At 38.9% G+C, this 72,089-nt stretch overlaps 3 protein-coding genes across 3 annotated transcripts; 2 read left to right on the forward strand and 1 right to left on the reverse strand.

Annotated features, from left to right (window-relative positions):
* The first annotated feature begins 15,658 nt into the window (after positions 1 to 15,658).
* Positions 15,659 to 29,659, forward strand: LOC117299343 (dnaJ homolog subfamily C member 25-like). Its single transcript, XM_033782865.1, has 11 exons — positions 15,659 to 15,790; positions 16,568 to 16,596; positions 17,539 to 17,598; positions 19,446 to 19,548; positions 21,755 to 21,861; positions 23,059 to 23,130; positions 23,310 to 23,375; positions 23,743 to 23,807; positions 25,152 to 25,347; positions 26,469 to 26,534; positions 26,830 to 29,659. The coding sequence occupies exons 1-11, from the start codon at positions 15,664 to 15,666 to the stop codon at positions 26,947 to 26,949; spliced, it is 1,011 nt and encodes a 336-aa protein (XP_033638756.1). The 5' UTR covers positions 15,659 to 15,663; the 3' UTR covers positions 26,950 to 29,659.
* A 1,733-nt stretch (positions 29,660 to 31,392) lies between these two features.
* Positions 31,393 to 39,240, reverse strand: LOC117299697 (GDH/6PGL endoplasmic bifunctional protein-like). The gene is made up of 7 exons (XM_033783250.1): positions 39,077 to 39,240; positions 37,583 to 37,777; positions 36,387 to 36,561; positions 35,567 to 35,703; positions 34,553 to 34,705; positions 34,163 to 34,279; positions 31,393 to 33,382 (listed from the first exon to the last, which is right to left on the reverse strand). The coding sequence occupies exons 2-7, from the start codon at positions 37,770 to 37,772 to the stop codon at positions 31,758 to 31,760; spliced, it is 2,397 nt and encodes a 798-aa protein (XP_033639141.1). The 5' UTR covers positions 37,773 to 37,777; positions 39,077 to 39,240; the 3' UTR covers positions 31,393 to 31,757.
* A 297-nt stretch (positions 39,241 to 39,537) lies between these two features.
* On the forward strand, positions 39,538 to 47,421 carry LOC117299439 (isochorismatase domain-containing protein 2-like). The gene is made up of 3 exons (XM_033782976.1): positions 39,538 to 39,740; positions 44,335 to 44,581; positions 47,072 to 47,421. The coding sequence occupies exons 1-3, from the start codon at positions 39,557 to 39,559 to the stop codon at positions 47,232 to 47,234; spliced, it is 594 nt and encodes a 197-aa protein (XP_033638867.1). The 5' UTR covers positions 39,538 to 39,556; the 3' UTR covers positions 47,235 to 47,421.
* Positions 47,422 to 72,089: the final 24,668 nt, after the last annotated feature.

Genomic DNA, 72,089 nt, shown 5'->3' on the forward strand with positions numbered 1-72,089 from the left:
AACTAGACTACCGAGGTTGCCCGGTAGCTAGAGGCAGTTCGAATCCTATGTTTTGGCAGCGGGTACCGCAATAAGAGATGTTAAATTTCCATCGGGATGGAGAATATTAATTTTTATTTTTTACCCATACGCCGAAAAGTGTTAGCACTGTGATATTTTTTTCACAGGGCTCGGGAAAGTACTGAATATACAGTGCTAGCATATTATCCGTGTATGGGTAAAAAAAAACTAAAAAAATAATACATACTCAAAATGTTATATTATTGGTGTCGAAAGCTGCTTTACTTCTGACCAAATAAGTGTTTATTTTCCTTATACCCTTTAAAGGCACTGCACATCTTTTGTGATATTGTCAGAAACCAGTCTTCTCTCTTGGTGTATCTCAACATATGCATAACAGAACAAACCTGTAATGTATTTGAGCTCAAGTCGTCGAAGTTACGAGAGAATAATCGAATTAAAAACACCCTTGTCACACAAGTCGTGTGCGTCCAGAACTCAGCTGAGGTTTCGAATTCAATTCAAATAATAACCTATCAACAGCTCTCCATTGCTCGTTACCAAGTAAGTTTTATGCTTACAATTACTTTGAGCAACTACAAATAGTGTCCAGTATCATAATAAATAAATAATAACTTTCGATTTATATACGCCTAATAATTAACACTTAATTCTCTAAGCGCTTTACAAAGAAGTACACTATACGATCTACAACAACATAAATATAAGGGGACAAATAACACCACTACATGTACATGCATAACGACACAACAATACAAGAATGGTTAACTATTGTAAGAAAAGGTATGTCTTTAAGGCACTCTTGAAATCATCAAGGGAAGATGTATTCCTGATCGTCAAGGGCAGAGAATTCCACAGAGTTGGAGCCGAAGCCACAAAGGAACGGTCTCCATAGGTATGCATATTAACAGGGTGTACTGCAAGGAGGTGTTATGACGATGATCGAAGTGTACGTACTGGATTGTGCTTATGAATGAGATCTGACATATAAGATGGAGCAAGATTATTCTGGGCCTTAAAACACATGATAAGAATATTACTCAAAACAAATAGACCAGTGTTCTAATTTGGTGTATCCCATCACAAGCAAAAATAACAAGCCTGTGGAAATTTGGGCTCATTTGGTCATCGAAGTTGCGAGAAAATGAAGAAAGAAAAGACACCCTTGTTGGGCGAATTTGTGTGCTTTCAGATAGGAGTAAAAGACTTCTAGCTAGAAGTCTTTTAATATTTTAGTGAGAAATTATCTCTTTCTAAAAAAACTACGTTACTTCATAGGGAGTCGTTTCCCACAATTTTTGATACTATCAACAGCTCCCCAGTGCTCGTTTTGAGTAATTACCAAACGTGTAACTTCCCTTTAAAGACATTGAACACTTTCGGTAGACAGTATTGTCCAAAGGCCCACACTTCGTGTATCACAACTTATATATAAAATAACAAACCTGTGAAAATTTAGGCTCAATCGGTCATGTATCGCCGTGTCATGACATGTGTTCAAAATAAATCCGATAACGAGAATTGATAATTGTTTAAATGTTTTCTCAAAAAGTAAAGCATTTCATGGAATATTATTTCAAGAGAAGTCTTTCACCATTACCTTCTGTACACCCTGTAAAAAATTTGTAAATCTGTGAAAAAGAAATTCTGTTCCGAAAGTGTATAATGGCTTTAACAGAAAGCTTGAACACTGCACACTATTTTTGTTAAACTCCACAAATCCTGTATTAGACATTTTAAAATTAATAATTTATCAGCATCAATCCACAGAAAACAGGAGTTGTAACTTAAATCGGAAGACCATTATATCGCAACTGAATTATTTATTTGAATGGTGGTTGACGTTGATTGCAAAGGGAGTTAAACCTACATTGTGTGGAAAGGCTTACTATTGGGACATTTTTACATAATTATTATGTTATAATAATTGACCCCAATTCTCTTGTATGATTTTGATTTTGTTATGGGGGTGGGGTGGGGGGGGGGAGAGATACTTAACAAAAATTGGTTCACCCACAAGAATCAGATCAATTTTAGGTCCACGTTTATTTACCAAGTGATTAACCTTTTTAATATTGTCCGGATGCAGCTGTCGATTTCACCAAACTTTTCCTAACTTTAATCTTAGGACTTAGTGCGAGTTCAGTTCCGTAACTGAAGACGTAGGACGCATTGAACCCATCCTAAGTTAGGACGAGTCACTCGTCCTGACTTGAGTTACTCATCCTAACTTGAGATATGATTGATCCAAGCGTTTCGTGAAATCGGCTGCTGATGATGAATCAACATAAACATAGTTCTCTGCTAAAGTGATTATGATACAGGAATCAACTTGAAGCACTAGCTATAATATAATTATCTTGATGCAAAAGAGTGAGATAATTCACTCTCTTGTCCAAGGGGAGACATTACGTATTTACACAACTTTATTTGATGCTGCCCAACATGTACATGAACACATTTCTACAAAGTTTGTTAATTAAATTCAAATTATGAGTAGTTTACAGTAAAACATAGTAACTTAGGATATTAAAACAAATGAAAGTTCACAACGATTTAGATAGTTCGCTCTTTAGATAATAAAAGCCGATATGTACCACTCTTTTTTCAGTAAAATTTGAATGATCTTAATCACTCTTAATCGAGTTGAAAATACCTTTGTTTTCACTCTAAAAGGAGTTGTCCGCCATGGCTCTTTGCAAGAGTGATATGGCGGGAAAAAACGAGTGATATTTCACTATTAAACGTTAAAGATGCTATGACAGATTTTTGGCCCCAAACATTAAAAAATAATTTTGTTAGAGTGAATGGTATTTCAAAGAGTATCAATTACCGCTCTAACGAAAAAAGGTAAACTTTTACGTTTAATGGTCAGGAACCATGACAAAAGTTTAAAACGTTTCTTATAAAACACATAAGAATTGGTCACGTGATATATTTCACTGCTACTAATAATTGGCGGACTTTTTCGAGCAATGGCTCAAATGAAAGCTAGTAACTTTCTCGACCCCCATCAAAATACCTATTGAATTTTAAATCAAAATTGTTGGGTCAAATCGGCCAAAAATCTGACATAACATCTTAAAGAGAGTATAGTTTGACATCTATGTTATGAGTTGTATAACACAATGGTAGGGTTGGCTTGTGCGTACAGCGCTCGCCTCTCACCAAGGTGACACCGGTTCGATTCCCGGCCAGACATGTGAGTTGAGTTGTGCGTTGGTTCTCAGCTGACGTGCCACGAGGGTTTTCCAGACCACCAGGTTTTCCTCCCCCAGTAAAAATCAAACACTTTCGATCTGTGGCTGTGCTCTGTGGTCATAATGGGTTGATGAGGCTTGCTGCCAAAGGCGCCCTTGCATGCCTGCTTCTAGCTCGAACGCGTTGTAGCAGCGTCCTTCGCAATCAGTTCTTAGCTGCGAGTAAGGATGATTAGCCCCCAAAATGATATTACCATTGTGTATTCATATTCATCCAGATTGTTGATGCGGTTTGTTCTGTTGATAGATTTTGTGAATGGCTTTCGTGAAGTCCAAAAACAGTAACGCCTAAAACGCAGTCGGTTAGGGATTTTCTAGGATTTGATGAAGCCTAAAATTAAAAATAAAATATCACACAGTCTTCTTGACATGTTCTTCTAGGGTAACCTAATTATGGCGAATAGATTTATAAAAATAGGGACACCTCCAATATAGGGCTAGATAGCTCAGTTGGTAGAGCGCCGGCACGTTAATCCGGAGGTCGTTGGTTCGAATCCCACTCTAGTCAATTCTTTGTTCAACCCCAATAATCATTTCAAAATTTACCCAGTCAGTTTCCCTTGTGGTTTATATTGATACCTTTTTATTTCTCTTACAAAACCGCCCTATGAATCTTATAATTTATATGTCAGCAGTATCATAATAGATTTACAACTTTATAATAAGATTTAGAAATGCCCATTTCAAGAGGATTTAACCCATTAAAAAGATTTTGTCGCCACAGGAAAAGGAACGTCAGTCATTTTTAGAACCATAATTACTCAATCATAAATGTTGTTTTTTATTCAATTACGCGAAGTTTCCTTTAATTGTGTGAACTGTTTTGTCCCCTTCATTCCATTTGATTTAGTAGGTGTTGCTCGGGCCTTTATCACACGGCAACGACACTGCCGGTTTTAAACGGCCGTTTAAGGACTCGTCGCTACCTTTTATTTCCTTACTCACAATTAAAAACAGATGCTGCGTAGACATCGTGCTGTAGACTCAAATGAAAAAGAAATCTACTTAGAAACGTCTTGTATTTTACTTTCCCTCGGTGACAAAAACAAGGAGTTTTAATTCTTTTAAAAAAGAACAACACATTACAAAGTACAATCGGTTTAAAGCCATTGGACCCTTTCGGTACAGAAAAAAAAAAGTTCACCGATTTACAAATAACTTACAGGGTTTACAGAAGGTAATGGTGAAAGACTTCTCTTGATATATTGTTCCGTGAAATGCTTTACTTTTTGAGAAAACATTAAAACAATATAAATTCTCGTTAGCGAGAATTACGGATTTATTTGAAACACATGTCATGACACGGCGAAACGCGCGGAAACAAGAGTGGGTTTTCCCGTTATTTTCTCCCGACTCCGATGACCGATTGAGCCTGAATTTTCACAGGTTTGTTATTTTATGTATAAGTTGTGATACACGAAGTGTGGGACTTGGACAATACTGTTTATCGAAAGTGTATAATGGCTTTAAAGGAAGGCATATACCCGTCATTGTAGGCTAAGCTTGAGTTGAAGATTGTTCAGAATGATAACGCTGGAGGGCGGTCGAGACGTACACGCTCATGAATATTCAACGTGACGGCGAGGCTTTATTGTCAAGGTCTTGTTTTTCCTGGGGGTTGTAGATGTTTTTGAAAAGTATATATACACAAGAAAAACTAATTTTAGAATCAATGAGACGGGAGGGTGATTGTGCTAGTGATGATAAGCTGACAATACTGATGTTAATCACTGGCTTTGAGTCAAAATAAACCTGTATTCAAGGGAAAAGCTGTTGATGGTGTTGAATGTATTTAAAACTTGAAGAGGTATAGCTGATACTTTCTTCAGATTTAAAAAAGCTAGTTGAGTGAAAACGTTGTAACTGAAATGTGGATTAGATGTGTTAATAATTAGCCTATGTGTTTATGTAATTTGGTTTGCGGTAGAGTTTGTTCTTAGAGAACTGTCTTGCTTTATTCTACTACCGCGGAGTAGATAATCGGAGGTTCGGGAGACTTCTCAGTACTGAAAAGAACTGTCCTGATTTTTAACTACAACCAGGGCGGATGGTATAGGACTACTACTTTAGCTTATAATGATCGTAATTAACTGTACTGCCGCGGAGTCAGATCTGAATTGGAGTGCGTTTTGGTGACCCCAACCAAAAACTGTTTCTGACGTCACAACCAAAACGGTAACCGAGCTCACAACTCGGTTGTCGTTCAGTCTGAACAGCAGAACCAACGACCAACAACCGAAACAGTATTTGGTTGGGGTCGCCAAAACGCACTCCTGGTCTCAACGTTTTGACTAGCTTGCTCTAGTCATCGTCAGAAACACCAGCCGGATGAGATGAATAGGGGAAAGGGGTTACACAAAAATACAAAATACATAAAATAAAAATGTGTACAAATGAAGAAAAAAAAAAGGAAAGATCGAGGCCCGGTTAAATGACGAGGTTTATTTATGTTATGTTTGTATTAGAATAAATTGGGTGACGTAGTGCTTCTACGATTTTTTGGTTTCTTTATATATTCTGCAGTATTTTAAGAAGTGTATAAATAAATATAATTCAGAATCTATTACAATTTAAGTTTATTGTATCTTTAACAGAAAAAAACCCAATAATATCCACCGTAAAGTTTTAAGTTGCCTTTCAAATAAATTCCCAAATGGTTTTTAAACGATCTTACTCTGTTTTCATTTAACTCCCTAGCGTAGAATAAAAGCTCCACCAATGCGTTAAAAACATAAACAATTCCACACACAAACCTTTTAAAAGCGAATCCGTAAAGCATCTATTGAAAACACAATACTGCACGTATAGTACGGTTCATATAATTCTGCTGCTGGCAGCGAATTTAATAGAATTTAAATAAACCATTGAAGAAGACAATACAAGAAGACGAAGAAAAAGAAGTATATAAATAGAATGGCTTACTTAGCGACTAGTTGTGCATGGTAATTTAGCCGTCAAAGAGATTTTTTTTTAAGTGCAAGCACTTTTTTTATTTCATACATAAACAATTCTATGCACTCACAACTTAATTTTGTTTTATTGTTATGCGGTTTTGAATATGTTATCTTTCAATGTACTGATGAATTATCATATTTATAAAACATATATTATACGTTTTCAAATATCAAATTAACAAAAGCAGATAATTATATTAAGTTAACAAAATGAATATATTATTTTTCATTTTTGTTTTTACCCATATACACAGGTGTGTATTAGCACTGTTTACTCAGTACTTGCCCGCGTTCTGTGGAACAAAACCACGGGCATATTACTCGGGTGGGATTCGAACCCACGACCTTTGCAATTCTAGAGCATGCTCAATTCTTTGCATGCTCTAGAATTACAAAGGTCGTGGGTTCGAATCACACCCGTATAATATGCCTGTGATTTGTTCACAGGACTCGTGAAAGTACTGAGTATACAGTGCTAATACACATCGGTGTATATATTATTGGAAACAATTATAATGGCAATTTCATTTATTTTTTGTTCCCCGATGGTTCTGCCTATGCAGCCAAACAACGGATGGTCGTGCTATCGGATTCGACTGCGTTCTCCCTGGCGTCCAACAAAACGTGACATCGAAGTCAATCCCGCGCGTGGTATTTAAAGAAGGGGTTTGGATTACACGATACCGTTTAAGTCTTAAATTAGAGAATGACTCAATTATTGCTTCATCTTTAAAGTCACCACAAGGCAGATTAAAAAACAAACAAACCTGCAGCAAATCACCAGCAGGCAAATTAAAAAGAGCAATTAGGGCCATGTATACAAAATAATATTGTTTGCTCTCGAATTACAAAAGAGTGAAAGACACTCTTTGAAGAGCCATAGGAAGGACAACTCTTTTTCGAGTGGTCTTCCGCTCTTTTAGATTGAAGTTTGCATCTTTTTGAGTGATTTTTCACTCTGTCCCAGAGTGAAACCCCTCTTAACACTGAAATAACCACCACTCTTCGTAGGGACAACATGAAATATAAAGAGTGGTGTTTTTCACTCTTTTACATTGAATTGTTCTATGTGTTTACCTTCTGCAGTGAGGCAGGTTGTTTGGAAAGCGAGAGATAAACGTGAGGTTCTGAGCCTGAACATCTGACGTCACAATATTTTGGGCCAAAAAAACGGCCTTTAGAACCTCATATTTCAGCCAACAGCAGCTTTTGAAAGTATAACGAATGATTATAATAAACCATTTAACTTCGCAGTAATGAGACTAGGGGGGAAGGTTTCAGTTTGTACCCCCCAAAAATTTGAAACGTTACTGTCGGAAACGTTTTTCAGGTTTCATGTTTTAACTCAGCAGAAAGCAGAGGTTCGGTCACGTACGGAATTTTGTCAACTAAGTGTGCTGAATTAAAAGGAACACGTTGCCTTGGATCGGTCGAGTTGGTCTTTGAAAAGCGTTCTGTAACCGTTTGTTATAAAATGCATAGGGTTAGAAAGATATTGTTAAAGTAGAATATATTGATCGACACAAATATGCCTCGAAATTGCGTGGTTTTCTTCGTACCTCGTCGACTAACGCGGTCGGCCATTTATGGGGGTCAAATTTTTGACTCTCATAAAATTGGCCGACCGTGTTAGTTCGCGACGTAAAAGGAAATCTGTGCAATTTCGAGTGATACTTGTGTGGATCATTATATTATACTTTAAAAACATCATTTCTAACCCTATGCATTTCATAACAAACGGTTTCAAACGCTTTTAATAGACCAACTCGTCCGATCCAAGGCAACGTGTTCCTCCTTTAAAGGCAGGAAACTACAGAAAGAGGCCATGAAGTAAAAGTTTCATCTTTGTTCAGTGTCTATACGTTGCTGATAAAAAGAAGACAAAACGAATACACCTTTGGACGAACGTCGACCATGTTTTTAGATTTACAGCGAATACCACGTATAATTTCCCTTTAACAAAAAAAAAAGCAACACAAAATTCCGGGGGCAAAGAGTGCCTATGGTAGGCCTAGTTTTGTTTAAAATATTAGCAGTAAACCGACTATTAAAGTGGATGGCCATTTTGCCGTACTCTCTAAAATTTTAAAGAGTTAACACCACTCTTTACATTTCGGTCTGTCCATCATGTGGCTCTTCAAAAAGATTGGTGTTTATTTCACTCTTTTAGAGGGGTTTTGCTCCAGGACAGAGTGAAAAATCACTCATAAAGATGCAAACTTCAATCTTAAAGAGTGGAAGACCACTCAAAAAAAAGTTGTCCTTCTTATGGCTCTTCAAAGAGTGCTTTTCACTCTTTTACATTAAGAGAGTAACTATTTGTTTTATTTAGTGGCCAAAATCCGGGTAAAAAGGCCGACAAAGAAAATTCTTCAGAGACTTTAAATTGGAAGAGTGTGGATATCTTACTTTCGTAAAAGTAAAAATAATTCCCGTCTCGGTTTGTTTTTTAGTTTAAACTAAAAATCAAAACCCGGTTGTCACGTTTTAGAAAAAGGAAACAACTGTATGGGATTCAATAAAAAATAATAGTTAGAACAAAAACCTAGAATGTGCACATATATCCACCCTGACGGGTGTTAAAAAAGAAAAAAAACGAAGTTAGTCCTCGAAAACCTGTGACATAAGTTACGCTTTTCTGAATTTTGGAATCAAATGGCCGTGTAATGACGCGAACTGGCGCAACATTTTGGAGCAAGCCGGGTGGCATTTGACGCACGCCATATTTTTATGGCACCGAGTTTATTCCACTTGGTGACACATGCCGAGCGGACATTAATTCGGCGCCACAGCGAGCCACTTCGCGCCAATCACATAATCTTTGGCGCGAACTGGCACCAACTGGCGCTGGCCCAGTGAACTCCTAGCATAACTTAGGACTATAGCTGTACGTTTTTGATATCTCTTAGGACTAGTCCTTCTAACTCTTTGTGAAATCGACCCCTGTACACCTACTCAAGATAACTAAATATTTAGCATTTTATGTCAATTAAAAGCTCAAATTGCATCTGTTGAGGTGGCAGAAACGCATTGTGTGCACCTTGCAATCCATTTTGGACCACAGACTAATTTGTGAGAATTTTACTCAAAATCTAATTTAATACCAGCACTTGCACTGACCTGATGAACTTTAAATCAATTTTAAGATATTCTGAGAAACGCATGACGCTGTAGAATGTCTGAACTCGACTACCGTACTTTGTAGTAATTTTATATCACCCATTGATCCCGTCATGCCTGAGCAAGGGCACCGTGAAATAGAGAACGTCACTGCCGTGTAATTGGACCTTTTCACCCACGAGCGCCTCGCAATTTCCCTGGTCGGTTAACTCCCCTCTCCGTAAACATCTTCGGAGGGAGTACTTTGTTTTAGCACTGCATGGGTTCAGGTTTTGTATACGATTAACGAACTGTTTGCATAGTAAGTCATGGATTGTTTTTGATTTAATGCAAGCTGCTATTGGCCTGGAAGGTTTTCGGTCATTAAAGAAGGACTTTCAACCTAAATCTATTATCTGCACTTAAAGTTACAATGTGCACCATTGGTAATTGTCAAAATAATTGTTAGCAATAGTATACAAAAAACTGCTTCGTAACAAGCAATGGGGACCTGTTGCTATGTATAAAACATAGTAGTGAGAAACGGCTTCCTCTGAACTATTGTAGTTTTCGAGAAGATTATTTGAATTTGACTTCGAAAACTCAAAATTTGATTTCGAGGTCTCGAATCAGACATCGGAAAGCACACAACTTCGTGTGACAAGCGTGTTTTTTCTTTCATTATTATCTCGCAACTTCGACGACCAATTGAGTTCAAATTTTCACAGGTTTGTTATTTTATGCAGATGTTGAGATACACAAGACTGGCCTTTGACAATAACTGATGTGTCCAGCCGTCGATTTCACAAAACTCTTCCTAACTTAAGACTAATCTTAGGACTTAGGACGAGTCCCAACCCTGCACTGTAGCAGGCAGACCTTAAATTAAGATTAATCCTTATTTAGGACGAGTTACTCGTCCTAACTCGAGCAAAGACGAGGCCTAACTCTTTGTAAAATCGACGGCAGGGTCTTTAAAACACTTCAGGCCTGAAGCCTTTATAGTCATCTGAAAGCACACATATTGATATTGTGCAACGAGCTTCTTTTTGTTTTCGTTCATTCTTCTCTTACAACTTCGATAACCAAATTAATTGTTACTATTTTGTTTGTAATGCAATATGTTGGGATACACCAAGTGAGAACAATGGTCTTTAAAGGGAAGGTACACGTTTGGTAATTACTCAAAACAATATTAACTTAAAACTGACTTGGTAACGAGCATTGGAGAGCTGTTGATAGTATAAAACATTGTGAGAAACGGCTCCCTCTGAAGAAGCATAGATTTTAAAAACAAGGTAATTTCTCGCTAAAATAATAAAAGATTCTAGCTAGAAGTCTTTTATTCCTATCTGGAGCACACAAATTCGTCCAACAAGGGTGTTTTTTCTTTCATCATTTTCTCCCAACTCTGATGACCAATTGAGCTCAAAATTTTCACAGGTTTCTTATTTTATGCATATGTTGAGATACACCAAGTGAGAACACTGGTCTTTGACAATTACCAATAGTGTACCTTGCCTTTAACAAAAGATGCCATCTGTCTTTAATCGCAACAGTCAGTGTTGTTGTTGTTGTTGTTGTTGTTTTAAGTTTGACATTTTCAGACAAATCTTTGATTGTGTGCAACCTTCCTTTTTTTTTCTTTTTTTTCCCGGCAGATTAAGTCCACAGCGCCGAGGCCTAACCTTGCGGATATAGTTCTACAAGTCCTTGCAGTGGGTCAAACTATCCATGGATTATGGTAATAATAATCAACAAAATCTTATGCCCCTGGAGACACTGGAAGGTCGCAGAAGATGTGCATGAACAAAATGTAAGACTGGGTCCATGTCTTTATCTGCAAGGATAAAATTACAGGGCTCCAACTTGCTGTTTACACTCTTAAAACTAAGGAGTTGAATCCAATACTAGAGTTCGGTGATTGACAACACTTTGAATGTGTTAAATCCAGCATTTTAAAGTTTTCAGTCAACAATTTATGTGCCAGTTTAACGTTTAAAAAGCTGATCCAATAATTCAAATGATTTTTTTTTTTGCGAAATGTTGAAATAACACTTCAGATGTTTAATTAACCCTTTTTGCGTTGGATCAAAAATTTAAAACGGTGGATCCAACACTTTCAAAGTGTAGACACTCACCGGACTCTTGCAAGTGTTGGATCAACTGTTTAGTTTTTAGAGTGTATAAGAACCAGTGATTTCATTGGATAATCATTCAATTGGAATATGCAGTGACGCAGGAACGTTACAGAAATTGGTAAGAAAACAAAATCGTAAAGATCACAGATTTACATCAAACTTACACGGTCTAATGATGATGATAGTGGAAAACATCCCTTGAAATATTTCTGTCTGAAATGTCATACTTGAGAAATAAATAATTTAACTTTGCGTTTGGACTTTATCGCTCAGTGAGCGTTTTATTCATTTGTTTGTTTGCATCACTGTCATGCATGTTGTAGTAAGTTGTTTTCACTAATATTTTTTCTCGTGACCCAGATGGCCGATCGATCTCAAACTTCTGCAGGTTTGTCAGTTTATGTATAATATTGTGGATTACATAAAGTGCTTACACTGCCAGCAACTGTTTTGGTAGCAAAACCACTTTATGTAACATTACAGAATTGATGAGACGAAAACTCGTCTAAGATCACATTTTATTTTTGCATGAAACTTCACGGTCTAATGATGATGTAATAAAAACACTTTTTATGCGACAAAAAAAAAAACGCTTTCCCGTTTGGAGTTTATCGCATTTTATTCATAATTTATTTTTAATCGTTGTCATGCAAAAGATGTGAAATCGTTTTTTGACTATTATTTTCTCTAGTGACCTAGACCTAGTGATCTCAAACTTATACAGTCTTGTCAGCTTAAAGCCATTATACACTTTCGGTAAACAGTATTGTCCAAGTCCCACACTTCGTGTATCACAACTTATATATAAAACAACAAACCTGTGAAAATTTAGGCTCAATCGGTCATCGGAAAATAACGGGAAAACCCACTCTTGTTTCCGCGCGTTTCGCCGTGTCATGACATGTGTTTAAAATAAATCCGTAATTCTCGCTAACGAGAATTTATATTGTTTTACCGTTTTCTCAAAAGCATTTCATGGACTAATATTTAAAGAGAAGTCTTTCACCATTACCTTCTGTAAACCCTGTAAATTATTTGTAAATCTGTTAACTTTTTTGTCTGTACCGAAAGGGTCCAATGGCTTTAAGTTTGATCGACCGTGCATATTCCTGGGAAACAGTACTCCCCGGATTAACTAAATAATTGGATAGTGAGAACGGTTGATGGGTGGCTGGAATGGCCCTGTAGTGAGAAAAAAAGCTCTATGATCAAGCAGGAAATGTGGTAAACATTTCAGCCCATCCCCGGACGTCTGAACACAGTGTATACTTTCAACAAGTTAATAATTATAAACACGCTTTTGTTCTCACTAGCTGCTTCCCCCCCCCCCCCCCGGAAAAACGTCTAACCCCGGAGTTAACTCTCAACTCTTTGTAACCCACCTCTGAGCAAGGTTAATTATTTCCTGGGAATAAGTTATTTAGTGTGAAAAGTGCTGGTTTGTGCGTAAAGTGCTCGCCTAGCTCTCATCAAGGTGACCCCGGTTCGAGACACGGCCAGGGCCATAATGTGAGTTGAGTTTTGCGTTGGTTCTCTGCTGACGTGCCACGAGGGTTTTCCAAACCATACGATTTTCCTCCCTCGGGAAAAATCAAACCCTTTCGATATTGGCTGTGCTCCGTGGTCAGAATGGGTTGATGGGGCTGGCAGCTGAATGCGCCCTTGCAAGCCTGCTTCTCGAACACGTTGTAGCCGCGTCCTTCGCAATTCAGCTCTTATGCTACTCTCACACTTGGGCGAATATCTTGCGAATACGAATGTTTGAAATTCGCGATGAATTCGCCCCAAAAATGCGATTTGATAGTGAACGTAGTAAGTGAATGATTTGTGAACGTTTCGAATTTGTTACCAACGCTTACGAAGACACGGCGAATGCTGCGAAGTTTGAGCAATTGTCAAATAATATGTCCTTCCGATAGCTTTGCTATCATATTCGCCGTGTGATAGCAGCATAAAATGACCAATCTTCGTTAAGGAGGTGGGGAATGAATGACTTGTGAACGTAGTGAATAATGTGGCGAATGTTGCGAAGTTTGAGCGATTGTTAAATATTTTCATTCGTAAGCACAATCGCTAGCATATTTTCCCCAGTGTGAAAGTAGCACTACCTCGAGTAAGGTTGATTAGCCCCCAAATAATATTGTATAACGAACTTGTGCTCCCAGTTATTATTATAACTTGTCTGCTCTGACATCTCGCTCAGTGTCCTTAACTCCTGCAGGAAGTTCATTCCAGTCACGCAGTGCAGAAATAACAAAGTTGAAGTGTTTAGGTTGGGTCATGCTTTCTCCATATTGCTTTTTTATTAGGTTTTGGAGTTCCCACTTTGTTCTAGTAGCTTGACCGTTGTCAATCATTGAAACTCAAGGGCAAAGTGGAAGTTTGAATGTTTAATGCCAACGGCACATTTTGTATTTCTAATCATTCTTGACACCAATAATTTATTTCTGATCATTCTGATACTGACGACAAGAATAATGGATTGGCAACCAATGACAGAGAAAAGGAAAACTTTGAGGTAGACAGAAAAGAAGATGGAGAGATGAAATCGGCGTTTATGCAGGAGCAACGCGAACAAAAAACTATCAAAAGAAATAGAAACGAATGCCGTGTGCATGGATAAAGGCTGTACATCACGTACTGATGGATGAACTCCGCCTAAAAAAAATGATGATGATGAATAGAACAAGAAGTTAAATTCAGTTGCTCTCTTGTTTAGATAAACGATAACAATTATAATACGTATTGTACAGATCTTATAGAACTAGGATTTTGGTACTTTTTCAAAATGTTCATAGATTAACATTAAACTTACAGGGTTTTGAAGATAATGATAGTGGAAAGCTTCCCTTCAAATATTATTACTTTATACTGAGGTGCTGTAGTTTTTGAGAAATTAGTAAAACAATGTCATGAAAATATGTCTGTAAAATGATTAAAATAATTTTCGTCTCATGAGACGAAAATTATATTCATGACATTGTTTTTCTCATTTCCCAAAAACTACAGCACCTCGGCACGTAATATTTTCAGGGAAGCTTTCTACTATCATTATCTTCAAACTGTGTAAGTTTAGTGTAAATCTGTGGACATTGTGTTTTTTGTCCTACAAAAGTAACATAGACCCTTCAAAAAAACTAAGACAAGTTTTCATCACTTCCATAACCAAAGGAATGACGCTATAACAATAAAACATGTTAATGATTGTATTGTTTGACAGTATGTACAAAGGTCTACCTCTTTTGCAAAGGCAGACACTGGCAGTATCTATTTTCTTGAAGTTTGTTACGTGTAATTTGAAACAAAGTCTGCTAAAAACTAAGTGTTTATCTTTTGATAGCTTTGTTGTACCATAGCGCTTAGGGGTGCACCCCACCAAATCACGGAAAAACAGAGCGTCGAGCTCATTCATTTTGTGTAGGCCCTGAAAATATTCTATATTTAGACCGATTTGAGAGCCCCCGTTTCAGTGTAAACATGTTGCCCAATTTGTGGATGACCCGGGGGTTGTTGACTTCCAGCTTGAGGTATTTTGGATGACATAGGCCCTGAAACAAAACAATGGTCCTATTTGCTGAGAAGTGTAGGGACATTTTTCAAGATTGATGCTCGGACGTTTTGAAAATTCGACCTGTGAAGGGGTGTTTTTACTTGGAGGGAAAATAACTCGACGGGCCCAGGGACTCCCCATATAAAATTTGAGCAGAGTATAAAAGTTCACGAGTCAATCAATAATTTCCCTTTCAAGTTAAATTACTACACAATAAATCATAAATACATTTACAATGAAGTTAAAAACTAGGCCTACTGTTTGGTTGTTATTTGTGTATTAGTCGGGGTGTTTGTTCTCACTTTTTAGCATGATCTTCTGGGATATCTGGAGCCATTGCTGCATGTGGTAGCATAAGCCTGTGTTGGGGGGGGGGGTAACTCTTGGGAGGAGAGGGAGAGATTTGAGCAGAGGATTAAAGTTCGAGAGTCATGAAATAGTGTCCCCCAAAGTATAAAACACTGTGAGACTTCCAAGTATGTTTTATTTATCTTTTTAATAGCATTTGCAATGAAAGCTTTGAGAGTGATGCCCGCAGACATACCTCGAATGAGATTGAGTCTAGCGCCCTCATGTGGCAGCCGATTGCGCTAACCTGATCAATATTCACACGTGTACATCGTATGTCAGTTTTGCTCATGTACAAATTCAACATGGCTTCCGTGACGGCTGCGATTTTGAGTTGTCTGCTCGTGATATGTTTTATTCCATCTTCCTTTGCCTTCATCGAGGGACTTTACTGCGGCACAGAAAACTGCTATGAAAGTATGTTTGTTATTTTACTTTACTTGTTTTGTGTGACACGTTTGAGTATTGTTATTTACACAAACTTTCGACTCGCTCGTCGCTAGTTTGTTTGTGTGCGTGTGAGTGTTGCGTTCACCAGTTGTGAATTCTACCTCCATGGTTTTATATAGACACACACACCCAGTTAAAATGCGGCCATATTACTACAGCGCAGATGTAAATTCTGTTAAAAAAGGAGTAGGCCGAATGACTCTCTCTAAGTCTTAGTACATCTCCCCAGTAACTGTGTCACGTTTTGTTGTGTTTTGGGGGGTTTTCTTCCAAATTTGAGTGTTAAAAATGTTGTTTGCAGTGAGTTAGTGTTAGGGGATAAATGGGATGCTTTTCTGTATCCTGCCAGTGCCAGCAGTGGCATTGGTAAGTGCCGCCACTTTGTTCACTGATTTTTTTGCATAAGGAATATTTAGTTTTAATTTAATATAGTAAATTAAAAGGATAATTTTCCGTATGGCGCCACCACTTTTTCACTCATTATTACAAAAAGGGATATCTCATTAAGGTAAATTAGATACTACATTAATATAATCAAATGAAAAAGTGGTGGCGCCATACAGCAACTTTTCCTCTTAAATTTTATGGCATTATGCCCTTCTTTTTCTGGCACACAACGATTTTAAGGTCTTGTGATAATTATATACTGATAGTGATAGATTGATAGTGATGTATTACTTTTATGAATCTTTGCCAAGCTGGTTGCAATCAACACTGATTCTGTTTTGTTTCTTTCTAATACAGTCCTTGGTGTTAATAGAGAATCCACAAAGGTAGGTATTCTTGAGTTAGCTCTGTAAACTGGTAACCTATTTTCTGTTTTAAAGCAAGATAGACCTCGCAGTGTTGTAGCCACGGTGGGCGGTGCTGGGCGGGCCTGCCCAGGACTCACAATTTTTGCCCAGCACTCTGAGCAAAATACATTGTGCCGCCCAGCACAGATTTCAAATATTGTCCTCTTTGCAATGATTTGAGACACAGCTAGTATCAAGTGTCACAGAGAAAGAACACAGTCAAAAGATGATTCTACTTATTGCATGACCCCCTTAACAAGAACAGTTTGGAAATCTTGCCCCACTTCAGCAATAATGGCCTATAATTAAACACAAATAATTTTGTTGATCCCCTTGCCCTTGGTAGACTTCCAACAAAATTTGATCTATTGCCCACCACTAAAACTGGTCTAGCTACAACACTGCCTATCCCCAAGCTATATTTTTTATAAGTTCATGTCTGTTTAAAACATTTTAAAGTCAAATAATCACTGAATCGTCAAAATAGCTCATTGGTGCCACAAAAATATAATAACTTGGTTTGATTTGCTTTGACTTCATAATCATCTGATCACAAAGCACAAAACAATCATAAATAATGCAGAAATACTGATTTAGTACGATGTACCAAGTGTCTTGTGAGAAGGTACAAAGTGTCATGTAAGAATGTACGAAGTGTCAAAGTGTCCTGACACTCTTTTTAGCTAGAAGTCTTTTGTTATTTTAGTGAGAAATTACCTCTTTCTCAAAATCTACGTTACTTCAGAGGGAGTCGTTTCCCACAATGTTTTATACTATCAACAGCTCTCCAAAGCTCATAACAAGTCAGTTTTTAAGTTAATATTTGTTTTGGTTACCAAACATGTACCTTCCCTTTAACTAATTAATTTTATATAAACCTTCATAACACTTTGCTTTTAATATATTTTGTGTTAATTACAGGGCGAGATTGGCAAAGCCTATAGATCCCTAGCCAGAAAGTACCATCCTGATAAATACAAGGTAAAGACAAATTTTAAAAAACTAAATTATAGTAATATGCGCCCGTATCCTTCACAAAAGATGACCTCTTGTCGCAATAAAAGAAAAAATCACGTGAAAGAAATATAAGTATGAAAAAGTATTATAAAGTTTTACAAAAATCAGCCCAGATTAGTTACAGGGACCAATTTGATAGTGCTGTTAAAAGCCAAGACACTTTCGGTACAGGAAAAAAAAAAAAAAAGTTCACAGATTTACAAATAATTTACAGGGTTTACAGAAGGTAATGGTGAAAGACTTCTCTTGAAATATTCTTCCATGAAATGCTTTACTGAGAGAAAAACATTAAAACAATATCAATTCTCGATATCAAGAATTACGGATTTATTTTAAACACATGTCATGACATGGCGAAACGTGCGGAAACAAGGGTGGGTTTTCCCTGTTATTTTCTCCCGATTCCGTTGACCGATTGAGCCTAAATTTTCACAGGTTTTTAATTTGTTATATCAGTTGTGATACACGAAGTGTGGGCCTTTGGACAATCCTGTTTACCGAAAGTGTCCAATGGCTTTAACGGCATTATTTTTGTACATGGTGTAGAATAAATCACTCTAAATTTTGAAATTGAATTTTTCACAGATAATTTTTAAATATTGCAAAAACACAAAGGTAGGCCTACTCTACCATTATTCCCTCTAAAAAAACATGTCAGAAACCTTGTCCAACATGGTTCTTGTCCTAGCAGACAATAAAGCTATGTATTCATGAAATGACCAGATGGTGTCATCAATTTCCAAAACACTTGTTGTACTCAATATTGATTGAAAAATTATACTTTATACTCAAGGTCAGTATTTCATTATAGTAGTTAGGCAGATTTGTCCAAATTATCAATAATTTATTATATTATTTTGGTTTACCCTTTCAACTGATATGTGTACGCACTGTATACTCAGTACTTTCTCTGAGTTCTGTGCAAAATAACAGGCATATTACCTGCGTGGGATTCGAGCCAACGATTTGTGCAATTCTAGAGCAATGTATTTCCAGAGGCAGTTTGAATCCTATATTTTAGCAACGGGTTACCGCAACGATTTAAGTAATAGACTTTTATAAATTATCAAATTAATTCATTACTTGACGCAACAGCTGTTGGTGAAAGAGATAGAGGAAAAAAAAGCTTTAAATAATTGTCTGTCCTTTTATAGCCTTGAAAAACCAATGTAACGATTCACCAAGGAGTTTCTGTTCAGTTCAGTTCACTTTATTTCTACAGAATCATGACAAAAGATGAGAACTATATGGAAAAAATACAATTACCATGGTGATAGTCATAATTACCATTGGCTTGGCTTGGCCGAGTGGTCTAGTTCACCTAACCCAAGGTCTGGTATTTTCTACAGCAGAGAGTGGGTACCAATTGGGTCACCAGGTCGTTGACACAAGTTGTGCCATTTGGCAAGACACATTTTAGGCCTAACAGTTGAACCATAATTGCTTTGTAATTTTTTTTTTTGCAATAACCTACACAAAATTTGACTTTATCTTAGACTAGTGATCTGCACTTACACGTAAATACTAAAAAAAGTAAGAAACCATTTCTTTCTTGCTAGTTCGGAAAGCAACGCAATCTTTAAATCATATTTATATACTAAAGTGTCAAGATGTTGGACTACCATGGACAAACAAATGATTTCTTTTGCAGTACAAATGTAATCAATGTATTTACAACATATTCTATAATGGTGTACTAGTGTACTGAATGATTTTCTTTTACTTTTGGCTGAATATTAATAATAACAATGAATAATTCAGAATAACAAATTGTTGTATTTCTCAAAAGCAAGATTGTTTTGTCTACTCAGGGAGAAGATGGAACAGAGAAATTCCAACAGATCGCGACGGCGTATGAAATATTACGGGACGAAGATGAAAGACGAGATTATGATTACATGTTGGATAATCCAGGTAAATAGTTAGATCAATTGTGTTGTTAAAGGGTAGGGGTACTTTGTGTAGGACACAAAACCAGTGTCCAGAGATTTACACTAAACTTACACAGTTTGAAGATAATGATGGTAGAAAGCTTCCCAGAAAATATAACTTGCTGAGGTGCTGTTTGTTTTTGTAAAACAAGTCGCAAAAATAAATTTCGTCTCAAAAGATGGAAAATATTTCAGCATGTGAAATGTATTTTTCTGACTTGTTTCAGTCATTTCTGAAAAAGTGTAATTTGAAGGTAAGCTTTCTACTATCATTATCTTCAAAGAGTGTAAGCTTAAAGTAAATCTGTGGACATTGTGTTTTTTGTTACAAAAAGTACCCAAATCCTGCAAGCCTAAGCAACACATTGCCTTGGATCGGACGAGTTGGTCGATAAAAAGCGTTTGTAACCGTTTGTTATAAAATGCATATGGGTAGAAAGATGTTGTAAAAGTAGAATACAATGATCTACACAAATACGACAAACACAGTCGGCCAGTAATGGCTGACCGTGTTCTTTCGCGAAGTAAAAGGAAAACCACGCAACTTCGAGGCAAACTTGTGTGGATCATTGTATTCTTTTTTTAAAACATCTTTCGAACCATATTGCATTTTATAGCAAACAGTTACAAACGCATTTTTAGAGACCAACCTGTCCGATCCAAGGCAACGTGTTCCTGTAAGCCTGGGTGACTAGGTGTCGTAGTCGCTAGTGAACCTACTCACAGTGACCCAAATTTACCCATTTTGGTAGTTTCTGGCATTGTTTTATAATAACAAGAGCTTTCAGGTGCTTTTTACCAAGTCAGTTTTTATTGGTCTTTAACTTTTTGAGTAATTGCTAAAGGTATACATGTTGTACCGTCCCAAGGCAGTGGACACCTTTCTTGATTACGAATAATGGGGAGAGGTTGACATAATAAACAATTGTGTGAAACGGCTCCCTCTGAAGTGATGTAGTTTTCGAGGAAAGAAGTAACTTTCCACCAATTTGATTTTGAGACCTCAGATTTAGAATTTGTGGTCTCGAAATCAAGCATCTGAGAAAAGCAAACAACTTTGTGTGACAAGGGTATTTTTAGCTGTTTCGTAGCGAAGCGCAGCGAAACAGCTCTTGTTTTTGTTAAAGTTTTTTTTATTATTGTTTTTTTTTTTATTTGTCTGATTCAGTACTCGCAATTTTTTGCATAGTTCCCAAAGAGCAATTGCAATGAAACTTTCAGGGATTGAAGGTTATGGTGCAATAATGATCCTAAAGCAAGGATGTCATGATGACATCCTCAGCGGTCACGTGACGTCATCTTAAAGGTGTTTTATGTTAAATGTTTGAAAATCTATATCAAATCAGCCAAACGAGACCGTAGGTTTCTGTTTGCGGGATGTGGTAGGGATAAATTAGGTCTTCATTTTGTTTCGTGTGCGTGACCTCACATGACATCTACTTCCGGTTGAAACGGGCAAAAAACGGAAGTGCCCTGTAACTCAAAAGTGGTAAAAGTTATGAAGTTGCTTTCCAAGGACGGAAGTGTTAAGCAAGGGTGGGCAGTTCAAAAAAAATATTGATGACGTCACAAATTGCAACAGCGCCCTCTAGCGGCAGGTTGAAAACTCGTCAAAATGGACTTTTTGAAGATGTGTGTGGTGAAGTTTTTTGTAATCACTTCAAATTTTACACACATGTTAACTGTCAGGCAGCCATCATATGTGTGAAGTTTCAGATCAATGACGTAATCGGGGGTCACGTGACGCGGCCTTAAAGGTGCACTTTTTGAACTAATATAATTCCCTAAGTAACTATGCGATCATGTTGAAACTTGGTAGGTTGTTGGATATTGACAAGTTCTTGTGAATTGTGAAATGACGTCAGGATGACGTCATCAAATGAATTTTTATGATTTTTTTCAATTTTTGCACCTTTAAGTCATAAAATGCTATCCGAACATGGTACAATCCAAATTATTTTTATAAATAGGCTGGATTGGTCATAACTACTTTGATGCAAAGAGAATTTCAAATTAAGTGGAAATAAATTGAAGATTTTCTTAACGAAACAGCTCTGCATTTGTGCACAAATGCAATTATGTCTAGTTTCTTTCATTATTATTTTGCAACTTTGACGATCAAATTGAGCTAAAATTTTCACAGGTTTAGTGTCCACGGTCTTTAATTGATGTTGTTTGTGTCTTTACAGAGGAATACTATAGTCATTATTACCGCTACTATAGACGAAAGGTGGCTCCACAGGTTGACGTCAGAATAGTCATTGCTGTCACAATATCTGTTATATCTGCTATTCAGGTATGTGATTAGTTATCTGTTTTTCAGGCGTGAATAGTTCTGCTATTCAGGTATTAGAAGAGTTATATTATCTGCTATCCAAGTATGTGAAACATTGCTGTTATAATATTTTATGTTATCTGCTATTTAGGTATGTCAATAGTTACTGTTATACACGTATCACTTAAAATATCTGTTATATCTGCTATTCAGGTAGGTGAAGAGTTATAATATCTGCTCTTCAAATATGTGAAATATCGCTGTTATAGTAAAATATGTTCTGCTGTTCAGGTGTGTGAATAGTTACTGGTATATCTATCACATACTTGTACCTGCTATTCTTTGGTATGTGAATAGTGGTACTGTAACAACGTCTTACAGTATCTGATCTGCTATTTAGGTTTATGTGAACAGTAACTGTTATATCGCTTTTACAAAATATATTGTAAAGCTATTAAGTATATAAATAGTTACTGTACTATTCAGGTATGTGAATAGTAGGCCTACCTAACTGTATTATTGCTTTTACAAATGTTTATGTTATATCTGCTTTCATGTGTATTAACAATAATGGTGATATGGCTGTTATCTGTCACATTTACTGGGTACATTATTTTTGCAATATATTTATAAAAATATATATTTTTTCATTTGTTACATGTCATTGCTGTTGTAATACCCTCTGCTATTTAGATACTATGTTCACTGTTATATTTATGTTATATTTGCTGGTAACATTACAAAGGTTTTCTCGGTCACCAGAATATTCTATTTCGCGCGAAATCGGTTGCTACAAGAAAGGGTCATTCAATTTCGTTTTATGATTAAAGTCAAACGTTATGTTGCGTCGTTCGATTTAACAAAATAATCATTCAATTTTGCAATTCATCAAAGCAGCATTCAAATTCGCAGACGCGTCTTGATGCGTTTGTGTCACCAAAAAGAATGTTGATACGCTAAATTGAACAGAGTGCTAAAGGAATTTGTCTCGACTCAAAACGAAATTGAATGGCTGAATTGTGAATTTGAAACGCAGTAACAACTGGAAAAGCAAAACAGCTTTAATTCAAACGCATGAAAATGAAATTGACTGCTCATTTGCCAGATTTGCTGTCACAAAAGTTTCATTACATGTATGTTACAATGCATATAGCTGTCGCTGTTTGTTTAGATGTATGTACCTCCCTTAAATTGATGAATACTTTGTTTTCTCTGTAGTATTTTAGTTGGTGGTCTCGCTACAAGTCTGCAATCAATTATTTAGCAATGTCTCCAAAATACCGAATAAGGGTAAGAACTTAACGCTCATTGGGTCAAATTTGTATGGCTTTTCTAAACAAAAACAGAGGGTTAGGGCAGCTCAAGTAGTTGCCTTGGTGCCCTTAGAAGTGCTCTAGTAGAAATTACATTTTGCCCTCAAATGCCTTTCCTTTGTTCAAACAGATTTTTACTTTTGGCATTTCTTTTAGGCGATAGACCAGGCAAAAAAAGAGGGTCGTCTGGATGCCAACAAAAAGAAAGGCAAACGCTCAAAGGTAAGTCATTAAGAATGTAAAAAGATTAATTTGTCCATTATACCTAAATAATTGTTTAGTCAATAGGTTCACATGTGACTTCATTTGAGATTGATGGGCCTTGCAAAGGCCAAGCTGTTTTGTTCACTGGACTCAAGTTCTGATGGCTACAGTCATGACGATGTAGGTTCGAATCCTGTTCATAACTCGTATTTTAAAACTTTGCATGGTGGAAATACGATATGGAAAAGTTTACTGTAGTCCTAACATTAATCTTAAGTAAGGAAGAGTTTGGTGGAATCGACGGCTGGTCACTTATTATTTTACTTGCTTGTAAGAACTTGACATTGTACTAAACATTTTCACTTATGTTTTGTTGTTTTAACAGGAAGAGTTAAAGGAAGAGGAAGACAAAGTGGTCCGGACAATCATTGAAGAAAATGCAGATATTAAGTGAGTCAAGTCAACACAGACTGTGCCTTTAATCCTAACATGTAGCCAAAGACCCTCCTGTATTCTTCAAAATGCTCCACTCCATGTTAACTTGAAGACAGTGGACACTATTGGTAATTGTCAAGACCAGTCTTCTCACTTGGTGTATCTCAACATGCATAAAATAACAAACCTTGAGGTCTCGAAATCAAATTCATGGAAAATTACTTCTTTCTTGAAAACTACATCACTTCAGAGGGAGCTGTTTCTCACAATGTTTTATACTATCAACCTCTCCCTATTACTCGTAATCAAGAAAGGTTTTATGCTAATGATTATTTTGAGTAATTACCAATAGTGTCCACTGCCTTTAAAGGGAAACGTTGTCTTGGATCGGGCGAGTTGGTCCATGAAAAGCATTTCAAACCATGGTTAAAATGATGTTTTTAAAAAGTATAATATAACAGTCCACACAAACATTCATCGAAACTGCATGGTTTTTTCTTTTACTTTGCGAACTAACACGGTCGGCCATTTTATTGAGTCAAAAACTTGACTCCACAAATTGGCGTCCCGTGTTAGTTCAAGACCTATAAGAAAACCATTCAATTTCAAATCATATTTGTGTGGATTGTTATATTCTACTTTTACAACATCTTTCTAAGCATGCATTTTGCAACGTGTCCCTTAAGTAACCTTTATTACTGCTTATTCAAATTGGTTATTGCCTTCTGGATACTGTGAATTTGAAAGTTCTTCAGAAATAATATTTTGTGTCTTTAAAGACCCTAGACACTATTGGTAATTGTCAAAGACCAGTCTTTTCACCTTAGTGTATCTCAACGTATGCATAAATTAACAAACCTGTGAAAATTTGAGCTGAATTGGTCGTCGAAGTTGCGAGTTAATAATGAAAGAAAAAACACCTTGTCACACGAAGTTGTGTGCTTTCAGATGTTTGATTTCGAGACCTCAAATTGTAAACCTGAGGTCTCGAAATCAAACTCGCGGAAAATTACTTCTTTCTCGAAAACTACGTGACTTCAGAGGGAGCCGTTTCTCACAATGTTTTATACTATCAACCGCTCCTCATTACTCATTAAGGTAAGGTTTCAGGCTAATAATTATTTTGAGATTTACCAATAGTGTCCACTGCCTTTAACAAAATTGTGAAAAAAAACAAATATTATCATCATCATAGCCTAATTTTTGAACTTTTAAAATTTTGAAATTGAAAATGTTTGAATTATTTTTGAAAAACTGTTGAATAATTGTATTCAGAATTTGTTAATGACTTCTGAATATTGTGGGTTCTACAGTTCTTCTGAAATAATATTTTGTGTTTTTCTGCCATTCTTTTTCCAGAGGGGGATACAGAAAGCCCAACATAATGGATATACTATGGATACAGCTTGTACTATCACCGTACTACATTGTCATGTACATCGCTTGGTTTGTTAGATGGACCTGGAAATTCAACATCTTAAGGCATGAGTATGGGCTGGACGAGAAACATCATATTATCCGGAAAAATCTAAGATTGACGCAGAGTCAGTACGAGGTAAAGTACTAGTCTTGTATTTGAGACCTCAATCCTTAATCATGTCCAAAGTGTCAATTCATTTGAGTCAAGCTCGGGTCCCAAGTCTCAAATCGTTCAGGATGACTTTAAGACCTGAGTCAGTTTGAGGTAAAGTACTAGTCTTGTATTTGAGACCTCAATCCTCAATCAATTCCTAAGTGTTGAGTCCGGGTCCAAGTCTTGATTCATTCAGGATGACTTTAAGACCTGTGTCAGTTTGAGGTAGAGTATACTAGTCTTGTATTTGAGACCTTAATCTAAGTCCTATATGTTGATTTTGGTTTGAAGTCCTGAGTCATTTGTTTTGAGTCTTAGTCCTCAGTGGAGAACCAGTATAGGGTAAAGTACTAGTCTTGTATTTGAGACCTCAATCCTTAATTAAGTTCAAAGTGTCAATTGATTTGAGTCAAGCTTGGGTCCCAAGTCCTGAGTCATTCCGGATGACCTTGAGACCCGAGTCAGTTTGAGGTTAAGTGCCAGTCTTGTATTTGAGACCTGAATCCAATTTCTAAGTTGATTTTGGTTCCAAGTCCTGAGTCATTTGTATTGAGTCTTAGTCCTCAGTGGAGAGTCAGTATAGGGTAAAGTACTAGTCTTGTATTTGAGACCTCAATCCTCAATCGTAGTGTTGAGTTCATTTGAGTCAAGCTCGGGTCCCAAGTCCTGAATCATTTAGGATGACTTTGAGACCTGAGTCAGTATGAGCTAAAGTACTAGTCGACTATAGTCTTGTATTTGAGACCTCAATCCAATTCCTAGTCAAGCTTGGGTCCCAAGTTCTGAGTCATTCAGGATGACTTTGAGACCTGAGTCAGGTTGAGGTACAGTACTATAGTCTTGTATTTGAGACCTCAATCCTGGTGTTAAGTTCGGGTCCAACTGTGGATTCATTTGTCTTGAGTCTTTACTGTGTCATTAAGACGAAAACAATTACAGCTTAACGATAAACATTTGATTGAGTAGAAATCTCTATTAGCAACGTTAATTTTTTTAAGCTGGGACTACATGTACATATAACTATAAGGAAGCAAATTAAAGAATGCTTTTATTCGTAAATAATTAAGTTATTTAGTAAACTTGTTTTTTATTTTTGTTTTCAGGGAATGGATGAATTTGAAAAAGAGACTATGTTAGACAGATCGCTTTGGATTTATGAAAATTTTAAGGTAAGAGCTAAATTTGATTGTGGAACGAACTCCCCCCATATCTCTGACCAGTCACTACTTATTCCAGCTTCAAAACCCATTTGAGAATGGAGTGTCTTTGGGACAGACATGGCGCATTATAAATTGCCACTATTATTATTTATTTTCATTATTAGAGCAGCTCTTGTTCCCCAGCCTATAGGCGGACAGACAGACAAAATGGCAGACATATGAAAAGACAGGACATAAAAGGGTGTATTGAAAAAAAAAAACAATTATTATTTATAACTTTAATTGTGGAATTTTTTTTTTCCAGGAATACAAGGCGGAAAAAGAGGAAGAGATGAAAGCCAAGCTAGCAGAAAGCGGAAGACATAAAAGCTATCGGCGATATATGAAGAAAAATGGCGTTGGGCGTATGTACTTTGACGATTAGCCTGTTCCTTTAGTCAAACCAAAAGTACTCTCGACCCCAAGCACAAAGGTCATTTTTTTATAAAGCTGTTGTTTCCTCCATGTTCACACCCCACACCCAAGTTGACAAAAGTTGGAAAGATAAAGATCTAATTGGTCCAATAGTGGCAAAGAAAAAAGAGGTTGCAATCTTTTTTTAAATGGAGTGGACAAACTTACCGAAATACCAAATAGCTTCAGAGCGCCATGTTAAGTACAAAAAAAAGGTTTTTTTCAGATCGAGAACTTGTAGCTCCCTCTATTGGTGAAATGTGGCCAGTCTCTTTCTGACATTCATTTGAACTTTTTCCCCTGGTACCAGTATTCTAGTACAGGAAGGTCATTACCTCATAACTGGTACCACGCTACCGGCATTGCACCTTATTCGCCCTAACTCAGTATTTCCAGTATTTCCGATAGATTGACTGGACTATCTTAAAAGATTAACCAACTCGAGATAAGACGAGTCCTAACTCTTTGTGAAATCGACAGCTGGGCTACGAAGAGCAGGGCAACTTGTATATTATTCCTCGAACCACCAGAAAATGAGGAGACGGAGCATTTTCAGTTGCAGGCTTCAGGATGTGGAATTCCATCCAAACTCTATCAAAAGGTCTAGCTCCGTCATACACCATGTTCAAAAGGTCACTGAAAACTTACTTTTTAAATCAATAACTCTCCCTGGCTTGGCCTGCACAATCTTGTTATAGAGAGACCGGTTTTTGCTGGACTTTCTTTGCCTCAATGTTGCGGGCTTGGCCTGGTCCTGGTTTCCCTCTGGGTTTTTCATTTCATTCCCATTGTTGTTGTTTTTTCCTGTCATTATCTGAGCATTTTCTTACCTCAGAAAAAGGCGCTATATAAATGGTGTTGTTATTATCCGAAAGCTTACTTGTTATAAAGATTTAAGTTTCCTGAGGAATTATTTTGGTGGAGTAGATTTGATACTTTGTTGATTGTGTGTATATTTTGTAGTACAGGGTTACAAGTGCAATTAAGCATGGTCCCGTCTTGTTGATATCTTTAACTGCAGTTTAGGGTGACCGTGTAAAAACATGATTCTTTTGGAATGGAATCGCATTGGCATTTTCACACATGCGTACTAAGCGTAAAACAAGCGCCATACAAGCGCTTGAAATTTTTCAGCAAGCGCGCACACGAAGCAGTCGCTTTGGGGGCCAATCAGCGTTGTGTCTCTGTACATTCATACATTGGGTATAAGCAGGCCCGATACGTCTACTGAGGACACAAAGTCGATTGCCTCCATGCCCCCTGGTCATTGCCCATGCCATTAGCAAGGCTGGCTAAGTCTGCACATGTGCATGGGCATCAAGGCTTTTTCTCCTTGGGAAAAGAACACCCTATGAGGAAGTTGTAATTTTCTACTGGAGCATTTCAAGGGCACCAAGGCAATGCCCAGGAGGCACTGAGACAATCGCCTTGTCGTCTCTGAGAAGTAATCAATGTACTTATGGGTGGCAGGTGATATCTTATACATGTAGTTCTTCATTTTTCAATAGTTCTTCATTTTAATAGTTGTTCATTTTTAATCTAGTAAAATTTTACACAAAAATCGCAAGATGTTTTCCAATAATCTTCCATGATTTTATTTATTGTTTGGTCAAGTACATGGGTTTGGGAGTATCAATATTTAAATGATGTCTGGTAAATGCAGTGCTATGTCACTTAGTTAAAGCCGTGTGCGTATCGGACTTAAAATGGGTACCGTAACTTACCGATGCAAATTGTTAACTTACCGATATAAAGTCCAAGGGCGAACAGTCGATAACTTATCGGGGTGGTAAGTTACCGCCAGTGCGCTGATTTGAGCCGTGGTTACATAACAATGTTAAATGCAGTGGACACTATGGGTAATGTATCTCATCATGTGCATAAAAAAACAAACCTGTGAAAATTTGAACTCAATTGGTCGTCGGAGTTGCGAGATAATAATGAAAGAAAAAAACACCCTTGTCACACAAAGTACAAGTTATCATATCTGTATCTATAGCCCTGTTCGCATTGGACTTTATATAGGAAAAACCAACCGAGTCGATGGGTAACTTACCCATTTTAAGTCCAATGCGAACAGCCAAGGAAATTTTCCTCCCAGGTACAGGTTACTCACCCGACCCAAATGGGTAGTTTAACCGTGCCAAAGGTGCCCAGGAAGATTGACCAGGTCAGTTTAATTGAGCCAGAGAGTCCAATGCGGACGCGACGACTTGGTTAAATCTCCCATCTGTCCGTGACCCGAAGAAGCTGACATGTTTTGTCATGGAAGAATAAGAATTCCGTGATTATCAAACTTTTCAATGTTACGCAGGGGGCCAGCTCGGTTAGTTTACCCACAGTCTCAGTACCAGAGTCTAATAAATCCAAGTGCGGACGGTGGGAAAGTTAGCCCGTTGGAATGTAACCAAGTTGATGGATAAGTTACCCAAAATATTAATCCAGTGCGAACACGGCTTATGATCATTATTCGCACGCTTGCCAAACCTCTCTATTGAAATTGACCATTAACTTGTACCAGACATCATTGAAATGAAACTCGCAAAACTGATTTCTTGTTTACTGTTGTTTTATTCAGTGTTATATTTTAAGTTCACTATTAAAACTTGCCTTGGAAGTGTTTCTGAATGAATTGTTAATTTGCAAAATGTTATGCATAATTAAAACAATATTTACTTACATTCTTTTGTGTTAAAGATCTTATACATTTTGTGTAAATGGTTTTATTACAAAAGTAATGTATAAACAACAAATTATTTAATTAGTATTTGGTGATTTATAGTTTGATTAAACTTGACCCAGTTTATAATTAACCAGTGATTTCTTAATGATCAATTATGTACAATCAGAATGTTTCACAAATTTCAAAAACTCACTGGTTAATGTGAAAAAGTGACTTACGAAAAACACTTTAAAAACCATTTTAAAGGCAGTGGACACTATTGGTAATTTATTGAAAATAATTATTAGCATAAAACCGTACTTGGTAACGAGTAATGGGGAGAGGTTGATAATATAAAACAATGTGAGAAATGGCTCCCTCTTTTTGAGACAGAAGTTGCTTCCCACAAATTTGATTTTGAGACCTCATAAATAAATTTGGAGGTCTCAAAATCAAGCATCTGAACACAAAACTTCAAGTGACAAGGGTGTTTTTCTTTCATTATTATCTCGCAACTTTGACGACCAATTGAGCTCAAATTTTCACAGGTTTGTTATATTTTATGCATTATGTTGAGATACACCAATTGAGTAGACTGGCATTTGACAATAACCAATAGTGTCCACTATCTTTAAACTTGACCAATTATATCAAATTTATTACAACCAGTGATTCATTTCCTAATGAATCAACAATTATGCACAAACAGAAAGTGTGAAAAAGCTTCTGGTTTCACTGGCTATAAGATCTTTATCACGGTGTGGCCATCTTGATTTTACTCCATTCAAATTCATTGTAACCAAACTGAGGCTGGACAAAATAATAGTCTGGTGCCATGCGCAATGAATGTTAGCATTCATTACTGTTATTGGAAACTGGGAACATGACCAAGATAGTGACAACGTGAAAAAGGTCTATAAAAAACAGGGATTTTGCACGTTATAATAAGTCAAATTCAATACTTATTAGATCCTTTTGATGCAAAATTGGCAAATTTCAAGACCAAGTTATAAGGTTCTTAAAACTTTATGATTCTTTGTCATGCTTTAAATTGGCTGTACATGTAAAACAAGTTTGTATATTGTTTCGTCCTCATGATTTATGTGCCAGATGTTAGATTTATTTTGCACTGACGTCACACAACAGACCTTCATCATGCTGCCTCCATCTACGTCATGTTCCTCATATCGATGAACAATAATGAATGCTAGTAATCCTTTTGCAATAGGAACCAGACTATAATATTCTTTATCCCCGATGCAAATTTAACATCTATTATATCGTTGCGGTACCCGCTGCCAAAACATAGGATTCGAACTGCCTCTAGCTGCCGGGCAACCTCGGTAGTCTAGTTGGTAAGACACTGCTCTAGAATTGCAAGGGTCGTGGGTTCGAATCCCACCCGAGTAACATGCCTGTGATATTTTTCACAGGACTCGGGGGAAAGTACTGAGTATACAGTGCTAACACACATCGGTGTATGGGTAAAAACCAAAATTAATATTCTTATCCCCGATGCAAATTTAACATCTATTATATCGTTGCGGTACCCGCTGCCAAAACATAGGATTCGAACTGCCTCTAGCTGCCGGGCAAACTCAGTAGTCTAGTTGGTAAGACACTGCTCTAGAATTGCAAGGGTCGTGGGTTCGAATCCCACCCGAGTAACATGCCTGTGATATTTTTCACAGGACTCGGGGAAAGTACTGAGTATACAGTGCTAACACACATCGGTGTATGGGTAAAAACCAAAATTAATATTTTGTTCTTCCAGCCTCGGTTTGGTAACATTGGTATCAATGGGAGAAATTCAAGATGGCTACACCACGATAAAGGTCTACACACCAACATTGTACACACAATAGACCTTTATCACTGTCACCATCTTGGTCATGTTCTGTTTTCAAAAACAGTAATGAATGCTAACATTTATTGCGCAAACATGGCACCAGACTATTACTTTGTCCAGCCACAGTTTGGTTACAATGAGTCGGAATGGAAATCAAGAGTGACCACACAGGGATAAAGGTCTATATCGTTATCTAGTAACTGTTTCGTGGTAGCCCCAAATTTCGAGGGAAAAGTTTCCCCCTCAGTTTCCTTGAGAAAGGTCTATACTAAAGCAAAGCATCGTGATCAATGTACCAGTATTGTTCACCCTGTTCTAATCGAACCCCAGTGACTGGATATCTCAATGGGTTCACCACTCCTTCTGAACTCAGCACCGACACCATCCCACTCTTAGCTCTCCCTAGAACCAGCACGCCTACATGACGGGCTTTATTAATCGTAGCGAATGTCAGCGTCATACGGTGTGGTATTCCATCTTGCGGACCACCGTCAGTCAGAGCGACTTTGGCTGTCGTATCCGTCATGATTTTGTGGTTTGGAAAGATGGACGCAACATGTCCGTCCGAACCCATACCTAGGAGGATGTAATCGAGCCGTCCTTCGGGGATGAGTGTCAGGTCGCTCGCGTATGTATTGGTCCCGTGATCGGCAGCAGCACAGAGGCCGCTTGCGAGCTTGACAGGCATGGGATGGATGTTCAAGTAGGGCACGGGGATGTATTTGAGTAACGAATCGTGAAGCTGCTTAAAATTTGACGCTGTGTGATTGAACGGAACGCACCGCTCGTCCACCATCCAGAAATGAGTATCGTGCCACGGGAATCGGTTGGACATTCTGATCGCTAAGTGAGTAAAGAGCGACTTTGGTGTTGACCCTCCCGGAAGGGCGATGTGAAAACTCCCCCTTTCCCGAATGGACTGCCCTGCGATGTTGAATAGATGCTGTGCTAGTTGGGTGATAACACTTTCTTTCTCGCCAGTGATAAGGGATTGTGATCGGAACTGGTCTGAAATTGATGTGAAAGATGAACCCACGTTCTGATAGTCGAAGGCATTGCTAAGTTGGTGAATGTATGACAGAGTTTGACCTTTGACCTTAAAGTCTAGCCACGACCCCGTGTCATCACCTCCTTCGTAGATCCTTGGTGTTTGTTTCTCGATACTTTTTAAGAGTGGTGTCCAGATGTTCCACGAGGCCATCAGATCACGACTTCCGACAAATTTTTGTTGGTCGCCTTTAAAGCAAGCTGAAATAAGAGACGTGTATGCGTCTTGGTCTTTGGGTGGGGAAAAATAATAGAAATTTGAAATTTTCTCGTTAAAAATCTCCATATTTGGGTCGGTATCGGGTACCGACCATGTTGGAGGAACTTGTGGTTTAGGAAGCTGCTTTGAAACTAAAATTGACGGATATTTTAGTCCTGGGTTACCAGTGAAAAAAATTACTTGCTGGCGGTTTTTAGCGCATTTGTTTTGAGAGTCGCTTCCAGCGTTTGTTACGCAGACCGCGTCATCTCTGAAGATCACGCGGACGTAACCAATACGCTCATCCAGTTTCTTACCGGCCATTAGAACAAACGGTACGTCGCTCCAGCGTGGATTTTTAACAAACAACGATCCCGCGGCAAACGTTGGCACTAAAGTTTCTTCGCTTTGGTCTTTGCCGAGCTCGTCACGCCATTGGTCAACATAACCGTTGTACTGGGCAATCACAGCTTGTTCGGCATTGACAGGTCGTGTTTGCGCGAGGAGACGGATTTTATTATCGAGGAACTCCGCTCTACTGGTGATGTTTCTTGGAAGTTCCATGGCAACCAAGGTGAATATTTCCGTTAGATGATTCTGCATAACGTCTCGGATGACTCCGTACTCGTCGTAAAATTCAAGTCGACCTGAAACAATTACATTTCAAATAATAAATCAAAAAAATAATGGAGGCTTGCATCCACCAATTCTGATGCTCAAGGCTTACTTAAATTTATTGATTGATGTGTCGTGGCCGAGCGGTTAAGAGCACAAAACTCAAGCTCTGATTTTTCTGATCAGCAGAGTGTGGGTTCGAGTCCCAGTCTTGACACTTGTGTCCTCACGTAAGACACTCAATTGCTACACAGTTACGAGTACTCTTGCTGATGAAACTTGTTTAAGGTTAGTTTGCGACAGATTTCTTTACAAACTAAATTGTTCATGAATTTGCCCACCCCAAATCTACAGTGTTGTGGCTGAGAGTACCGCACTCACGATCTTGGATTTCTGAACAGAAGTGTGGGGGCTTGTGTCCCGGTCTTGACACTGTTTCCTTATTCATACAGGGTTGTACAGAAGCCCTGTTTTAGAGGGGCAATAAAAGTCCACGATGGGTGAGCAGATCAACACAATTATTCTCATTGAAAGACACTGGACACTATTGGTAATTGTCAAGGACCAGTCTTCTCACTGGGTGTATCTCAACATATGCATCAAATAGCAAACCCGTGAAAATTTGAACTCAATTAGTTGTCTAAGTTGCAAGATAATATAGGTATGATGAATTTGAGACCTCAAAATCTAACTCTAAGGTCTGGCTATAAAATTCTTGGATATATTACTTCTTTCTCGAAAACTTTATTACTTCAGAGGAAGCCGCTCCTCAAAATTATGGCGCTATAAAAGATCAAAACTTGAGTCGTTACCTTTTGAGTCAATTTTTTCCTTCATGACGATCTCAACTCTCTCGATGTGTTCTCCATCCCAAAGTTTCTTGTACGTATCTTGATTTAACATACGGAATGGCAGGATACTCTCCACACCTGGGAAGGAGGATAAAGATTAATAACAATAGTAAGTTTTTATATAGGGCTTTATACACCCAAAACTGGTGTTCCTGACTGTTGCTGCTGTATGCGCCGTAGCACCTTGTAAACCCTTATCACTGCAATTATCTCAGCACCTTGAGTACCTTGTTTGGTAGATACGTGCGCTATAAAAGACTCTGATATTGCTACTATTATTATTATTATTACATAATACCAGAAGTGTTGTCAGTGCAGGCGGAATGTTCTTAGGCCTATAGATATTTTTACCAATTTTGCCAAGGTAGTGGTCGATGCGATATATCTCCTCTTCTTGCAGATGAGGGGAGAGTTTCTTTGCCAGGTCCTGGGCCGATGAATAATCACGACCGAACGGTTTCTCTAAAACGACTCGTAGCCATCCTCCGCCACTCGGCCTGCAAGCTAAAACATTCAAAATCAAACACAAAGTGTTGGATGAATGTTTATGAAACTAACAATTCATTTATATGCAGTTCTTACATAGCACTTTTTCACAGTTTAGGGCGTCTAAAACACTTATTATTTTTTTCAACGAGGCATGAGGAGATATGTTTGAAATAATGATAAGTGCTCTTGATTCTTATAATGTTTATTAGGGTGTCGTGGCCGAGCGGATAAGAGCACCGAACTCAAGCTCTGGTGCTTCTGTTCGGCAGAGTGTGGGTTCAAATTCTGTTTGTGACACTTGTGTCCTTGAGCAAGACACTTAACTATAATTGCTTCGCTTCACCCAGGGGTATAAATGGGTACCTGCGAGGGTAGAGGTTGATATTGTGAATGATTTAGCCAAGTTGGGCATAATTACCGCACAGGCTGTGTACTCCTCATGGAGCTGAGATGGTTTAAGGAATTAATTAATTGGCCCAGTGACCAGGGTTTAAATTGTTGGAAGCGCTTTAGAAGCGCTTCGGGTGTGAAAAGAGCTATATAAAAACTTGTTAGTGTTATTATTGTTAATTTGCTTTAAAGGTTGATTATAACGGCTCCGTTAAAGGTCTGATTGCTCGTAATGAATACGATTTGTGTCGTGGTAATGTGTTCCAGTCTTTAATAACTGATTTGGGTATGTTTTGGAATGTACCCCCGGTAGTGATACAAATATGTTAGAGAGTGCCCTCATGGGGTCAAAAATACAGCGCATATTGGCTTGTTGAATTATAATAAAATAAAAACAGGCAGTTTTTATATAGCCCTTTTCGCACCCGAAAGGCATCTCAAAGCGCTCAAGAATGACCAGCTGAACCCTCTGACAATTACACATACCTCTGGCAATATTTTCAGCGATACCTGCGTAGGCGAACGGAGGTACAGACAAATAAAACAATCTCCCATGCTCCTTTGCAGCATCCTGTCCAATCTCATGGCAAAGGTCGGCATAGTCACTGGCTGTCTTTAGTTTCCTGGATTCAGTGAAATAAAGTAAGAATTTAGAGAAATGAAATGTGGTTCATTCGCTTGATAATAGGGCATGACTATTGGTAATTACTTAAAATAAGTATTAGCATAAAACCTTACTTGGTGATGAGTAATGGGGAGAGGTTGATGGTATAAAACATTGTGAGAAACGGCTCCCTCTGAAGTGCCATAGTTTTCGAGAAAGAAGTTATTTTCCACGAATTTGATTTCGAGACCTCAAGTTTAGAACTTGAGGTCTCGTGGTTAAAGTAACATGTTGCCTTGGATCGGTCGAGTTGGTTTTAAAAAAGCGTTTGTAACCGTTTGTTATAGAATGCATATGGGCAGAAAGTTGTTGTAAAAGTAAAATACAATAATCCACACAATCCTTTTACCTCGACTAACACAGTCATCGAACTTGCGAGATAATTATGCAACATGTGTGTCCTTTAGCAAGATTTGCTTCTCTCCACCCAGGGGTATAAATGGATACCTGCAAGGGTAGTTGTTGATATTGCGTATTATGACAAAAACCTTCTGAGCGCAACGGCAGCTCGGGCTGTACATGTGTACTCCCGAAGGAGCTGAGAGAGATTACAGGGATGCTGTGGCACTAATGTAAAGCGCATTGAAACGTTTATTGTAAAATGCGCTAAAACTAAGAACTAGTTGTTATTATACTAATCACCTATAAGTAACTATAGATCTGTATTCAGTCAGTTTTGCCTCGCAGTTTTCATCTGGTCGTACAGACTTCGCACAGGACACGTTGTCTTGTAGAATCTTGGCTAGTTGCCCGTCACCTTCTGTTGCTGCCATCCTGGCTGCTCCGATAACACTGAAGGTGAAGCCATCATTTTGCTCTAATCATTCAGAAAAGGAAATTCAAAAGTAAAATTAATGAGCCTTTTGAAAAGTGTCCAGGAGACATTTGGGATGATAGGGCCGGGCTGACCCTAGACCCAGTAGCTGGGTCTGGGTTTAGGCTCACCCCTAAAAACAAACGGTGCCTTGCATTGGGCGAAATAGGCTATACTAAGCCTTTGTTATGAAATAAATTATGATAATAATAAGGGGGCTAATTTTCCTTACTCGCAGCTAAGAGCTGAATTGCGAAGGATGCGGCTACAACGTGTTCGCGAAGCAGGCATGCAAGGGCGCCTTCGGCAGCCAACAACATCAACCCATTATGACCTCGGAGCACAGCCAGAGATCGAAAGTGTTTGATTTTTCCTGAGGGAGGTAAACCGAATGGTCTGGAAAACCCTTGTGGCACAGCAGAGAACCAACGCACAACTCAACTCACATGCTTGGCCCTGGACAGGGATCGAACCAGGGTCACCTACTCCTAGAACTATGACTGAGGTTCAGTCTGCTGTCATCTCCTTTAGTGGAGACGACAGCGGAACGAACCTCATAGTTCTAAGATTAAGGGTCACCTTGGTGAGAGGCGGTGAGCTCTTAACGCACATGCCGACCATGCCACCCATGTGTCATGGAAACCAAATCAACACAGGCCCTCCAAGCATGTTGACAAGGAAGTTGACATTTGTAAGTATGATTTGAAAACTTTGCATGGTGGAAATAGGGTATGGAAAGGTTTGCGGTAACACCATGTAATGACTACATGTATCTCTAATGAGTTGGGGTGGTTCTGAAAATAACCATTGGTTTCAACTCGACGTTTCGATCAGTATGCTCTGATCGTCTTCTGGATCATCTTCTGATCGTCTTCTGATCGTCTTCTAATCGCCTTCTGATCGTCTTCTCCAGACGATCAGAGCATAGGGGGCCTACTGATTGAAACGTTTGAGTTGAAACCAGCGGTTCTTTTCAGAACCACCCCAACTCTTACCACAAACCTTTCCATATTGACATTTGTACCTTGGTTGAGATTAAAGAACCCTTGCCATAGATATTTCTTAGCCAAGTCACCGGTACCCCCGACGATGACGACATTCACAGTGGGTCGATTGGCCTCTTGAGACCCACGAGCTTGAAGCGACAGACTGCTTAGAATTATGACCAACAGGAAACAAGAAGTTGTACACATCCTTAGGTTGGGAGACTTCATTGTGACTGTGTGTTCATGAAAAATATAATGTCCAATAAAAATCATATTATTATTATTGTTATTATTATTTATTCAACCAATACAAACAAACCAAAGTTACAATAGCACAAGACAGAACATTTTAACGGAAGCACAGTTATAAAAAAGCAAGAAATAAGGAAAATAAATACTAAATTAAATAAATTAATGAATAAAATAAAATAAATAAATTATAAGAATAAGAAAACAAATCAAAAACAAAGACAAAAATGCATCCACCTAGGGTAGGGGTGCTCAAGGGGCTAACCAGAAGAAAAGTTACTACGGCGTGTCATAATGTAGGATTTGAAACTTTACTTTGCATAGGTAGAAACACGATATCATAATAATGGTTTGCGATTTAACATGATTACATTAAAGGAACACGTTGCCTTGGATCGGACTAGTTGGTCTATGAAAAGCGTTTGAAACCGTTTGTTATGAAATGCATATTGTGAGAAAGATGTTTTAAAAAAGCAGAATATAATGATCCACACAAGTATCACTCAAAATTGCACGGTTTTCATTTTAGGTCGCGATTTAACACTGTCGGCCATTTTTTATGGGAGTCAAATTTTTGACTCCCATAAATGGCCGACCGTGTTGGTTTGGTTGATGAGGTAAAACGAAAACCACGCAATTTCGAGGCATACTGTATTTGTGTAGATCATTGTATTCTACTTTTACAACATCTTTCTAACCATGTCGGTTTTATAACAAACGGTTACAAAACGCTTTTCAAAGACCAACTCATCCGTTCCAAGGCAACGTGTTCCTTTAACAGTAACACCTTGGAATGGAAGACAGTAAAACCAACACCATGTTTTTAAATGTTAATCTCTAATTCTAAATGAGTTGGGGTGGTTCTGAAAAGAACCGTTGGTTTCAACTCTGTAGAAAAAGTTATGAAATGTTGGCTGGTAACCTGTATTTGCTAAGCAAGAATTTCCTGTGGTTAGTTAAATAATGGCACTCAATTACATGTATGATCATGTAATTAAATGATCAATGTAGCTAGCAGTTATAAAATACATGTAAGTAGCACTGCTAGCTATTTTATAACTGCTAGCTAGCACAAAAACCTGCAGTATTAGCAGGTTTTTGTGCTTACATTTACAATTTGACTTGAGTAAAGCCTTCTTGGGGGACTGTACATGTGTAGCCCCACTTGTGTGGCCAAGGATAGCTGAATCATGGAGGTAGAATTAGCTGTCCTTGGCCACACAAGTGGGGCTAGGGCCAGGGGGGACTGGAAAATGTGCCTGCCAGCCATGTGGCCTACTTACCAGCTAAACACAAATAGTGGAACAAATAAGAAGAACCTTATCCCACCCAAGCTTGCAGGTTCCGCTGTTGGTAAATTACACGATAATTATTGTTATCGCAGATTTAAGTGCCGAAGTCCGACAATCATTGCCCGAAAGAGTTTATTTTTTGTTATGCCCGCACATTTCCAAAAGCAGCTACTGTTATTAAAAGGCGCCCTCCAGCGAGCGCATGACCTTATTTGTTTATCGGGAATTCCCCCAAAATAATGAATTATTCACCTTACCTAACGTCATGATTGACACAATCTTTCATCGTTGGTTTGATGCGGGCAAGTGGTTGAAGGGGGCGGGGTCTTGATTTACACAGTGACGTAAGTTTTTGGTACTATGTCCAGACGTCTACACGTAATTATCTATATTGGAGTTATTTAATTGATCAGGGGAACAGCCTCATCAGCTGTTATTATTACACAGCGTGTGCAAAGTTTGGAACGAAAGATGGCATCTAAAAAACTTGGTCAAGTTTTTATCAGGAATTCGGCACTTTTTCTGTGCGATATGCAGGAAAAGTTTCGCCCAACAATCCAGTATTTTCCTCAGATTGTGGAGGTTGCATCCAGGATGTATAGAGCAGCTAAAATCATGGAAATTCCCACAATAATCACAGAACAGTACCCAAAAGGTAAGGTTGTCTTACTTTTTTTTTTACAGATTAAAGTTTTTTTTTTATCCATTCAATTTCATTGTGTTGTGAGTTTAGTTACGTAATCCTATACATCAATATACCTCGCAGGATTATATTATTATCGATAGATAGTTCATAGCGCAAAGTGCATTATAATACCGTAACTTGTAGGCACCATACCACTATGTGTGTTTTACCTTTTTATCCTCAAATACTAATTTGGGTCTGTTTTTAAGGAAATTTTTATACTGTACATGTACATGTTCTATCTATTCTAGCTAGTACTGCACTTCATTCAACCATATCGGTATATATGTATATAGCGCAGAATCGGCGCTTACGGAAGCAGGGAATCTCTGCTTATGGCAATCGTATTTCACGGGTTAGCGGCAAATTTTGGCTTCTGAGCGTGTGTACTCCGCTTTACAATACTCGAGGCATTCTACGCTTACAATTTACAAGGCTAGTGCAGAAATTCGGCGTTTGCGCGTAAGCGGGGAATCGTGATCGTAAGCCCACCCATAATTCAGCGGTAAGCAGAGCCATGAAATTGGGCCCTGTGGTGTCAGGCCTATCTAAACCATAAATACGGGGATCCTACATGTACCTTCTTTAAAAGCAGACAACAAGCCGACAACAGCCAATTGGTGGCCTGTTTGATTTTAAGTACTAAGCGGCCATCTTGAAAAAAAAATAAAAAATTCAAAATGAAAATGCCCTCATCCCCCTCTTTTTGGAAAAATTTGTTAAGTTTTTTTTATTTGGCCTTAGGTGATTAAAAGAGATCTGCACACCTTTTAATAATAATAGTAATACTTAGGCATTTGTAAAGCGCAAAATCAATCTTAACAGGGGTTCATTTTGACGGTTGTAACCTTAACTGTTTTGTTCATTTGCCAGTGGTTATAGCAAATTCAACCAAAAGAGTTATTGGTTACGACCGCCAAAACACACCCATGTTCAAGGGGCAGCAGAGACAATGTTAACAAAACATGTTTGACATCCCACATGTGCAAACATACAAGTACAACGTAAATGTATATATCCATATAATGGTGTCCACCCTAAAATGGACTAAACTTTGCTTCTAATTTTCATCTCAGTAAATTTGAGTGAGTGTTTATTGTAAAAGTTACGCCATAAAATTCCTTCCCAATCGGAAGTGTCCCGATTGAAGTATTTCCCGTTCAAATTGGATTCGTAGCAGGCATTGTACCACCAGGCTCCGTGGCTGTCCTCGGCACAGTTACGACTACGTGGAACATTGTTGTCTCGGTCTTTGGTCGTGAAGGCCTGGTTATTGTGGTAGGTCAAAGAGTCTCCTGAAAGTTAAACATGTTAAAGGCAGTGGACACTTTTGGTAATTTCTCAAAATAATTATAATATTAGCATAAAACCTTTCTTGGTGACGAGTTATGGGGAGAGGTTGATGGTATAAAACATTGTGAGAAACGGCTCCCTCTGAAGTGCCATAGTTTTCGAGAAAGAAGTAATTTTCCACGAATTCGATTTTTAAACCTCAGATTTAGAACTTGAGGTCTCGAAATCAACCATCTAAACGCATGTCAAATAGATAATATAAGTAGGCATGTACAAAAGTAAATACAAAGCAAGAAAAACAGTAAGGGCACAGGAAATTACAAAACAACCCTAATGTGATGGCCAGGATCAACAAAAGTTCAACAATGACCGTTGTTTTAGATGTTACATTGCATCAGGGTTAAAGAATATAAATGTTGGTGTTACCCTAGTTGCGATAAGTTTTAAAACCCTCCTCCGCCGTCAGGAGGAGGGTTGTGTCATCGCAACTAGTATTACCCTTACATGTACATCGATGTTAGCACCATAGAGCTATATATATTGACTAGAGCGCTAACTTGCTCTGCGTTTTGAAGCCACCCTGGGTGCAGACATGTTTGATGTGTTGCGTGAATTCGGAATTTTAAGAGAACACACATTGCCGCGATTATTTTACATTCGGCGTGTGCGTATACGTATGCAACTGTCCACTCGCGTACGTCCGCACTACGAAAACCGTAACTTGGACTTGGTCGCCGTACTAAAAAAAAAGGTCAACGCGCCTTTTAATCATGACGCACATGACGCTCGCAGTTTGTGCGCCGATCAGCAGATTGTGCGTTCACATTTACTGCATTTTTTGCTTCAATGGCACATAAAAAAGAACAGACGCACTATCATGCAATTAGCCGTACAATTGCCTTACAAAATTTCAAGCTTTTGTATTGGTTTGTACATAAACATGGATGCGCCCACACAGCTTCAAAACCTTAGTGCGTGTATAATGGAGTGTTAGTGCTCTAGTCAATATATATAGCTCTATGGTTAGCACTGAATACTCGGTACTTTCCTCAAGTCCTGTGAACAAATCACAGGCATTTTACTCGGTTTGGATCCGAACCCTTGACCCCTGCAGTTCTAGAGGAATGTCTTAACCAACTAGACCACCAAGATTGTCGGATAGGCATTTGACTGTTGTTTCTAACTCAAGTCTAAATATAATACAAGAAAAAGAGCAAGAACCTCATGCCTGTAAAACCATTATATTTTTTAAATTAATGGACCCTCGATTTAAGTTTGTTTTTCTTCCTGATAGGCTGTTAGCTGACCTGTTTTTTTTTAAGGCATTGGACACTATTGGTAAAAATAATTGTTAGCATAAAAACTTACTTGGTGACGAGTAATGGTGAGAGGTTGATGGTATAAAACAATGTGAGAAATGGCTCCCTCTGAAGTGACATAGTTTTCGAGAAAGAAGTAATTTTCCACAAATTTGATTTCAAGACCTACACTGAGATTAAAGATTTGGGGTCTTGATATCAACCATCTAAATGCACACAACTTCGTGTGACCAGGGTGTTTTTTCTTTCATTATTACCTCGCAACTTAGATGAACAATTGATCTCATATTTTCACAGGGTTGTTATTTTATGCATATGGATGTTTAGATACACCAAGTGAGAAAACTGGTCTTTGACAATTACCATTAGAATCCAGTGTCTTTAAAAGAGATATATCCGTTAAATAAACACAGGGGCTGAATCAGGAACTTGTCACTAGGCAGAGATTGGCGCGGGAACAACCTTCAACCAGACTCTTGTACTTTGGACGAGTTTTGAACTTGAGCCAATAAGCTATTTGCAAGTTAAATTTGAATAATGTCTGGTAAAATAACTTGCTTAGTCACAATGTTGCTCTCACATTTGAAGTCCTCAGACTATAGAGTCAGTTACTACATGTATGTTGTATGATTCGGGGAAAGCTTTTGCGTAGTTACGTAAGACGGTAAACACCCCGATACACATTTTGAATGGATGATCATGTGTATGGCACAATGGGACCAGGATCTGCTCATCTAGAGCTTGCTATACAACAGTTTGCCCCGAATCACATGAATCATGTGACATATATAGCAACTGTCTCTATAGACTGAGGAATGCAAATTTAGGTGGTAACTTGCGATCAAGCATGTCAGTGTACCAGACAATATTCAAATCTAACACGCAAATGGCTTATTCAAGTAATCCACAGTACTTGTATGACATTAAATGGATGTGTTCCCAGATCGAAATTCCAGTTGAACCTAGTTAAACTGGGTTTAACTGGAACTAGTTGAAACCAGTTGATAAACTAGTTAAACACAGTTAAAACCAGTTTGTTTAATATGGTAAATGGACAGAGACCAACTGGTTTATAATTTCAACCTAGTTGAACACAGTTAAACCTAGTCCAAACCAGGTGGTTAATATGGAAAATGAACGAGTTTGATCACTATCCAGTTGAACCAGTTGACCCCAGTTAACTAGGTTCAACTGGAATTTTGACCTGGGTTATGAAAGAGCACAAACTCCATGACAAAGTTTCGGATACTTTGAATAAGATTGACACAAATGTATTCATAGTGTCTCCTTTAAAAGTCTCCTCCCCCCAAAAAAATATATAAAAAAGAAAGATAAAATTAAAAAAATAGTAATAAAATAAAAAAAAGAGGGAAAAAATTAAGTTTATTACAAAATAAAACAATTATCTTTGTACAATTCACCAAACATTTGTTTTATCATCATTGTCATCATTTGGCAAAGACTTGCGTGCGTGGTCGCCTTATATCCTCAAATTGTAATGGGGGCGCACTCCTGTTTCATTTTTCTTTTTTTTTTCTTTTTAAGATCTTTATTTGCATGGTTAACCTTGAGAACACTTACCTTTAGGCTATAATGCTACGAATACAACAATTTTGTGATCATACTTATGTCTAATTTGTATCCTTTAGTGCGCAATGGTAGTTTTAAACATCACTTTACTTGTAATTCATTTTCAGAAAAAATGATGTATTGGCAAATTTGAAACGGGAGTAACTCAGCAAAGCAACACTCCCCAAAGCTTAGACATAAACACCAAATTACTGCTGCTGGTGTGTTCTTTCCAGCCATGCATACAACTCAATTCTTGAAATAAACATCTGACTCATTTTCACGTAGCGGGTCACATTTTTGTAAACCGTACATTTTGGCTTTTAGCTGCTGTATTGGTTTTTGGGTTTGTTTTATTCATTTTTTTTCTTGTTGTGATACAGGACTTGGTCCAACAGTTCCAGAAATCGGAGTAGAACGTGAAACCGACACAATCCTCTCCAAGACGTGTTTCACCATGTGCCTCCCGCAGGTTGAAGAGAAGTTAAAGGAGATAGGGACGGAGTCTGTGATTCTATGTGGGATAGAAACACAAGCTTGTATTCAGAAGACGGCGTTGGATCTCTTGGAGCGAGGGCTAGATGTCCATATTATTGCAGACGCGTGCTCGTCTCGGAGTATGGTGGACAGGTATAGATTGCTTTGATTTGAAAAAAAGACAAATTTGTAATTGTATTAATAGTTGATTTTTATGTAGCGCTTTACACACCCAAGCAAGGGCTAGAAGGTCATTATTGCATGCGTGTTCCTCCCTGAGCTTAAAGGAAACCTGAATCATTACGGCACCGCCACAAATCGTCTATCTCGCCGCAGCAGACCATTAACAATTTGTCCACAAGTTTAAAGGAACACGTTGCCTTGGATCGGTCGAGTTGGTCGTTGAAAAGTGTTTGAAACCGATTGTTATCAAGTGCATTTTGGTTAGATAGATAATTTGAAAGTAGAATAGAATTATCCACACAAACAGGCCTCGAAATTGTGTAGTTTTCCTGTCACATCGGGTTCCATTTTGTATTTCCAGTCACCCGCGGCCAACTCGACTGTACGTGACAGGCAACTCGACCATGCTACTTTAACGTGTCACATCGCGCACTAACATGGTCGGCCATTTTGTGGAGTCAAAATTTTTACTCCATAAAATGGCCGACCGTGTTAGTTCACGACGTATAAGGACAACTATACAATTTCATGGCATGTTTGTATGGATCGTTATATTCTACTTTCAAATTATCTATCTAACCATGAATTTAAAAACAAATGGGTTTCAAACGCTTTTCAAAGACCAGCTGGCCCGATCCAATGCAACGTGTTCCTTTAATAATTTATTTTTATGTAGCGCTAGACACACCCAAACGAGGGCTAGATGTTCATATTTTATGCAGATGCGTGCTCTTCCCGGAGTATGGTTGACGAGTAAAGATTGTTGGGTTTGAAACAAGACAAGTTGATGATAATAATAGTTATTGATTTTTATGTAGCGCTTTTCACACCCAAGCGAGGGCTAGATGGTTGTTATTACATGCGTGTTCCTCCCTGAGCTTAGACTTGTGGACAAGTCGTTAATGGTCTGCCACGGCGAGATAGTCGAGTTGTGGAGGTGACATAATGCATTCAGGTTTCCCCGATCAAATACTGCTTTCGCGAGATCACTGCTCTGGCGAGAAAAGGTTGCTGACTCCTAGTCGTAAGAGCAGTAGTCTCACAGGGCCAGCAGTCTCGCAAGAATACCGCCGGAATTGTGGGGAGAGTCGGAAGGCTATCACTGCAACAGAAATTTAACGACTTCTCCACAAGTGTACCCAGAGCTTGGTGGACAGGTGAAGATTGTTAGGGTCCACAAGGGAATACTTTCCTGTAGAGCACAATACTATTTTTGCATATTTCCCTGTACCGGCAGGTAATATCGCTAAGAATTAAATAGCGCCCTCTATTGATCTTCCTCTTTTCTCGTGCGCCAATTAAAGTAATGGACACAGTTAGGTATCGCTCAAATTAGTATCAATTTAAAAGCTAACTTGCAAGCCTGATACATCACAGAGGCAACAAAAGTGATAACCTCTGTGCCCCCTAGTCATTAGGTGCCCTTGAAATGCTCCAGTAGAAATTTAAAATTTCCTAATACGTAGGGTGCCCTTTATGTCAGGAGGAAATGTCTTGCCCTCTCAAAAACGAAGCGTACAAGCCTGTACTTGGGCTGTTGGTAGTTTACAACCTTGTGAGAAACGACTCCCTCTGAAGTAACATAATTTTTGAGAAAGAGGTAATTTCTCAATAGAATATATTTTCAATCTGAGAATAATCAGGCCTGAAGCTTTTCACAGACATCTGAAAGCACATAAAGTTTGTGCAACAAGGTGTTATGGATTCATTAGATTGAGACTCAAAGGAAAGAGACAATTAATTACAACTTGACTTGTTTAAGAACTCTTTGGGTCATGTTCAGTCCAAATAATCTTTAGTACACGAGTTGCCTTTTACATTGTAACTTGTCAATAGAGGGCGGTATATGAAAAATGAGTGGTCTACTATCAACACAATTTCTTTCATTATTCTCTTGCAACTTCAATAAACAATTGCAAACATAATTATATTTGTTGTGGGTCATTCAGCCTTTGAGAAAGACTCTGCAAGGTTCAAAACGTCATGTTATTAAAGGAACACGTTGCCTTGGATCGGACGAGTTGGTCTTTGAAAAGCGTTGGTAACCGTTTGTTATGAATTGAATATGGTTAGAAAGATGTTTTAAAAGTAGAATACAATGATCCACACAGGTATTACTCGAAATTGCAATGTTTTCCTTTTACGTAGTGAACTAACATGGCCGGCTATTTATGGGAGTCCAAAACTTTGGCCGACTGTGTTAGTCAAGGAGGTAAAAGGAAAACCACGCAATTTCGAGTGATACTTGTGTGGATCATTGTATTCTACATTGAAAACATCTTTCTAACCAATGCATTTTATAACAAATAGTTAAAATCGATTTTCAAAGACCAACTCGACCGATCCAGGGCAATGTGTTTCTTTAATTTGTTTTTGCATTTATACCATTAATTTTTTTTTGTTGGTAAGCAGTTTGCAACAGCTAACATTTTGCTTTTATTATTTGTTTACTTATTATAGGATGTACGCCATAGAGAGGTTGCGTCAGTCTGGTGCCTTTATAACAACCAGTGAGGGAATGTTACTACAACTCCTAGGAGATGCTAAACATCCACACTTCAAAGAAGTCCAGAAACTAATCCAAACCTCGGCACCTGATTCTGGATTACTGAGTAAAATGTAGAGCTGGGCTTTATGTGAAACTTTGGCTTAAGCCAGCCTCAGGTCCACCTTGCGTCAACAATAAACATTCGACAACTGACTTTTCAGGATCACACTGCGCCTGAGCTTAGACCATCGGAAACTTTTAAAGGCAGTGGACACTATTGGTAATTGACAAAGACTACCATTCACAGTTGGTGTATCTCAACATATGCGTAAAATAACAAACCTGTGAAAATTTGAGCTCAATCGGTCATCCAACTTGCGAGATAATAATGAAAGAAGAAAAAAACACCCTTGTCACAGGAAGTTGTGTGCGTTTAGATGGTTGATTTCGAGACCACAAGTTCTAAATCTGAAGTCTCAAAATCAAATTTGTGGAAAATTAATTACTTCTTTCTCGAAAACTATGGCACCTCAGAGGGAGCCGTTTCTCACAATGTTTTATACCATCAACCTCTCCCCACTACTCATCACCATGAAAGGTTTTTTCCAATAGTGTCCACTGCCTTCAAGTCTGCGATTTTTCAAATATCACAATAAATAAGCATAAAATGTACAAGAAATAGGAACAAAGGGTGACAAGAGGAGGGCACCAGGAAAAAGATCATGCTTATACAGAGCCTGGACCCTTCATAATATAAATTAATTGGTTTTAGTTTATAACAATAACAATGTTGATTGAAGCAATGAAAGTACAGTGAAAGGTATAATGCATACAGCCAAATTAGCACAAAACAATGTTTGTTTGTAATTAAACTGTTTTTCACAATTTGTTTGCTATGCAGCCATAAACTCACATTGAGAGTTGATAACAAAAAGGGAAATTGCAAAAAATAGTTAATGGCCTGACGTTTCGACCCTAGCGTCTTTCGCGAAGGCTAGCCTTCGAGAAAGACTAGCCTTTCGAGGAAGACTCTGCTAGGGTCGAAACGTCAGGCCATTAACTATTTTTTGCATTTATACTCTCGGTCCATTTGGTTGGTAAGTTGTTTGCAACAGCTAATTCTATTTTCTCAAAAAGGGAACTTAGCAGAACGTATTCAGGAAATAAATTGGAATGGATAATCATGGTACGCATCAGAGAGTGTATCATTAATTTTTAGATGATACTGAATATAAGTAGGTTTTTCATGTATTTTTTCAAGCTGTGCACAGTTCTAAATGAAGGTTTTGGGATGACCACCACTGGTACTTTTCAGAATCAACTCTGCCAAAAAAAAGATTTAAACATGGTGCTACCACAAACCTTAGAGTGTCACGGCCGAGTGGTTAAGAGCATCAAATTCAAGTTCTGATGCCAAGTCACCGGAGTGTGGGTTCGAACCCCCGTCGTGACACTTATGTCCTTTAGCAAGATACTTTACTATAATTGCTTCTCTTCACCCAGGGGTATAAATGGGTACCTGCGAGGGTAGAGGTTGATATTGTGAATGAAAAGCTTATATAGGAACTTGTCATTTATATAAGAATTTGTTATTTACTTGGTTAAGTTGGTGATGGTTTTTTTGTCTTTCTTTTCTTCTTCATTGAATCACCATTTAATTATCCCCCTAGAGAACATCTGTGTGCATCTGCTTTTATATAGACCTTTCTTTTGCTGTAACAAACCGCCTTGGTTGGCATGGACGGCCAAATGTTTGTAAAACATTGTATTAAATGTCTTAACCAAATTCACCATTTTCTGCAAACTTTCAATTAAAGCCATTATACACTTTCGGTACAGAAAAAAAAAATAACAGTTCACAGATTTACAAATAGTTTACAGGGTTTACAGAAGGTAATGGTGAAAGACTTATCTTGAAATATTATTTCATATAGTGCTTTACTTTTTGAGAAAACATTAAAACAATATCAATTCTCGATAGCGATAATTACGGATTTATTTTAAACACATATCATGACACAGCGAAACATGCGGAAACAAGAGTGGGTTTTCCTGTTATTTTCTCCCAACTCCAATGACCGATTGAGCCTTAATTTTCACAGGTTTGTTATTTATATGTGGTACACGAAGTGTGAGCCTTGGACAATACCGTTCACCGAAAGTGTCCAATGGCTTCAACAAAATTCAACATTTTCTGAAAATTTTCAATTAAATCAAATACCTCCCATAATAAGTTGGGGTGGGTTTTTTTTCCAACAAAATCAACACAATGTTTGAGTATTTTGTGTGCATTGTTGCAAGCAGTAGTGATCTATACAAGAGATGTTAAATTTGCATCGGGGAAAAATAATATTAATTTTGGTTTTCACCCATACACCGATGTGTGTTAGCACTGTATACTACTCAGTACTTTCCAGAGTCCTGTGAAAAATTATCACAGGCATGTTACTCGAGTGGGATTCGAACCCACGACCCTTGCAATTCTAGAGCAGTGTCTTACCAACTAGACTACCGAGTTTGCCCGGCAGCTAGAGGCAGTTCGAATCCTATGTTTTGGCAGCGGGTACCGCAAGGATATAAGAGATGTTATATTTGCATCGGGAAAAAGAATATTAATTTTGTTTTTTACAGTAGTGATCTATTTTTTGATTTTCTGTAAACTTTCCAAAATGTGAAAATTTAAGTTGTTACAAAATTACTTAGTTTATTGCAGACAATTATTGTTATTACTATTGATTGGTTAATTTCACAAATAAAAGCCTCACAGCCTTAAGGAGGCTGAATTGAGTTTTATGTTTACCACATTAAAAAAAAGTAATAAAAAAAAATAATAATAATAATAACTTGTATATTTTATGTATGTCAACAATTAAATTAAAGAGCTGATAATTTTACAATGTTTGATGTGCTGTAACCATCATGTTTTGTGAAACTGTTTTATCTATGTATGTTTATATGTCGACTGAACCAACACAAATTGTCAGATTGAAAAAATTGAAAACTAATCTCCACTTTTTTGCAAAAAAATTGCCCATTGATAGGTCATACTAATTATCATTTTGCAAATAGGAACAAATATTTTGTTTTCCCAGCCTCGGTTTGGAAACATTGATTTAAATTATGGGAGCAACTTCAGATAATGGCTACACCGTGATAAAGGTATTAGGGAAACATAGTGATTAAAATTGCTTCGTTAGACGATTATGCTTCAACAAAAAATGAGTATAGTTATTGTGAGAGGAAAGGAAGGGCTCGCTCACTGGCAATCATGCTGAACTTGCAATCACAAGGCTGTGGGTTCGAATCTCACAGCTAACCACTGAGCGTCTAGTCACTGAATCACAATGTCTTGATTTGTGCAATTCGTAGAAGTTAAACCACTGGTTGAATGAAATAGATTGGCTGTTGCCAGCTTGGTGTTTATATCCCTCTGTGGGAGTTTGCCGAGTTCCCTTGATGGGAAGATCATTCAAACATTTCTACCTCAACATAGAGAAGATAGTGTTTTGTTTTTTCTTGGAGAAATCTTTTACAGTATAGCGTCCTTTCGAGAGAATCCCATTTATTTTTAACAAAGGCAAGCGCCCGGTACACTGCTCCCCTGTCTTTATCCAATGATTGGATACAATCATTTCATTGGACAAACATACTGTGACGGAATCTGTGTATGTGTTTTGATTGGTCCGAGGCCCCCCACATGATAAAATGTTTCAAGAGAGGGCGTTTTTATAAGTAGTTTGCACGTTTGCGCACAGTTCGCCGTTTTAGGGACCAAATCAGGGGGTGACGGGTCGTGGAAACTGATTTATTGCCGCAATCGCTACGCACTTTGATTGCATGGTTAACTATAGTTCATTTCTGCAATTCACTCAATTTCCAACCCTAGACATGAGTGGGGGAAATTGCATGTCTCTACGTACTCTAAACTCAAGTTAACGGACGCAAGGGTCGGCATCCAAAACCACTACCATTACATTGTTTTGTAGGCTCCCTATGGGAGAATTTCTGGTTTAGTCCCGACTACGAAGATACTGGGACAACAGCCTTGAATTGACCTCATTTCTACCTCCATATGTTTTGACTAGCGTAAATAAGTTCAATTTTATTTAGTCGAGAGCAAGACCCATTTGGCTGAAATCCAATGACGCCGTGCATTTGCAATTCGCAAAGTCGGGCATAAAATTCATGCCACAAATCTAGGCCTTTAGTAGCAGGCCCCTTTCACAGAAAACGGCGGGTGAAATGTTTTGGCTTGTATAACCCTATTCTGGTAAGCTTTATAATTGCTGTGCGTGGGTACCTTTTGTCTTATCACTGCAAGAATGAGAACGGCCCAAAAGCATGTATCGAACCACAGCTAATTATCCATCCCCATACGCAAATGCTAAAAAATAATAAATAATGACTGCCTTCCAATCTTCTTGCACAAAGGGCTATACTCATTTAATTTATGTTATGCCTTGAGTTTTGTCTGATTACTTGGAGCACCAAATGAACTCGTTGCGGTCCCACCCGCTGCCAACTTGGATTCGAACTGCTTTACAGCAACCTTGGTGGTTTTGTTACAGGGGCATGGGTTCGAATCCACTCGAGTAATGACTTTTTTTTCACAATTAAGACTCAGGAAAGTATTGAGTGTAAAACAGTGTCAGAGGGGTAAAAATAATTTAAACTCTAGAACTCTTAGGCGGAGAAAAATCACCGAGGAAAAATAATATTTATTTTTCTTTCTGTATTGCATGTATTCAAATAGAATTTCCTACATGGTGGGACAAATAAAATTGAATTGAATTGAATTGAATTGAATAATATGATCAGTTTCACAATTAAACTCAGTGAGTTTAATTGTAAAATTTATCATATTATTCATTATTTTTTTCTTCTAATAAAGCTGGTTAGCATAAACTGCTTGACAAATCGATTTAAACAAATAATTGACTATGTAATTGCAATAAATTCATAAAACCTATCAGCATAAAAACTTATATAGACAAATAATTATTTTCATACAAAAACTATATAGTTACTAGCTAAAATTCCATAAAGTTTGCATCTTGCAACTGGTGCCCTTTACTCAAATTGAGTGGCAAAGAAATTTGCTTGGCAGTATCTGCTTAACAGATACGGAATCATTTATGGCATAGGGCCCAATTTTATAAAGCCTCACTGCAAAGACAAAACAGAACATTATTTCTTAGCAGAAATTGGTTACCATATAAGTCAATCAAGTCACATTGTTGTGATTGGTGCCCCACTTTTTAATTGTCCTATGGAAATCGGCTAAGCATTTTTTTCTGCTTAACAGCTTTATGTTGGGCCCCGATGTCATTGTCAGGTAAATAATAACTGTCAAACGATGTAATTATAAAAGGAGATTCGATGAATTAATGATGTTGACTTGATGAAAAGTGACTCATCAGCCTGATCGATCCCCCCCCCCCCCCCCCCCCACTCAATTCAATAAACTGTCTACAACTGAAGGCCAATGTCATGTATAATGTGAGAATTATGTTCATGTTTTCGCATCTTCCTTGTGTGTAGCTATTACAGCCCAATGTCTGTCACGCGTTTCAAACAGTAATACAGAAATACCGCCACATGCACAGCCTGTGTGCATCATCACGGACATCATGTACACGCCGACATCTTGCACATGTTAACCGGTTGTCAACATTACTTCAACAGTAGAAACTAAACAACCAGAAACGAAAGGCTAAAAAGGAAACCGAAGGTAAGAATACACCTTGTACATTATATCCAGCTACTTATCACATGAACTCTTTCTGAATAAAAGCTTAAAACCAACAGATTTGTTCATTGAGCTTTAATACGACCACTGGCTGTTGGTCAATCACCGAGAAATTACTGGAGCGTGATTCCAAGAACACACTGACCGGGGAGTCAAGCCTAGGTCAAGGCGGGGATAGGCGGACAGTGGGAGGGTGGCCTTGCTCGGAGTCCGTGCTTTATCATTGTGTTTGTTTATTGACGTCTTGAGTGTGTGCCTTTTGTTCGTGAAACCTGATGTTTCACATGGCGGTACCAGCTTAAAACCTTGTGTTTGATTTTCTTCGATGACTAGTTTTTTTTAATGTTCGAGTTCAAATCACATCAATCAAGAGTTTGTCATTTGCGTGTGGCATGTTTGTCGTCCACCATTTAAAAAAACAACTGTCACTCTCACTCTCAGTGGAATTTATTACAAGTTGGACCACTTCACAGAGCAGGTTTATTGTTTTAACGTTTTGAATAACCATGCAAGATTTAGTGCTAATTTCAGGTAAGTTTTGGATGACTTTCCCTCTTTATTTTTAATAAGTTAAATTATAAAATTGTCAGATTGTAATACATTTTTTCTTATAAAATCAATTAATAATTATTTGTATTTGTTAATTGATAACTTTTTCCTTGCAGTGTCTGCAGCCTTTTTTGTCACACAAAACGAAATGAACTCTTGAGCTTTTTTTAACCTAAACTATCAAAAGCAATTTGATTGCATCTTGAAAAAAAAATTTGAAATCAATGACAGCAATTTTTTTTTTTAACCACTCGATTATTTTAATCCTTCTGTATGTAGATGTTTGTCACACATAAGTAACATGGTAAAAATTTATCTTCAAAATACACAATAAGAGAAAGGGGAATAAACGTAATATTGAATTGAATTGAATTGAATATTAGTAAAGCATGAAAATGACATTGTTTGAAACACATCCGCGACATGTGTACATGTATACATAATGCCAATTGCAAGGGGAATCACAAAACAGTGTTTTGCCAAAAGGAAGTTGGCGTTCAGACCCATACTGGAATTATCCACCACACATTTCCCCCATCCTGATTCCTAAAAAGGTCAAGCAACAAATTTCATGTCAAAATTGCATTGCAAACTCTGCTAGCACTATAGACTTGTGGACAAGTCGTTAATGGTCTGCTGCGGTGAGATAGTCGAGTTGTGGCGGCGCTCTTGCGAGATCACTACTCTCGCGTGAACTGCTGGTCGCCGACTTCTACTCCCCATTAACTGGGACCGTCGTGAGAGCAGTGTTATTGCTGGGCCAGCAGTCTCACGAGAATACTGCGGGAATCGCGGGGAGATTCGGAAGAGACTGGGAACGCTATCACTGCGACATAATTAACGACTTGTCAACGAGTCTATTATGCTAACAACAGATATTATCACACACACTTTTGCACATAGAGTTGTTCGGGACTTCCTTTTGTTGTTCTATCTCTTTTTTAAAGAATCAATTTTATTGTGTATGGGAACCAAGTTTTTTTGAAACAAAGAAAAACTTTGGGGACAGTCTTTGTTCCATTTTGTCAAAGTCCCTATAACTCTGAGAGTATGTCTATAGACCGTATTGAATATGACGTCACGCGGCTCAAATATCTGACCTACAAGATGGCGTCTGTGCGCGTGTGTGTGCGTGCATGTGCCATAGAAATCAAACCTGGAATGTTGCGTGCTGCGTGCTTCACTGATGTACGCGTTTGGACGCGCATACGGTTTGCCCTACAAGATGGCGACTTTTCAGAGCAAAGGGGTTAATAGGTCTATGGTCTATTACTACAACACATGTATTCTATTTTTTTTGCATCCCTGTGGATACATCTTATTCTTTTGTTCTTTTTAAGGCTCGATTGGTTGAAATGCTCCACGCAGATTTCACCTTCATGTACGCTCACTCAACCAATCGAGGGCGTGCATTTTTATCGTGTTGTTTTCGTTCTCGTTGTGGGGGCCTGTGTGATCGGGCCTTTAGACTTTATGCAAAAAATGCCTTGTGGATATCTGTAGGCACCACAGTCTTTAGAATTCCCATACGGAGACCTTTCTGGTTCCCTGTACTGTTTTGTTCTCAGTCTCCAAGCTAGTGAGAATGAAATCTTGAAGTTTTGTTCTTTTACTGTAAAAGTGTAAAATGTTGATCAGTTGTGACCTTTGATTGGACTTCCCACATAAAAAGCAGGAAATGACTGGAGGTGTTGGCTGTCGGATCTGCCCTACAAAAGAAAAAGACAAAAAGTTGAATAAAATAAAATTGCAAACCTCTAAAGGGTTGAATTTGTTTAAAGGAAATCTTCAGTAAATCTTTAAGGGTCTGTATGCTACTCAGGACTGTCTTCATTGAAATTTCACGTAGTTTTATTTTACCACATATTATATAAATAGTTCCAACGGTATGGAGGTAGAAATAGAAATGTCTACCTCCATGAGGAATAGACTGATCCAGTAGGCTCCAACCACGACGCACCTGTGAGCAGGAACACGTGGGCTCTCCAATGCCTTTCTGCACAACTCTGCCGCGCGCGCCAAGCATACGCGCATGCATGTAGGACCTTAGTGTCGGACCTTCGTTGCGTTGTGATTGGTCAATACGCAATGGGGCGGAGCTTAATGGATCGGTCTATTGGATGAGTAGGAAGAGTACACTTTTTGAAATGTCACAACCAGTCTTGTAGCCACGGTGGGCGGTGTCGGGCGTGCCAACCGAGCACTCTGAGAAAAATACACTGTGCTGCCCAGCACAAATTTCCCCTGATTGCACTTTAACAGCAATGATAGCCCAATACCTAAACATGAATATTTGACTGAACCACTCACTCTTGGTGGACCTCATTTGATTTAGAGCCAACCACTAAAATTTGTCTAGGTAAACACTGGTCACAATCATACAACTTAGGCTTTCTATCAGCACCAATTCTACCCATGGGGATGGCCACTTCACTAACATTAACAATAGCCTGGCACTTGACAGTTATCACAAAAAACCTCAAGGTTTACACAAAGCAGACCCATGTTTTCATTTGTAACTGATTAGTATGATTGTTACAAGTCTAGGGTTTCTAATCTGATAAACCCATAAGAACCAATTGTAGTTAACAATGGATCCTAACAAAAGACTTCTTTGTCAAGAAGACCTACTTTATGGAAAGGTTTGTAGCAACAAATCTACTTTAATCATTTTATTAGCTCCTCAGACTGCACCAAATCAATAACTGCCCAGGTTTTCTAATCTGATAAACCCTTAAAAACCAATTGCAGTTCATTAACATTGGATCCTAACAGTAGAATTCTTTGTCAAGACGATCTACTTTATGGATAGATTTGCAGGAACAAACCTACTCTAATCATTTTACTAGCTCATCATAACTGTTGAGGGTTTCTAATCTGATAAACCCCTACGAACTAAATTGTAGTTCAGTAACAATGGCTCCCAACAATAGACCTCTTTGTACAGGCAACCTACTTTAATAATTTTATTGGCTTGTCAGACTCGACCAAATCAATAACTGTCAAGGGTTTTTGTCTGCCAACAAGAATGTGTGGATTAAATTCTAAACTTGAGGTCTCGAAATTAAATTCGTGGAAAATTACTTCTTTCTCGAAAACTACATTACTTCAGAGGGAGCCGTTTCTCACAATGGTTTATACCAACAACCTCTCCCCATTACTCTTTACCAAGTAAGGTTTTATGCTACATTGTAGTAATTATTTTGAGTAATTACCAATAGTGTCCACTGCCTTTAAGAACCAATTGTAGTTCATTAAAGCCATTGGATCCTAACAATAGACTTCTTTGTCAAGGCGACCTACTTTAGGGAAAGGTTTGCGGTAACACCTACTTTAGGCCTAATCATTGTATTAGCTGTCAGACTCTGTCCAAATCAATAACTGTTGAGTTTTTTTTGTCTGCAAACAAGAATGTGTGGATTAGGCCTATGTTATCATTTCTATTGTTGTAGAAACATCTTAGTTAATCATTAAATTGCCTTGTCAACTTTGACCAAGTCCAACCCAGAGAAAATAGAATTAGCTTATTGCAAATGAAATAACCAAAATTAATTATTTGTAGAAAGATATTTTAAAAGTAGAATATAATGATCCACACAAGTATCAAATTCAGTCTAGAACTTCTGACTACTGAAATTATCATTTGACGACCATTGTTCAGTCATGACTAATATTATTGAATTATATTTGGACTTATTATCTGTAATCGCACCCACTTGTGTCAAACTGACTCCCCGTATTTCCGAGAAAAAGTTGTATACTAAACCTGATTCACAGACTGCGGTTTATGTACTTAGTCGGGTTTAATATTGCTATCAGATTATACCAAAATAGATTTTACATCCCAAGAGTAAATATTTACACTGTTAAAACTTATTTCAGTTAAAACTTATCTCAGTTATTATTCTGTACTGCAATTGGTCGACAGTCCCTATTACCAAAGGTCAAGTTGTAATGTACGGGCATTGAGAGTAGGGTTCTTGTGATTGATGTAGGGTGTGTTCGATAAGCTTCCCTATGTCGATTCTCCCGACTCCGATGACCGATTGAGCCTAAGTTTGTTATTTTATACATATTTGTGATACACGAAGTGTGGGCCTTTTGACAATACTGTTTACCAAAAGTGTCCAATGGCTTTAAAATCTGCATAGTCTCCAGTCCAAAGATGGAAGTACTGTACCATCAGTTGAACATCCTATTTTTTTATTCTAGAATCGGAAGTTTCTTTCTTTGTCATCAGCACCTGTGGCATTATCATTGAAGGCACATCCTGTAGTGTTGAAACTGATATCAAATTAACGGTCATGCGTAACAATGATAAGATAACAGTGTGACAAGTTGTAGTCAAAACAATACTAATGGCCTTAGTGTTGAATCCCCAGCTACTAAGAATCCCACAACTCTCTGACTTTAAGGCCAATGAAATTAAAGTTCTAGTTTCTCGTCGCCACGTGGGCCCATTTCATAGAGCTGCTTAAGCAAAAATTTGCTTAAGCACGAAAATAGCTTGCTTATTTTACACATGTTACTGGCAAAAATGTCATGCCATGTACATTGCTCGTGACTACTATTATGCTGTTGTTTACTTAGCATAACAATTGAGTGGAGTCTTAGCCGGTAATCTGATTTTACAAAGCAAAGTTTTTTTTGCTTAGCAAATTTTTTTGCTTAAGCAGCTCTATGAAATTGGGCCATGAGAGGTGAGTTTGGCATTACACCAGAAGCGTATTCTTTACAAAAATGTCATTATAATTTTTGTCCCAAAAACAAAACTTTCAGAAAATCTAATACAAACTACTCAAAGGTGAAAAGGCTCTGTTTTGTTTGCACAGTCTGTATATTTTTAGTAACATGGCGTGCTATCCACTAGACAGGTAAACCTTTACCTTGCTTCAAAATTGTGTTACATGTTCGTCCACAGCCGTGCAAGGAACTCTGGTCAATTTTGTCCGCGTCCTGGTCATGGTTGGTATTGACCCCTTGCACGCGCATCACACGCGCTACTGATGCCACGCTCACCATGTTGCTGGGCAAGTTAGGTTTACGTGCATTAACGCAGCATCGCCTAAAATGCGCACTTCACTGCATAACGCATAGCATAGAGTTATATGAAACGCACAGTGAAATTGCCCACCAGTATGGCGCGTTCAAGATTTGTTGGATGATGACGTCGGGTGAAGTGGATCAAGAGACCAAAGATTTAAGAGCGCCTAGGGTGCAAGATGCGGAACTCTAGCTGAAATGTGAAATCCCAATGGACGCCATTTCGGCAAGTAACTCTTTTGATACAACAATAGATCAGTGCAGATCAGTGCAGACAATGACCATTTCCTATTGTAAGCTTAGACTTTGTTGTGCCCCCATGCACAAGGCCATCTCAATAAATCTATGCCCCACCCAGACACCAGTAGACTGGTTGTCTGGACCATGTCTGGACATAACAATTTATGTGTTTTCCTTAGGACCTCCCAACATACTCATCCTCAATCATCCCCATCCTTAAACAATATATAGAAGCCTTATTTTCTTTTGCCTGGTCACTCTTGTCTTACACACTCATCGTGACACTTCTCTGGATCACATTGTATCGCTTCAGAAATATACAGTTATAAATAAAACATTACTGTATTTAGCAATTAGAGAACAGTGTCTTGGAGTTTCATTTGTATGCTTACTATCCTGCTATTATATTACTAAGTGACACCCACAGTTAACGTGTTACACTGGTAGCAGCGGTATTTAACCTGCCATACACCATCGATCTGCCGCTTCTTCACTTACGGTGAACTTCTCTATATTGTCCTGCACACGGAACTCTTGCCGTGCTGGTTGCAAGCCATTATTTAGCTTTGCTCTTCTTCGTTCTCCAGTCCTGACCTGGATATTGCTATCTGTGCTTCTTCTAGTTCTACTTTTCTAGTTCTCCAGTTTTTCTTCAAACATTTAGCTGCTTCTCCACATCTGTATGCCGTGCTGCTTGCATCATCAATCCTTCGTCTCCGAACATTTTTTTCCATCAACGTTTCACCCCTTGTTGTGGAATTTTCCAGCATCATCCGTGAACTTGTTTCTCAGTGGACTGCCAAATTTGTTTGTACTATTTGGTGTTGGATCTCATCTCGCCTGTTTCTGTTCTTCTCTTCGGATATTTTCGGTTGTCCAACCAGCTTTTGTGTGGCGCCCGGCTATCGGATCGTTCTTCCTTGTCATCATTTCCTGTATTCGCTCGTGACCCAGAACTTTCCCTTCTCCTCTATCACTCGCTCCAGCCTCTTCGCTTCATATCCTGCAAGTTCTTCGGACTTTCCATGTTGTGTGTTTAGTTCTTTGGATTGCTTCTCTTCTGTTCCTGCTTCAGACTGTTGCTGATTTCTTCCGTGTTCCGCCCTTCAATTGCCTCTCTTCGAACGTTTCCGGTGCCGCAGTGTGTCATCCTTTCCTGTTCTACAGTCAAGCTTCTCGCTGCTCACCGCTGCATCCCAAGCTGAAACCATCCACAGCAAGTTTTTCTGTATTTCCATTATATTTTACATTCTTTAATTAGTCCGGTTGCCTGTATTACCGCCCCAGCGCTACATATTGGTTACCTTTGTGCGTATTTGGTTAGTTCACTCACCCTACTGCCATTCCTCTTTCACCCATCTGTATTTCTCACTTCATGCGTAGTGGATGGTATATTTTGATATTCTTGTCCTCTTTCGTATCAATTTTTATGTACATACTTTACTCTACTTGTCTGTATATATATATATGCTCACATTATCAGTGTATTTTGCTCATTTTGGTCGAGACTCTTATCCTATCACTATTGTCCACACCGACATCTTAGTCATTTTAAATTAATTTGGTATACATAGTACTGTGGTTTGACTTTGTCATGGCTAACCCTCCTTGCCCTGCCTCTAGTTCCTCTCCCTCTTCCCTTTATTTTAAAACGGATCTTCCGGCCCCATTCTCTGGCGACGGCTCCGAGGATTTTGGCATCTGGTGCCGTCGACTCCAGGTAGCCGTCAATGCGAATAATGTCCAACATCCCCAACTCGCCACCATTCTGCCCGCCAAACTGAGCGGAGCGGCTTTTACCTTATGGGACAGTTTGCCCAAGACAACAAAGGACGACTATGACAAAGTCAAATTAGAGTTGAAATCTGTATTTGTGCAACATCACTCTATAACAAAATTTCAGTCATGCATAAATGCCCGTCCCCGACTCCCCGGTGAAGCCCTTCAGGTTTTTGCCGCAGACATTACCCGTCTAGTGCACGAAGCATTCCCTACCTATGGTAAGGAGGCGAACGATGGCGAACGGTTCCGCCGTTTTGTCGCCGGTTTATCTCCATATCTTCAGCTGAAGGTGCATGAAAGTGGCGCCACAACTCTGCCCGACGCGCTAAAAACTGCCACCCAAATAGAGCGTGCACATGAAGCCAGCCAAATTGCCCTCTCTTCCCCAATCACCGCCTCTGCCATTCCCTCTCCCACAGCGCCCCCTTCCGCTGTCAGTGTCAATTCTGTCGACCATTCCCTCCATAACCTCCTTCAAAAGATGACGTTGCGAATGGACGACATGCAGTCGGACATTGCTCACCTCCGCTTTCGTCATTCCCGCACCCCACCCCCGTCCCAACCTCATCCCCACTCTTCCTATGATTCATCTTCCCGCTCTGGATATAATCGCTCTAACAGTTACGTCTCTAACAGCTCCAGCAGGGGAAATAGTCGCGACCGCCGTGATAATCGCGACCGACGTGATAGTCAAGACCGCCGTGACGTGCGTGACCGCCATAACAGCCGCGACCGCTATGATAGTCGCGATGGCAGCAATGTCTATTACCGTGACACCAGCCGTGATCGACGTAATGCCTATAGGCCTGCCCGCGATGATAGCCGTGATCGGCGCACCGATTATGACTACCATGGCAGCAGCGATCGCCGCGGGCGCTCCCCAATCCGCCGATCCCAAACCCCAACCTTTCCTTCTAGGTCAGCTAGCCCCAACACTCGTCGTGTCACTTTCAATTCGGATACTAAACCTACCCAGAACCAGGGAAACGATCAGTAGTTAGTGACATGGGTCATTCGCTAACTGTTACTACTCCGGTGACCCCCCACTCTGTTCCTTTATCGTCATCTGCCTCAGCCCCTCCCATTATTCATCCACGACCATTTATTCCTGTGGTTGTGGAGGACACTAATGTACTTGCATTTTTAGACACCGGTGCGGATGTCTCTATCATTAGTGATGAACTCCGTATGCAAATCCCTCAGCTCAAACGGCGACCCCTTATCCCTTATTTAGGTGAAACTCTCTCTGTCACTGGACAGCCTATGGATACTGTTGGCCAAATATTTCTCTCCCTTCGCATTGGGAATTCTTCTGTGGCCCACACATTTCAAGTTGTACGTGGTGTTTCCCATAAATTTCTCCTTGGCTGGGACTTTTTCTGTGCTCACCGCATGGTAATTGATCTCACCGAGGGCACCGCCTCCTTTGGCCGGGAGTCCATACCGTTTATGCAGTTCCCTCGTGACGCGCCTCTTTGTTGCAATGTTCGCATTTTAGATCCTATTACCCTACCTGCTAGTTCTGAAACCACTGTTTCGGTCAACTTGGAGTCCCCAATGCATGGATATGTACCAGACGGTTATGTTGGTATCTTTGACCCTCATTATGGTTCCCATGACTCCCAGATTGCCCTGGCTCGCACCGTCTCCAAGGCGCGTAATGGTCAAGCTACTGTTTGTATAATGAATCCCACTGTGGATGAAATATGTTTGTACCCTGGTACTCGTATTGGTGAATTTTATTCCTTCTCAGACACTGCAGATGTTCCATACACCTTAGTTGACCCCTCTCCATCCCCATCCCAGGTGGCAGCTACCCAGAAGTCTCCACTCCCCCCAGTAGATTTATCTCATGCTGATGTTTCTTCATCTCAACTGAATCAGCTGAAGAATCTGCTTTGCAAATATGCCAGTGTGTTTAGCACCCATTCCAATGATTACGGCCGTGCTGATATACTTAATCATCGTATTCGCACTGGTGATGCATCACCTTTGCGTCAACGTGCGTACCGTTGTTCTCCAGCTGTAAAGACGGAGATCAACAAACAAATTCAAGCTCTCGTGACTAATGATGTTATTGAAGAGAGCCACAGCCCTTGGTCATCGCCTATAGTCATGGTGAAGAAAAAGGATGGGTCCTTCCGATTTTGTGTTGACTACCGTCGACTCAATAAAGTCACCGTCAAAGACTCCCACCCTCTCCCCCGTACGGACGATACACTTGATGCCCTTTCTGGCTCAGTGTATTTTACCACGGTTGATTTGTCCAGCGGCTACTGGCAAGTACCAATGCATCCAGATGACAAGGAAAAGACCGCATTTACCACTGGTGACGGTCTCTACCAATTCAAAGTCATGCCAATGGGTCTGACCAATGCACCCCCGACATTTCAAAGACTTATGGAACTCGTTCTCCATGGCTTGCATTGGTCCTCCTGTCTGGTTTATCTGGATGACGTCATAGTTGTTGGACGATCGTTTTCTGATCATATGTCCAACCTGGAACAAGTCTTATCTCGGTTCCAGAGAGCAAATCTTAAACTCAAGCCCAGTAAGTGCCACTTTCTACGTTCGGAGGTTTGTTTTCTTGGACACATTGTTAGTAGGAATGGTATTCTCCCCGACCCCTCTAACACTGATCGTGTTCACACTTGGCTGACCCCCCGTAATCCTACCGAGGTCCGTTCTTTTCTCGGCCTCTGTTCCTACTACAGGCGATTTGTTAAGAACTTTGCCCACATAGCTTCACCCCTCCATCGACTGACGCAAAAGGGTGTTCCCTTCCAATGGACCCCTGAGTGTGAAACGGCATTTACTTCACTCCGTAATGCCTTGACACAACCCCCAATTATGGCCTATCCTATTACCACCAAGCCCTTCATCCTCTTTACCGATGCTTCCAACACAGCTATTGGTTCTGTACTTTCCCAAGTACAAAATGGGCGGGAACGTGTCATTGCATACGCAAGCCATGTTCTCACTGCCGCTGAGAGGCGATGGTCTACATATGATCGTGAACTTTGGGCGACTGTTTGGTCAATCCGCCACTTCCGCCACTATCTGGCCAGTTCATCATTCACTGTCGTGACAGACCATAAACCCCTGGTTGGATTACGCAAATTAACTGTCCAGAATGACCGCACTGGGCGTCGGTCCCGATGGGCATTAGAACTTGACCCATATGACTGGCTCATTATCCACCGTGATGGCAATCGTCATGCCAATGCAGATGCCCTCTCACGTCGACCCCCATTACCAAAGGAGCAAGACCCACCTGCTCCCAACTTAAATGTTCAACCTCCCCTTAGCTGCCAGTGTAAGCCTGCCCCTCCTCCTGTGTGCGCATCGATACACACACCCATAGAGAAAGGACCACATGCAATTCCACCTTCCGGCCCCACTGTCCCGCCAGACATCTCATTACCCCAACCTCCTACCCCTGTGGATGGTCCTGACCCATCCTCACCTCTCCTTGGCTGTAATCTCATACCATCACAACAAACTGATCCCGATATTACACAAGTTCTAACTTGGGTAACTAAGGGCAGCTGCCCTTCCCGCACTCAGTTGCGCAACTACTCGCCTGCCATCCGACGATTGTGCTTCGACTTTCATAAACTATCAATAATTGATGGTATCCTATGCCGCCATTCACGACCAACATTTGGTAGCCCACGCGTATACCAAGTAATAATCCCGCTTGCCTTACAGTCCCAGGTTTTATCACTCCTCCATGGTGATCCACTGACTGGCCATTTTAGTGCAGAAAAAACGTTTCAGCGCTCTCTACAGTTGTGTTATTGGCCTTATATCCGCCGTGACATTGACAATCACTGTAAGACTTGTAGGCCTTGCGAATCTCGTCGTAACCCTTCCCCACGAAATAAGGCCCCGATGCAGATATTTAACTCAAGTCGCCCATTTCAACGTGTCTTTGCCGATATCACACAGCTCCCCAAAACAACAAAAAACAATCAATATATTCTTGTTGTAATGGATCAGTTCACAAAATATGTCAACCTGTACCCCCTACTAGATCAGACTGCCAAATCTGTTGCTCAGTGTATATTCCACCATTACATTTCGGAGCATGGCATACCCGAGGTTCTTCATACTGACCAGGGTCGACAGTTTGAAAGTATCTTGGTGCAGGAGTTGTGCAAACTCCTTGGCATTAAGAAAACTCGGACGTCTCCTTATCATCCACAGTCCGATGGTCAGGTTGAAAGATTCAACAGGAATTTGAAAGAACAACTTGCCAAATACCTAGCAACCCCAACTACCGCTGAATGGGATGATTATCTTGCTCAAGTCCAAATGGCCTACAATTCCACTACCCATTCTTCTACTGGTTATTCCCCATTTTATTTGGCAAAAGGTAGAGAACCCCGATTACCTGCCCATATTCTCATTTCACCACCATCCCAACATACGTGTAGCTTTGATTCACCCGAATCTTATGTCACCTCTCTGAAATCTCGCCTCGCTTCGGCATTTGATTTTGCAAGTGATCGTCAGAACCATGCAAGTTCATCACAAAAACATCACTACGACCACAACGCTAAGTTCACACAGTTTACACCTGGTCAATTCGTGTGGCGAAATGATCCGGCAAAGTCACGAGTAAAACTTGCCCCCCACTGGAAAGGCCCGTTTAAAGTGCTCTCAGCCCACCCGTCTGCGCAAGGTGAATCTGTCACCTATACCATTGTGGATGTTCATGACCTCAAATCGAAGCCTCAATGCGTTCATTACAACAGGTTGAAGCCTTTCATTTCCCCTATCGATCATGACCGTGGATTATTGGCCGCTCCCCAACGACATGCTGGCTTACTGCCCCCTTACAGTGCACTTTCTGGTTCCCTCCCCTTTTCCACACATGTTACCCCTTGTCCACCCAACCCGAGAGCTCCATCTTCTTTCTCATCTGTTCCCGTACCAGTGAGCCCTCCTCCCCCGTCAGCCCCAATGCTGGCGAGCCCTCCCCCATCTGCCCCAGTAATTTTGCGTCCTACCCCCTCCTACAAGTCCCCAATTCCCTGTTCCGGACAGCGCACGCGTAGTGGTAGAGTTGTGACGCGACCAGATCGTTTGGGATTTTGTACTTAAATATTGCCATGTATGTTACCTTAATGGGCACGTTTTTATGAACATTATGTCCAGTTTACAATAGTTTGTACACCATGGTTCCTTTTACTAATCATCTTTGACTTTTTGATTGTATTTCATGTGTAATTATAATAGTTGTTCCTCTGTGTTGCCTTCATATTGAGTGGATTGTTTCTGTTTACATTGATAAGCGCAGCTAAACTGATGATGTATACTCTGCATAGTAGTTACCCTTGTTTTGGGTTTGTTTGCATCTGTAATTAGACTTCACTAGATTCCATGGTGTTTGGATTCTATGCCCTAAGGTGCATGTCCTTTCACTGCGTTTATTGTTTATTTTTATTTGTTAATTTTTTTTTTTCCTGTATCATATCACTACATTAATCTTTGTTGTTTTCAAATTTTGCTTTGATTATTATTCATGTGTCCTTAGTAGGCCGAGTGATTTTGTTTCAGTTTTTTTTTCCCTTCTTTTTTAATTTTTTTTTATTTGTAGTTTGTTTTTGCTGTTGCAACATATGCCTATATGCTTACTTTTGTTAATTCCGTGACAACTTATGTGTTCTAAGCTTTATTGATAATTGTTGTTTTACTGTTGTCTTAATTATTCTACTTTGAAAATGAGGACATTTTCTTCCCCGAGATGGAAGTAGTGTAAGCTTAGACTTTGTTGTGCCCCCATGCACAAGGCCATCTCAATAAATCTATGCCCCACCCAGACACCAGTAGACTGGTTGTCTGGACCATGTCTGGACATAACAATTTATGTGTTTTCCTTAGGACCTCCCAACATACTCATCCTCAATCATCCCCATCCTTAAACAATATATAGAAGCCTTATTTTCTTTTGCCTGGTCACTCTTGTCTTACACACTCATCGTGACACTTCTCTGGATCACATTGTATCGCTTCAGAAATATACAGTTATAAATAAAACATTACTGTATTTAGCAATTAGAGAACAGTGTCTTGGAGTTTCATTTGTATGCTTACTATCCTGCTATTATATTACTAAGTGACACCCACAGTTAACGTGTTACACTATCAATGGGAAACATTCACTTGCTGAAATGGCCCCCATGCGTATTTCACGCTCTAACAATAGATAAAGCTTTTAGTTCCACATATTGCGATGCTCTATAATCTTTGGTATAGACCCCTTGTCACCTGTGGATACATGAGCTGAACTCTGTCAAACATTAGTTTGTCAGGCACATTAAGCCTGGGCGACTAGTGAAATCGAATAATCCACTGGTCGCTCCTCAAACACTCGCATCTCTGACACAATCACAACTAATTTTTAGTTCCTAAGATGCGTATTTTTTGCCACAGCCGCAATAGTTTAAATTCACTCAGAAAGGATTGAAGGATGTGTCACTGGTGTCTGACATGTCTTATCCTGTTTCGTAAGGAAATTTTGTTGTCATAAATTATCCTGAGCGACACAAATGGTTCACCAAGTAGGAAGTCGCAACTATTCTATAGGTAGACGTCACGCAGCACGATTAAACGAGAAAATGGTTGTCGCATCTCGACTAAGCAATCATTAGTCGCATTCTCTGACACTTCTCGCACTAGTCACCCAGGCTTTTCTAAAATGGCAGTTTGTGTTAAAATTGCAGTTCACCTTGGTGAAAAATAATGATTAACAAAAAACACAAAATTGATAAAAGGTTTACAAGTAACGTGTGATTATATTTCATTGGCCTAAGACGGGGGAAGTGAGGAAATGGTCAGAACTTTACAGACAATGGATGTGGGTGGAGCGGAATTTAACACTGTAGGATTAAAATTACTTTATCACTCATTAGTTGGAACAAGGTAAGTTTTAGGCTTAAGTGATTACAAATGAAATCTAGTTTTGCAGATTTTGATAATGATATTGGGGTACTTTTTGTAACACAAAACACAACGTTCACATGAGATTTACATTAAACTTACACGGTTTGAAGATAGTGTCTCAAATACAAAGCATCTGAAAGCACACAACTTCGTGTGACAAGGGTGTTTTTTTCTTTCATCAGTATCTCGCAACTTCAACGACCAATTGAGCTCAAATTTTCACAGGCTTGTTATTTTATGCATATATGTTGAGATACATACACCAAGTGAGAAGACTGGCCTTTGACAATTATCAAAGGTGTCCAGTGCCAATGAAATCTAGTTGTGGCTTTTGATAATGATTTTTAATTGAAAGAGATTTTTGACAAATGTTAGTGGTAGTGGGTTGTTCAGTGTTTTCTGGTCCCAATTTCTTAGCACAAAATGATGCTAAGCAAAACAAATGTATGCCTTCCAGAATAACATTATCAGTGAAACTAAATTACCATATGCGACTGTTAGTCCTTTGGAACTGGAGAACATTCTATGCGGAAATCTTCTCAAATGAGTGTAAAATCTCTCTCTCTAAAACCACATTCTTTTGAAAGAAATTGTTTCTCAAAATTCTATACATCAACAGCTGCAGTGCTTTTTATGAAAGTTAGTTTTTATGGTCAGTAATTTTTGGAGTAATTACCAAAGCTATTATACTCTCATTTTTAGGCTTTGTTGGTTAGGAGAGTTCACAGATCTTGCTCACACCAGACTGGTTGTCCAAAATTGTCATAAATTGCCTTTTTTTTACACCTATCTATCTCTCAAAACAGGGGGCCAGGAAAAATATTTTGCCTTAAAGGCAGTGGACACTATTGGTAATTACTCAAAATAATTGTTAGTATAAAACCTTACTTGGTGACCAGTAAAGGGGAGAGGTTGATAGTACAAAACATTGCGAGAAACGGCTCCCTCTGAAGTGACATAGTTTTCGAGAAAGAAGTAATTTTCCACGAATTTGATTTTGAGACCTCAGATTTAGAATATGAGGTCTCGAAATCAACCATCTAAACGCACACAACTTCGTGTGACAAGGGCGTGTTTTCTTTCATTATTCTCTCTCACAACTTCGGCGACCGCTTGAGCTCTAATTTTCACAGGTTTGTTATTTTATGCATTTAATGTTGAGATACACCATGAGATACAGCAAGTGAGAAGACTGGTCTTTGACAATTGCCAATAGTGTCCACATCCTTTAAAAAAAAAAGTTCTGCCAGGGCCACTGTCGAAACTTCAAATCATTTCTCATAACCCTTTTGATCCAAAAAGGTTACCAGCTAATTTCAAGTCTGCAATTTTTTTTATATAGATAAAGCACTGCACTAACTACAGAAAAACATTTGACGTCACAGATATAAAAATACCATCATGCATTGAATTGAATTAACTTTCTCTAAAGACAAACAATTGACTTGGCTGGTCTCATGTGGCATCACACTGTGGGCCATGTCAACACGACAGGGGGCCAGGGATGGGACTAGTCCATTCTTCCCTCGGGGGGGATTTCATCCATAACATTGTCTTATGTTTTCTTATTGCCAATTGCCCCACCTCTTGTGACCGTGGAATATTCCATACCTTCGTATTATTAAATCATATTTGTGTCTTGACTCCACATTACTGAGTATCACTATTGACTTTAACAGCTGATGCAGGCTAGTCGTGAAGACATTTTCGATCCAGACCCTCAAATATTAATCCCGATGATTTTAGAAGATGATTTTATAAATTAGTAAAGCTCGTCTTAACGCGAAACTTTCTCGTTGTCCACAAACAATTTACTGTTAGCGGGTAATCTACATAATATGTCATTACGGATTCCCCTCAAGTTTTTTGTTGAATAGTCAGCGTAACCAGTTAGCTTGCCATTTCATCGGTCCACCAGCTTGTTCACTATTTCACTTGTCCAATAATTTGTCAAGAAATAAGGATGCTTTTCAATACTGAACTTGCTAGCCGGAACCCTTGGCAGTGAATTTCGACTGGACCTCAAGTGATTTGGTCAGCGGACCTAGATGCTAATGGAGAGCACTGCTCAACTCTAGAAAATTCTTGGACAACAACATTTCTTCTAAGAATACGAACTTCAAGTGTTGTGTTGATGATGCGAAAAGGATGACATTTTTCTACTAAGGAAAAGTGATTTTTTGTTTCCTGGTTTTCAGACTAGATTTTGTTTCATCAACTCCAAGACAGCAATACTTAAGAACTGCAAGCCTTGAATCATTATGAACTGATGATGTTGAAAAGATGAGATTATTCTACTGAGGAAAAGTGGTCGTCAGTCTCAGTGCAGTGGGTCGCTGTTTTTTTTTTAAATCTTAGCATCGACTCCCGACCGACGTTTTATCATGTATCGTTTACTGTCCCACACTAACTTTAGCAATCTGGCAATGTTTTATATAGGCAGGCTCCAGGATATGTCTGGCACCCTGACTGGAAGAGGCAACGCACTGCATGGCAGCATCTTACGGAGCCAGTCTTTTTCCGGATTCAGAGGCGAGCGAGTATCGGGCGCATTTGTAAGTATCTTTGAAATTTTGCTTGAACTATTTGTTAAATCAACTTTGTATTTTGTTACCCCTACACCGATGTGCAGCCTTGCTACTATAATATTATCGAAGTCTTATAAAGTGCATGTATCTACCAAACAAGGTACCAAGGCGCTGAGTGTATACAAACTTTCAGAAAGATAGGTTATTGCAGTGATGAATTCTGAGACCCAATTATTTAGCACCTTATAAGGGTTTACAAGGTGCTACGGCGCATTAAGCAGCCACAACCAGGAACACCGGGGCGATACGGTGCACTGGGTTCTTTTACATGCGTTACACAACACATGGGACCAACGGCTTTACGTCCCATCCGAAGGACGAAGCAATGGTTAAGTGTCTTGCTCAAGGACACAGTGTAACGGCTGGGGATTCGAGCCCACACTCTGCTGATCAGAAACACCAGAGTTTGAATTTGGTGCTCTTAACCGCTCGGCCACGACACTTCCACTTTACACAACATTTTTGAGAGTGAAAATACCCCAAGATAGTCTTGAGTGTATTACATTAGCTCGGCACTAAAGCCACTGGCCTTGTCCCTGTGGTTCCAGTGTTGTTTTTGATCCATGTTTCTTTATAATGTCGTCAATAAATCAGCATTACATTGACAACCAATCTGGACTATAGACCCTACCTTTAAGCACCCTATAGAATTATAACGTTCTTATCGGTAATCCAAACTTAAAGGCATTGGACACCTTTGGTAATTGTCAAAGAACAGTATTCTCACTTGGTGTATCCCAAGATATGATGCATGCAATAAAGAAATCTGTTGGTGTTAAAATGTTGACTTAACTGGTCATCGAAGTTGCTAGAGAATAATGAAAGGAAAAACACCCTTGTTGCACAAACTTGTGTCCTATCAGATGCCTTAAAAGGTTAAGGCCTGAAGTCTTTCAAAATTTGAGTGAGAAATTACCCCTTTCTAAAAAAATATGTTACTTTAGAGGGAGCTGTTTCTCACAATGATTTTCACCATAAACATCCCTCTATTGCTCGTTACCCATGTAAGTTTTTATGCTAACAATTACTTTGAGTAATTACCAATAGTGTCCAGTGCCTTTAATGGATGCTACCTGGCCATGACTTCCACTGCCTCGGTCTAAGATTAGTAGGTAATTAAAATTGTCGTCATAATTTTTGTTGGTGCTTTACGGCCTCGGGTTTTGAAGATTGAAATGTAAGGGCTGTTTAGGCGAACGGAGGACACATTTTTGTGAATCCTTTCCTTGGTTAGAATTACTCAGAGTCCATGACCTTTGTTGCCCCTGGTCTTGGCCTCAGGTGTCCCTTCAAATATTCCCCACATAGACTTCCAATTGCCCGTTGCAAAATGAAAATGGCCTTGCCCTCTCAATATATCTGTTTGCCCTCAATCCTACTACTATGTAAAAGTCAACCGCCATCCGCCGTTATAACAGGATTTCTGGGACTGGCCAAATTACCCCTCAGAAGAACTTTGTTTATTTCTGGATGCTCTGTCTCGCTCATCTGTAGGTTGTTGGTTACAATCCTCCTAGTCTTCTTATACTGTTCAGCCCCCAAATGGTTGAAATATTTACTCCGTCAGTTTCCCTTGTGAATAATCGCAAAAAAAAATTTAAAAAAATAAAAACAGAATGAATATATTATTTTTTCCCTGTCACTATTGAGTCACTCCTCCATCATCAAAGATTAGTTTAAAATTTAATAACAAGTTTTTACTTCAAGTTGTTTATTTCCCTGGGAAACTGTAGCCAACACAGCATGTACAGGGTAAAAATCCAAAAGTCGGCCGGGCTTGTAGCTTTAAAAAAAAAAAAAAAAACTCATCTGGACCAAAGACCATGATATAAGACTGAATTCAGCTGTTAGTAGACTGACTAAATAAAAAACAATTGCCCATTTTTCTATAGCAATCCAATTCAATTCAATTCAATTCAACTCAATTCAATAATATTATGTTTATTCCATACTCTTGTTGGAAAATAGAACAATTATGGGAAGTAATCAATAGAAATGTAACAAAATCAAAAGCGCAAATATACAAAATTAATATTATGTTTAAAAAGCAAATAATAAATAAATAACTAGGAATTAACTGTGTACAAT

The sequence above is a fragment of the Asterias rubens genome, chromosome 14 (assembly GCF_902459465.1).
Source record: "Asterias rubens chromosome 14, eAstRub1.3, whole genome shotgun sequence".
In the NCBI taxonomy this organism is placed as follows: domain Eukaryota; kingdom Metazoa; phylum Echinodermata; class Asteroidea; order Forcipulatida; family Asteriidae; genus Asterias; species Asterias rubens.

Excerpts from the sequence above, each read along its gene's own strand:
- LOC117299343 (XM_033782865.1), top strand. The coding sequence starts at position 15,664 with ATGTACAAATTCAACATGGCTTCCGTGACGGCTGCGATTTTGAGTTGT. Across the intron at positions 19,549-21,754 it reads TTACATGTTGGATAATCCAG|AGGAATACTATAGTCATTAT; the intron begins GTAAATAGTTAG and ends GTGTCTTTACAG. Across the intron at positions 23,131-23,309 it reads CTCCAAAATACCGAATAAGG|GCGATAGACCAGGCAAAAAA; the intron begins GTAAGAACTTAA and ends CATTTCTTTTAG.
- LOC117299697 (XM_033783250.1), bottom strand. The coding sequence starts at position 37,772 with ATGAAGTCTCCCAACCTAAGGATGTGTACAACTTCTTGTTTCCTGTTG. Across the intron at positions 35,704-36,386 it reads AGATCTATAGTTACTTATAG|GAAACTAAAGACAGCCAGTG; the intron begins GTGATTAGTATA and ends CACTGAATCCAG. Across the intron at positions 33,383-34,162 it reads GGAAAAAATTGACTCAAAAG|GTCGACTTGAATTTTACGAC; the intron begins GTAACGACTCAA and ends TAATTGTTTCAG.
- LOC117299439 (XM_033782976.1), top strand. The coding sequence starts at position 39,557 with ATGGCATCTAAAAAACTTGGTCAAGTTTTTATCAGGAATTCGGCACTT. Across the intron at positions 39,741-44,334 it reads CACAGAACAGTACCCAAAAG|GACTTGGTCCAACAGTTCCA; the intron begins GTAAGGTTGTCT and ends GTTGTGATACAG. Across the intron at positions 44,582-47,071 it reads TCTCGGAGTATGGTGGACAG|GATGTACGCCATAGAGAGGT; the intron begins GTATAGATTGCT and ends TACTTATTATAG.